Here is a 62,587-nt window from a genome sequence, read left to right on the forward strand (position 1 = left end):
ACTGGACTGTCTATGCAACAGAAATATGTATATACTGTATTTTGAAATTTGTGCTGCATGACCATAGAAAACAGAAAAAGGGCTGTATTATTCCCATTTGCTCAAAAGGTAAAAAACTTAGAATAACAAGAATGCAATGGGCCCATTGCCTTTCAAAGCCATTCCCACTTCCAAACTTCCCCCAACTCCTACAAACATCCGGTCAGAGCTACTAACACAAGTCTAAACTCTGATGGCACCGTCAGGCAACAAACTGGGGCAGTGTATCTGCTAAGCCTCGTATACATGTGTACATTGTATTATTTTGCACTGTAATGTTGCCATGCTAGTAACAAAACACTGTTGCTGTTGCTCTTCATGCACAGACGTCCGCATCATTCCACTGGCTTTGGTTGGTTTTTCCAGATTCTTTTCAAGATCCTTATGTTATGTCTCAAGCACTCTCCCGTCCATATTTGTCGCAAAGCTTTGGTGTAACACACAGCAACTCCACTTCTGTTTCCATTGGTGAGCATTTACTGCAGCTCCGTCTGCACTGTATTCTGGCTCATTTAAGTATTGAAGTATTCTATGAATATAATAATGACAGGTGTGACAGGTAGAGGTTTGTTTTAGGAAATTTGGATTATGACATACAGTAAGTGACATTTCTTCATCAAACGGTACAGTCATCAATCTCTGTTATGAATACATCTTTTGAGTCTTTTGTTGGCCAACAGATTTCCTGAATAGGCACAAAATAAATTATTCTCTATATTGTGAGGAAAAAAGAGTATTTTGAATGTACTCTAGCATTTTGACAAAGGCTTGGGGAAATTCAGTTGAACACAGCTTGTCTTCCCCAATAAGCACAGCTAGTCCAACCTGTACTGTGAGGCCCCTGTGCTTCATGCGAGACGAAAAGTAGCAGTAGGACTGACATCCACGGCATTTAGAGGAACATTCAATCAATCATGTGGTGGAAATGTAGCGTTTGCTTTAACGCTGGGTTGTTAATGTTCTCTATTATTTTATTCATTTCACCTTGTGGAGGAAGACGTCACATGAAACTGTGGCAGAGCAATAAACCTAGAGGCTGCAAATAACTTGGCTACATAGTTCATTTGATTTAAATTAGAGTAGAAGATCAGACTTGTATGGTTTGTCTGCTGTATAGTGCTGTACCATGAGGAACACTATCAAACTATGTGATTTCAACCTGCAGACAATCATCTGCAAATAAGCACACTAAAATTTGTTTGTACTGCCAGTCAAGACAGATGTTCTAAGTCTTGGCTAGTTCAATTTGTAATTCACGTCTTTGAGAGACTGAAAGAGCATCTAGAGCAACCTGTGGTCAAAGGATGGATTTCCTGCAGTGTTCCTCTCCTCAGATGCAACACTGTCCATCCTGTCTAGAAACCATCTTGTGCCAGTGTTTAAAGAGGAAGCACTCCTCAACAGTAGTCCCTATATGTGGTGTATGAGTAGGCAGGTTCTCAGATTTGATTGGATAGTGGATGTGATGAAATGACAGCTTAAAAATACTTAAAAAATACTGAATGACGTACAAATAATTAGCTTCTTTTTTTTTCAGAATGAACTGAGGACTTGTTGGTATGAACAAGTTCAGAAAACAGTGTATATTTGTTGTTTACCTTTTCAGATCCAACTTCCACTTGATACTTCAAGCCACTGTGGCAGGCTCTGTTGCCCTCCTGCAGAGCGCAAGATCTGCTCCAGCCTTGGACCATGTTGTTGGAAGAGTTTGCATTTTAATGAGTCTGCATCAAACTGTCTCTCAATACATTGTTTCCATTCATCGTTTGTTTGTTTTTTTTACATTTTGTTTATGCATAGCAATACCTCTTTCAAACTTGTTTTCATTGATTTACAGTATTTTTATTTTAATAAGCTATCTTGTTTTACTCAGTATTTCCTTAAAAAGTAGGTACAGTAACATTACTAAGGGAAAACATGTGCGTTTTCATTTTAATGCATCAAAAGCTGACCTTACTCTCACCCGTATTATACAGCCCATCCTCACCAGAAAAATGGCTGTATAGGTTGATTATTATAAATGTTATTATGACTTATACTTCTGTTTTTAGTTAGGCCCCAGAAGAAGTCAGGTGAGGTAGTATAAAGAGCTACAAATCCTGTGTAAGGATGTGGTGGAGTGGCTGGATGAGTGACTTTCAATAAGGAGACATGATTTAAGTTAAATAATGTTTTGTAGATGACTTACGTCACATGACTTATGTGACTTGCATACTTATTGTAACAAAAAATAATTATCTGTTTCCAAATCTAAAGATCCTAAAGTGGTTTTATTGCCTAAACCTAACAAAATTTCAACCATTTCACATTTTAAGTCAGGATTCGAGTTACGTGGGAGCCAGTGGGAGCTCAGCTCCCAGAAGGAGGGTCTTAGCTCCAACGGAAGCAGTAAAATCATGCATCTGTGGGGGTCACTAATTCATTTATCAACAACAATTATTTTGGATCACAAATAATGCGTTTTCATTGTAATTAGTAGGCTACTATTATTTAGACTACATTAAAAAAAATAAACAAACTTAGATTAACATGTTTGAACCACGCTGCATGCCACATGACTGACAGGATGGTTGCACTTCTCCGCCATCAGCCACTATGGTGCGTAGTACAGTTTTGACGGAACAGGTTGAGATCACGAATGCAAACATAGAATCCGTTGTACTATTCAGTGCTTGAAGTGGGCCCGTACACACGAGTATCAGTATCAATGTTAGTTTTGGTGAACCACCCAATCAATTGAAATATAGAAGAAACAAATGTGTATTGTCCGAAAAAAGTAACTTAAGCTAAAACAACAAGCTGCTGATTACTGTATTGCTTTCTGTTATATTTTATATATTTTGAATTGTCACCTGCCGCCTTAGTGTTGTTTCCGTTCATATAAATAAAGACATTTCCACCATAAATTGGTGCAGACATATATGTTGTTGTACTTTTCAACGTCGTTTTGTTAAACGGTCTTTTTGGGACACTTGACAATCAATCTATTTTGTCATTTATGTAAGAGGACAGGTTGGTACTATGCGCAACTCTTTATATAACTGGAAACAGGAAAAAAGTTACTGTTCTCCAATATCCTCCTTCCTGTGTTCTAAATCATCTAGTCAGTGAAGAGATGGGTCAGTCACAGCAGATGAAGGCCTCTTAAGTGCAGCCAAAAAGATTGCTTTGATTTCACTCCTCTCACAAATGGTGAGGGATCTTTTGGATCCACCAACACTGCTGTGGACAGTGTCTGAAAACATATTAAGAAAGTGGTGCAGAGTAGGCTATGGCTGGGCAGATGAACAGACACACTGAGCAAAGGGAAGCAGATATATAGTGTAAGGAAAGAAAAATTATTCAGTTTTGGAATCTTTTTTGTGTGTGATATACTACTAAAAAATGTATTCTTTACGTTATGCAAATAACCCCTTCTTTAACATGCAGCACATTTGACTCATATAGTGCTGTCTTAATGAAGTCACAACTTGCCCTAAAACTTCAAAGCCACTTAATTTACTGTCTATTTACATCTTCTGGCAATATTAATATTATATTTTACGAATGTTCATTTTATCACTCAGCTCATATAGGCCTGTGACTTAAGTACCTTGGTCTATGTTAGGACCACAAATGTCTCATTCAGAACCTCTACAGATTGATTCATTTTCATTAATTTATGTTTGAAACTGGAGAAATGGCTTCACAACCCAAATGTCAGTGAGTCTACTAGAGGTCGTTGTGCAAAATTCATGCTAATGATGTTCAAGTCACTGCAGTGCAAAATGTGCATAAAGGTGAAACATGAGCATGAGGGATATCCGCCAATAATGCATTTCTGCGAGAGGGGTATGTTAAACTTTTAAAAAACAAAAAAATAATACAGAAAGTCAGGCTGGTTTTCCAAAACATTTTAATTGATGAGGAATGTAGTTGTATTTCATGTGGTTGAGGTTAACATGGACTATCTCATGCTAGGCATAGGGAGGTTTATGAGGAAGCAAAAAACTACAGAAAACCATTCCATCACATGGGGACAGAAATAGAAAAAATGGTAGTGACATGCAATGACACCAGTTGACCGTTCGCTAAGCCCCGCCCCCCTTAGTTACTGCTGCTAAGTCCGACAAACTGTTGGTGCTGCCACTGTCTATTACTGCACTCCCCGGAGAAATATTGTCAGATTTGTTGGAAAAAGCGATTTCACAAAGAAGCCGACACTTTGCAGTTGCATTATACATTTGAAGGTTGTATTCAGGCTGTCAAACTGACTCAAATTGACTCAAACGGACGTGAAAAAAATTAAAGATAGAAGAAGAAGAAGCTAAAGCCTACCAATCACACAGTACAAGTGAACCACCGCATTGCCCGACGATTGAGACAAAAGACAACAATATTAAGGATCAACACTGTTCCTGTAAAGCTGTGTAGGCCTCTATTCATTATTATAGGCATTAAAAAGCAGATGAGTATGGCTTTATTACATTACATTCAGTAGGAAGGTAGCTAGCTTTAGCTAACTAACATTACATTAGGAACAACCCACAGCCGAATTTTTTCTGGATTTATTTTTGTTTTGGAAAGAGAATAAATCATACTTCCCCTATCAACCTCTCTGGGTAGCAACTGTATTATACAATTATTACAAGTACCCCAGGAACAGTGTTTGACCATATCTTGGAAAAATACAGCGAAAAAAACCACTCCTTGGAGCCATGAAAGTGTCGGACCTCAGTTAGAGTGAGTCCTATACTGCGCTGTGATTTTTCAGCTTTGTATTCGGGGCGTGGCTTAGCAAAGGGTCGGTTACATATGCTGCTTTGTAACCAGTCATGTGACCAGTCATGGCGACAGTTGTGGTCTGAAGAGGGCTGGGGATGCAGGTTGGAACTCATCTTCTTTGCAGCTTCAAAACTGTCCATTGTACAGTATGTCAGGGCTGAAGAGGGAGGGAGTCTCAGGAGAGCCAACACAGTCTCACTCCCTACTCGTCAAATGTCTGACGCATGGTCAAGGCCCTTTGTCGTCGCTTTTTAAAGACTTGGGTAGCCCTTTTGCATCAATTATTGACGTTTAGGGATCCACAGTCAAGTTAGCAACGCTTAGCAACAATAAATAGACAATATCCGGTTACACTTTCAAGATAAAATGTAACGTTTCGATACATTGCCATGTTGAAACGCGCATAATTAAAGTCGTGAAACGTTGCAGTTTCGTTAGGTTTAGGCACAGGAAGTACTTGGTTGGGTTTAGGCAACAAAACTACTTGGTTAAGGTTAGGAAAAGATCATGGTTTGAGTTAAAATAGCTAGTTATGTCAATTAAGACTTAAGTTAACTAACGTTAATGTCAATTTACCTCACTCGCCTAAATAAAAACATTTAATGTTTTGTTTCGCACGGGACACAAACCCTGTTCTCCTGCTTGAAGGTCCGGGTTCTGGCCCTCTATCCACCCCAATCACCTCCTTACTTCGTCTTATCTCTTAAATATCATACTTGCCTTTACCATCAAAAACTGACACAACAGGGCTTCCCTCAATACGTCGGACTATGACGTCAAAGGGATCCCTAGTGCGTCACAAACTGACGATTATGGCTCTTGACCAAGCGTCCATATGTGACCGACTTGGGAGTGAGACCGGGTTGGGAGAGCAGCATGTTGAGGCTTAGGAAAGGATGAGAAGGAGCCACTGCTGCTGTCAGAGCTATACTTTGTTTTGAAGTGCAATTGTAGCGCTTCTCTTGGGCCAGTCAGCACAATATTTAAAGCGCTGGAAAGCAGGAATCAGGAGGAGGAGCCATTAGCATGTTATTCAGTGGCAGCATTTGCCTCACTGGTTCTGATTAGTAAAATGCCAACAAGGGCCTCATTACCTTTAAAACATTTCTGAGAAAAGTTGTTTGAGACAGTCTATGTAGGTTTAAGCAGGTCTGGTATTTTTGCTGAACATTTGCAAGCATTATTGATTCACTTTCTAGCCTGGGGAAAACTACCATATAATCCTATAATTTCACCTGGTCATTGCAGGTGTAAACAAATTAGTGAAATGTATCACATGATATGCTAAGCACTTGTATTTGTAGCCACTAGTCATTGTTGTGCGTGAAGAACAAAGAACACCATGATGCACATATTGATTCTGCTGTGAAGTACACACTTAGAGGGAGTATTCAAACAAAAGGTCAAGAAAATGAGATGGAACGTTCTTATTATAATACTGACATACCCCATTACATTAAGAATCATGAACTGAATCCTTACTCACCACTACTCCTTAGAGAGTAATGCAACACTTTCAGTTCATTAGTGCTTGTTGCTCAAGGACAGTCTATTCTGCTTACTTGTGAGTTGAGGTAGTTATTATAGATACAATTACAAAACCATACACTACAAATGGGTGGAAAGCTCAAACTGGACAGGTATGAATACAAGGTGTTATGACCTGGCTCAAAAGGCCACAACAAAAGGGAGACACACCATGGTAAACAGTTAACGTATGTTTATTTAACGAAAATAAGCCAAATCAATAGTTACTTCAAATTAACATAATTAATGTATGAGGTATGTAGTCTGTGGTTTCAGTAGTGTCTGAGCAGGATGATGGTTGCATGGGTGTATGTGTGAAGGTGTTGTAACATGCAAACAAACAAATACCACAACTCAACAGTCCAACCAAAGAAAACCAAACTAAATGGAAAACCCAGGAGCCGGCCGCAGGGAGTTCTGATCTGAGAGAGAGAGAGAGAGAGAGAGACAGGCCACACTCATGACCCCACAGGGTGTCACAAAGGTGAGAGAAGCTCTTCTTTATATCTAAAGTTTAAAGGCAGAAGAAGACGGCACAAAAGGGATATAAGGAGTATTGGTGCATGCTTAGCGAAACTGCTTTTTGGAATATAAATACAGAATAGGCTCTTCCCTTGATGAGGATAATTATACTCATTTTTCTTCCATCAGCTTTCCAGCTCAGCGTGGGACCCAGGAGTCTAACTTGGATAAATTTTTCATAGCCTTTCAACAGCATTCAGTTCCTGCCAGTATGAAACTGCCGTTAGAGGAACTGGATACTTATCTAACCCAAATAAACAGCATCAATGTGCACAACCCAACAGGAGGACACAGCACTGAATGTGCTGCAGCTCTCTGATATCGTTTTCCTGAAGTGACAGGATCCTCTACTACTAACCATTATGTGCCATGGCAACACGTCTGTTTGCTTCATCCTTGATCTTTTTGCCATATTCTCACTCTGTGTCTGTATCTCTCAACAAGTTACTAAATTACCCCAATAAAGAGTGAGTTAAGGCACCAGATGCTACTTCAGCCAAACAAGAGAAGAGTGAAAATCCACCTTAAAATACTTCTAACTCTCTCTGGCACTGCCATAAATGCAAAGGTTGCTTTATCATTTCAAATTGGCATATCCTATTGCTATTTACACTTCAGGAAAGTGGCTACGTGACATCAGCTAGCCAGGCAACTAGCTAGACAGGTAGCTAATGTAATTTCATTTGTTCAGTTGAGTTGCTAATCTTATGTATGAGTACTTTATTATTATCAGCAACTTAACAAACACATCTAACATAAAGTTAGCATAAACAGCCGCTTATTAAAGTTACAGTATGTAATTATTAAAGTTAAAGCACGTAAGTTTAAAATGTTCCGTTTGTTGATGTAGACTGTTGAAACAATCCTGAAAAATAAGATAAGGAAACAGTGATGGAAGCTAGTCCTCCACTATGGCCTGTTCCCCTGTAGATGTGGCTCATGTGAGCAACTGCTCTGTACTTGGGTGCTTTTATTTTCAACAGTAAAAAGTGCCAATACTGGCACTTTTACTTTCCACTTCCAATGAAAAAATAAAATTGTCTCACCATTCCAAAAATACCCATTGTGTTTTGTTGATCTTTCACCTCCATTCATAATAAATGAGAAAATGGTGAATACAAAAAAAAGCATTTAGAACTCATGACAAACATTTCATTTTAATAATATATTCAACATTACAGCTTGGTCATATTTATAAATGGTTTAAATAACAAGCACGATGACAACATGCTATTGTTCAGGGTTTATAGATTATAGCAACTTTAATAAAATATGCTGTGTTTAAAAAAAAACAATTGTCCTTATACAACTGATACACTCAATGGCCACTTTATTAGGTACACCTTGCCAGTGTTGGGCAAGTTACTCAGAAATTTTAATATATTACTAATTACTTATTACTCCTTTAAAAAGTAATATTATTACTTTACTTATTACTGGGTGATAAAAGTAACTAGTTCGTTACTGGTTAGGGTACTATATTACTTTCCGGTGTTTCCCACAGAATGACAGCGGGGGAGTGGTATTCTATGGAATATTTCACTATCTACAAGTTTTTAGTGAAATATTTGCGCATCATAGTACGCATTTGTGGATTATTTTCTGTGGGTTACAAATATTAAAGTCCAATAAAATCTTCCATAGTTTTCTTTAGACAGGTTTGTGCAGCGGTGTTCACGAGAGAGAGAGAAAGGGGGAGCGAGCGAGGAGGTGCTGCACGATATATACTCCTCAATACAGCTCCTCAATCAAATATGATTTTAAACGCGCCTAGTAAAAAAATTAGAAAATCAATATGTGGCGGTCAGTGTTGATAATTATCCAAATTATAGGCTAATTATGGGAAACACTACTTTCACTACCACCCCCCTTCACCCCCAAACAAAGCTGTCTCTCCCGACTTTTTAAATAATATCATATTCATAACAGCAGCAGGAAGTATGGTTTTTACAAAGCATATAGCCTAAGCCTAACATTTCTTAACACCAGCAGCTGAAATAAAAAAATAAAGCAAGTAAATCCCGACTTTTAAACAGCTGTTTTTCTGCACATCTGGACTGTTTATAAGAGCAGTATTCAGTAGTTACAAAACGCTACGTTAAAGCCACTCTCTCCCGACGAGTCCAAGCATCAGTGACAGTAGCTGCTGGAGTTTCTTTCTGTAAGTTTCACGTTGCTGTGCTGCTTCAGCAGATGCTTCAATAAATCAGATGTAGAAATGTTCGCAGTTGAAAGCTTTTTTTCTGGTCGCACAGAGTTTACACTAGATGACAATGTTCTTTGCATCAGACTGTGACACAATAATGGCAGTAGCTACTTACAGCTGTGGAAACTCTCTCCCTCATTCTACATTCTTCTTTTAGTTTTGGCTATCAGTGACCTGAACAACAAAGTCAGGTGCCGCTGACCTGCTGCACAGTTGTGGATTCACGTCAAGGATGGTGCGTTCAGTAACGAGTAAGGCAGCGTTACTAGCATAAGTAACTAGTAATAATATTACTGTTTTACAAAAGTAATTAGTTACACTACTTAGTTACTGGGAAAAGTAATATTATTACAGTAATGCATTTCTGCACCACACTGCACTTTGCTAGTGACAGTTTGGAACCCCTTTTGCCTTCTGAACTGCCTTAATTCTTTGTGGCATACTTTTAACAAGGTGCTGGAAACATTCCTAAGAGACTCACAATATTCCTCAGATATTGACATAATAGCATCACGCAGTTGCTGCAGATTTGTTGGCTGCACATCCATGATGCGAATCTCTTGTTCCACCACATCCCAAATGTGCTCAAATGGATTGAGATCTGGTGACTGTGGAGGCCACTGGAGTACAGTGAACTCCTTGTCATGTTCAAGAAACCAGTTTGAGATGATTTGAGCTTTGTGACATGGTGCATTATCCTGCTGGAAGAAGCCATCAGAAGATGGGTACACTGTTGTCGTAAATGGATGGACATGATCAGCAACAATACTGGCGCATGTAAATGATGCTCAATTGCTATTAAGAATTTTTAAGAAAATATCCCCTACACCATTACATAGGTAAGTAGGTATTTTTTTTGTCACAATATAACAAATTATATGGTGAAATTGAGTTTTGTAATTCCCTTCTGCCACATTGCAGAAAATATACAGCAATTATAAAAATGGTAAACAGAAACTGTAATCAATGGAGCAGTGCTGAGGATGAATTTGAGCTTAAAAGTCTGATAGCTTGGGGAAAAAGCTGCTCTGCAGTCTGGTTGTGCGGCAGCTGAACCTAATACATCTCTTCCCAGAAGGCAGCGGGGTGAACAGGCAGTGGCTGGGTGGGTACTGTCGTTTAATATCCTTTGGGCTCTGCATAAGCACCTCACCTCACTGATATCACTGATGCTTGGGAGATGGGTGCCAATGATCTTCTGAGCAGTTTTAATCACCCCCTGCAGAGCCCTCCGGTCCTGGGCCATGCACATCTAACATAGTGATGTTTCCAGTCAGGATGCTTTCTATTGCACCACCACCACCAGCCCGAACCGTTGATACAAGGCAGGATGGATCCATGCTTTCATGTTGTTTGCACCAAATTCTGACCCTACCATTTGAATGTCGCAGCTGAAATCGAGACTCATCACACCAGGCGACTTTTTTCCAATCTTCTATTGTCAAATTTTAGTGAGCCTGTGTGAATTGTATCCTCAGTTTCCTCTTCTGAGCTGACAGGAGTGGCACCCGGTGAGGTCTTTGGCTGCTGTTGCCCATCTGCTTCAAGGTTCTATGTGTTGTGCATACACAGATGGTATTCTGCATACCTTGGTTGTAACGAGTGGTCGTTTGAGTTACTGTTTCCTTTCTGTCATCTCGAACCAGTCTGCCCATTCTCCTCTGACTTCTGACATCAACAAGGCATTTTCGTCCACACAACTGTCACTCACTGGGTATTTTCTCCTTTTTGACCATTCTCTGTAAACCCTAGAGATGGTTGTGCGTGAAAATCCCAGTAGATCAGCAGTTTCTGAAATACTCAGACCAGCCCGTCTGGCACCAACAACCATGCCACATTCAAAGTCATTTAAATCCCCTTTCTTCCCCATTATGATGGCTAATTAGCTATTTGTGTTAACAAGCAATTGAACAGGTGTACCAAGTAAAGTGAGTGTATATGAAATGTACATTAAAAAATGTAGTCTTCAAACAAAGTTTTGGCACATGTCTTATAAAGGACACATCTCATCATATGTGCACATTCCATCCTGATTGTTTAAAAGAAAGAAAGAAACCTCTTTTTGTCACTGTGTGAAGTGTGGTCCATTTCATTTTCTTGTAGCATAATAAACGAAATAGAAAACTGGTTTGTCAGATCACTGCACACAATTACACTCATTTGTTTTGACATTATTCCTTGTACTATGTATAGAATTGAGAGTGTTGCCATAATGTGTTGCCATGTGGGAAGAGTCATGAAGCCAGGGGCTAACAGCCGAGCCAGTCAAAGCCAAAGTCAGAGCCATGTGTGCGCCCTTCACACGCACCCCAATACACACATCAACAAGCCTACAGTACATTTTCAGCCACTGACTTTCATTGCAAATGACTGCTCTCTGAATGTTTCCAGGCTACGTACATTCCTCACAGAAAAAGAGTTTTATATCTTTTATTTTACAGATGTATTAAAAGTAATGAAAGTGGTGATCTATAAGCTCATCATTCCCTCCCTATTCTTGCCCAAGAAGCAGGTTTTTAGCCCATAAATGGGTCTATATACAGTAGCTTGTGCCTATGGTGCATGAAGAGGAGGGTTTACTCCTGCAGGGACTAGCCTTTGGCAGACTCACTAATGGGATATGGTCCACAGCTTCACCTGTTCCAATGAATTTCTCTCCTTGGATCAGCTAGACAGCATCACGTGAGAGCCTGCAATAGGGAGGTAATGGGGAGGTAGTGGCTTGAGAGACAGCAATGATCATCCCTGATTTCATGGATATTATTCCAGCAGCCATTTAAAAATCAAACATCGCCACTACTCTCTCTGAGGGGTGGGAGCAAGAAGTAGAAAAATGACAAAAGGCTTCAAGGACAAGAACCAAGCAAAAGAGCCCTGACAGCCCAACTTGTCGTGGTTTTCGAGAGGATGCGGCGGTGTCAAATATGATTTTTTTTTTTAACCACAACAGAGTGACAGTGTGGAAAATTCCTCTGGCTATTCTATTCCAGAAGGGTATCTCTGCACATTAAGTAACCTATATTATGTATAAACAGTGTTTGACAGGTAATTATTTTAGACAATGAAATGCAAAGGAAAACTTTCTTGCATCTGAGCGCAAAGGCCAAGTCAAGCCTTCAGTGTGTCTTTCACTCCCACTTGACGCTCATTTGAAATGTAGATCATTTTTATTTCAACACTGAGCCTTTCTTGTCTTTTCAAATGCACTGCGCATTCATGGCAGTATACACGGTTTAGTGCAAATCCATCTTGATAATTGTTATCTGCTGAGTCAAGTATGGACAGAGTGAAACATGGTCACGCACCACCATGTTTTAAGGTGAAAATTTTGTTTCATCAGCATTTTCACCCCCCATGTACTGTAAATCATGTAAAATGAAAATGTGCTCTTTTGAGCAATGATATTGCAGACCTTAGTGACAAGGAGGATATAATCTCGGGAATGGGATCATTAAAATGTGCATTAATATTGAAAGAGACTGTCAATCTAGTCCTGTCTTATCCTTCACCATATTTATCATCTTCTTACCTAATCATTCTACATTTATGGCTCCTTTCATTCATTCGCATATTGATTTTATTTGTGTTTGTGGGTGTGCGCATGTATGCGTGTGTGTTTGTGTGTGTAAGTCAGTGGGAGTGTGTTTGTTACCTCGGGGTGCTTGTTCGCTAATGGAGTTCTTTAGTCACAGATCTGTGTGACAGGTGGCCCTGCTGGCCTCTAGTGTGTGCTCAGTACAAGTGCTCTCCTGGGTGAGAAGCTGTCACATCCACTTACTCGAGGGAACAATTCCTCAGTCCTCCTTTCTTTACACACAACTACCTTCCACCTTCTTCCAAAAACAGACCACTTTTACAGTCTCACCATTTCAAATTCACAATTCAACCTCCCCCATCTCTTAGCAGCATGCAAGCACATGCGGCATAGCCTACTGTGTATACAAATATCGTGCTTGGAAGATATTTTTTTCACTTTTGACCATAACTATACAGGTTGATTAGCCTAGGAAACACTATATATGTGTCTATACTGGAGAAAACTGTGAAGACCTTTTTGTGTTATGGTCTATGCTGCGAGAGTAGTCTCAGCAGAAGAAAATTCTATTATGCGCTTTATACTTGGCAGTTGAACCATGTGGGAGAGAAGATGTCATTTTTGTTCTGCATCAACTATATGTCACCATAGGGAAATATTCCTCCTATGTATGCTCTCCAAAACACTCACCGTGGGCTACCAATTATGCAGTTTGAACTCAGGCATAAAGGAGAAAAGGGGCATCAGAATTCATGAGTTTCTGCAACGTTATACCACATTACATGATTAAACACAAGAAAAATATTTTGGTGAAATAAAGAGAAGGATGGTTCTGGTGAGGTAGCATGTCTGCTAATTAATTATATCCATATCCAGGTTCTTAGGTCATGTGCAATGATACTGGGGACTATACAGCTGATTAAACTGTGATTGTAAGACTATTCCTTTATTTCTTTCTGGGACCAGTTATTGTTACCATTAAAGGAATAGTTTGACATTCTGGAAAATATGCTTATTTGCTTACTTGCCAAGAGTGAGATTGGAGGATTGCACTCTCATTTCTGTGTGGTACATGGAAGCCGGCAGCCTCTTAGCTTAGCTTAGCACAAAGACTGGAAACAGTGGGAAAAAGCTGGCCTGGCTCTGTTCAAAAGTACCAAAATTGTCTAACAGAATCTCTAAAACTCAGTAATTAACATATAATATGTTGTTGTTTGTTTAATTCATTCAAAAGTAGAAGTGGTAAAATAACACTTTTTTACACACTTTGTTATGGGCCTACTGGATCTGCCAAACAATTTTTTGGGCTGCTAAGCAGTAAATTCGGACAACAACAAGACTATATGAAGTTACTGTGCCTGGCCAAGAAATATTCCAGCAGATAACCCCTCGATAACGCTGCAACATGTTTTTGTATACAGGTTTTGTTAGCTTTGGGCAGAGCCAGGCGAGCTGTTTCCCCTCATGTCCAGTCGTGCTAAGCTAAACTAACAAGCTACTGACTGTAGCTTCATATTTAACTTACAGACATGAGTATCAACCTTCTAATGTAACTCTGAGCCAGAACACAGAAAAATGTCAAACTATTACTTTAATGCAGCCTGTATCATATTGATAAAGTGCTAACATTATTAGGGTTATAACAACAAGTGGTGGCCTTGGATGAATTATCTGGAATGAAAAGGAAAAAGTTGCTTTATTAAAATATAATGCCTCCCTAGTTAGCTACCTTACAATTCCCCAAACCAACAACTTGTTAGATGAACACTGTACTGACTTTTTAAAACTACCATGCAGGTTTTTGAGTTGAATTTACAGTAGAGCTAAAGACTAAAACTTAACAAGCTATAGTTTACTGTGCTATACTAATATAATATGTTACCACATGGATCCACACCCATGATACTTCTGAAGCCATTATTTTATGCACTAAGCCATTAGGGTATTTGTGTACAGATAGTGGTTGTCTGTAATAGCAGAAGCTGAGATTCTGACACTCTGTAGTCAGTCAGTTTTTAAGCATGCATCATCCTGTTAATAGAAGGATAAGACTGGTAGAAATATGAATAGCTTCAGAAACCTGGCAGGGAGCTCATTCTATGACAGTACATCCACCATTAAGTTAATATTATATAATGCCACTAGAACTGTCACTCAGACTGTAAAGCTGTGGGTCTGTGAGGAATCTGTGGGTGGCAGAGGTCTCTGTGTTTCAAAGCACACTGGCACCATCCTGAGGCAGCACACAGCACATACAACATTTTAAGAAAGATTAGCAGGGTTGTTCTTTACGCATCATGTAGTGAGAAAAGGTGAAAAATACAATAAATACATTAAAGGAAAAACAAATAAAAAGGCCTCATTTGTGTTACACTCATTGATTGTGTTCATACAATATTGTTATTTGAACATACTTTTGAACATCAACTGTTATTCCATTTAATTAGACAGTGAATGTAGGATTTTTAAACCATCTCTTTTTATCAAATACAAAAAAGTACAAAAGAATTCTACAACTTATACTGAGATATTCATTATATATACAGTGAATCATTTCAAAACAGTTTATGTATCACATTATTCAACAGTATCGGATTATATGTTTCTTTCTCATGGTGGTTTTTAATCCTCATTTAAAAGGTATTCTTCTTGACAGTTATTGAAAAATTATTATCCAGACAAACCATAATACACATTAGATATTGAACACTAACAATATTACAATAGATGTGTTGCAGAACAGAATTTTTTTGGAAGTGGGTCTCCTGTTTCCTGTTCTGGGGCTAAATTTATACAGTAAACAATGCGTGCGCACAAAAACCCTGCATACTTCATTTATTACTAATAGCTGGTATTTGTTTAAAAACAACATGCTGTATGAATTAATGCACTCATACATACTGCAGACCATGTGTACTATGGTCTGGCTATGGGTGACTAGGCAGCAACCAGTGGTTGTGGCCCGGTCCGCCTCATCCTCTGCTCGAAGGCCAGCTACATTAGCTTGGAAAATAACAATATGGGGCCACAAATGAGAAGAATGAAGTTGTTGTATGCACTATCTGAGCACAGTGTTTCTGTTTTTTCTTCTGATGTCCTCCAACTGCCCTGCCTCATCTTTTGCTGATTTATGGAGTTTCCTTATGAACAGATTGCTTTTCTTGTTGTTAACAGTTACTTTAGCCACTAACTGTAGTCCTATTAGATTGCTTTGCCTAGACAGGGAGCTTGGCACTCCGGGGGTGTTGGTGTCTACAACTCTAGTACTGTAGCTTTGGACTGCTGGGAGTGCTGGTGCGCCGAGCTCCCAATCTGGCCAGCTACACTTAGCAGTATTTAGCAGTTAGCAGCAACAAGTAAAGCTGATCATGTAAATCACAAAGAGTCGAGATTGAGTAACCAGAGGACATCAGGGGAAAAAACAAAATATTTAACTTTCCTTCTTTCACATAAATCATTCTCTGTGAGACATAATGGTACTGAACAACCTCCAGCTGTAGCTCAGCAGCGGAATGCCTGCTTGGTGTTGTGCTGTTAATAAAGTTAAAACAAATATAAAATCAATATGTGAAGTCAACATTGACGTTAGCTAAATTAGTAATGGAGTAATGTTAATTAGTTACTACCTAACTTCGTCGAGGAATGAGAACACCAGGTTCAAGCTAAACTGGTGTCCTGTACTCATACTGTAACTTATCCTGGTCGTTAAATAATATTTCCAGAGGAGTCTGACAACTGCTTGTTAAAGGAAGGACGCTGGTGACCAGGAGGAGCTGAGGCTACTAAAGTAAATCAGGGTTGTAAACTAGTCCTTAAATGCTTAGTAATTATTCAGAAATCACATAGAAAAAAAAGATGCATCAAGACGGATTGCCGCCCTCTGAATTGTAATCAAATAGTCATGTGGTGCCAAGAGATTCTCATCCCTACTGCCCAACCAGTATTCCCATTCAATTACTTTTAAATGTCCTTTAATACGTTTTGTGGAGCGGTTGCCACGATGTCTCAGATTCACTGCATCTGTTAGGGCCTGTCCATAGGCTCGCCTTTCATCCGTGACAACATCTGAGCCTCTTCTTACATGATGTTATAAGGTCGGCAACAGGTCTTCTCTTGAGCGATCTCTCACCACCCTGAGAATGAGGTTCCTTGATGTAATTGAGTTGTATCTTTGTGATAAACTGCAAAATGTTCAAAATTTATACAGATTGTTATATAGATTGTGTAAAGTGAAGAAACATAAATAAAAGTTGTTTTCCTGCGCAAAATGTGTGTCACTTTAATGACGTGTTATAAGTTGTTATGAGTAGCTCATGTGGTATTATGTCCACCTGTAATATATTATACAGGAATAGATATTTTAACACTTTACTTAAAGCAAACAAAGACATGCTATTTAACATTAAACATTATTATCAGCTATTATTCCATTTTATATCACTAATTTAAAATGGTGACTAAAGTGTATTTATAACGAGGCAGAGTTGACGGTTATAATGTGTTATGGAACATGGTCAGAGATTCTTGGAGCACATTGATATAAACTGGTATTACTATTAGTTATAAAACATGAACTTTGCTATAGCGCCTAATGCATGTTTGTAAGTGATTATAACAATTGTTATAATGTAGTAATGTCTTATGGACACATTATATCATTTTATAAATATATGCATAAGTCATTATAGCGATGACCTTCATAGAAAGTGTTACCTTCATAGCCTTCAATTTGTCTCCTGCCTTGCTACTCTTTTAGACCTCCAGGCGGCTCTACATTTTATCAACAAGGTAATAGACAAAATGAGATGTTTCTTTTTGTCAACCAACTTTAACTATTCTATTTTTGGAAAATGAAGAGCAATAAAATGTTGCCAGGAATGAGCTGGTGAATGAGTGTCCGTCTAAGACTGAATAGGTGTACAGAGTGCAATGAAAAGGACGTGCTTGGCACTGGGGCTAAAGGAGCAGTGTTCAATGGCTCTCCACCAGAGGCAAATTTATTAGTGAAAGTACTCTAACAAAGGCCTCAATGAATACTATTTGTAGGGTATCAAAATATTTCATTTAATTAGAGGGAACAGGAGCTATCAGAGAAGTTGTTTTTATTTATTTTTTTTAATGTAAAAATGTGCTCTACTCCTGTCTTATTAGGGAGACTCAGTGAAAGATTTTATAGTAATACAAACAGAGGAGGTACCTTTTAATGCAAAACTTGAAGACATATTGTTTAAAGTGCAGGGCCTTCTTTATTGTTATATTGCCTCTGCTCTCCTCTCTTTCCAACCAGCTTTAATAGTGTTTCTTTGTAACAACTTCTTTATACAAGTATTTTATAAACCTCTTATACAAGACATAATTAAAATTAATTGACAGCATCATTAGGGGATGCTCTGTATTGTCTACGGTTTGTGATTCTGCACTCAAACAAGAAGCAGCGTGTGGATCACACTAAAGGTGTTTTGAGACACATGAGAACTAATGTAACATTTCAGACACAAACTTAGAGAAATGTTTGGGGTTTTGATGGAGTGCTACCTCTCAGCAGTTCTGGTGTAAATGATTTAATTTATTCTTAGCTTTGATGCCTTATGTGTTGCACAATGACAAGAATAAAGTTTTCATTTGTAAATTGCACTCTGATAAGGGCAACATGCTGTAAAGTAAAGCATGAATTACCTGTTATATGTGGCATGAATATACAGTAGTATAAATATTGTTAATATCTAGTCAGTTGGCATTAACAATGTTGATTTTGGGGTGATATATTGTGATTCATGCTTCTGAATGATCATTATCTTGATTCAACCACACAGCTATTGTTTCTGTATTACATTTGCACATTATTTGCAGCGGTTTGTTTATAATTCTTTGACTGACCTTGGCTAAAGAAGAGCATCTTGGCATCTGGATCAATATTCATAGTGAGGCAAGCTCTATAGCTCATAATAATAACATATTGATCATATTGGTCAATAAAGGAGTTGTCAGTGGAAGTTGTGGTGGATTTCTCTCTCCCCGACACTGTCATTCTACAATAAGTGTTGCACTAATGTTGTTTTCTTTCTTCATCAGCACTGAATAGTGACAAACTTATGGTTGTGCTATTGACACATCCAGATATCTTTTCTGAGTTCAGCCATATTAGTGAGATAGTTAAATCTCCCCACTGGCAGCACTAACAGCAGATTGTAAACTCAAACTGAACCCAGTGGACTAACACCTTGTGGAAGAGTTGGTTTGTAATCAAAAATTCAGTTTGAATGCTTTCTCTGTAAATATTTTCTTTTCCCTCCAATGCTGATGCTAGCAGACATCCTTTTTCTTTAGCGTTGGGAGTTGAGGCTGATGGTTTGCAACATCTGCAGCAGGCTCCTGTGGGTTTCAACATGACAGCTTGTCTCCATGAAGGTTTGGTAATGAGAAAGACTGTGTTCATTCTGTCTTCATGTGTCAGAATGACACATACACAAGTGTTTTTGGAGCTTGTGTACACTGTGGTTTTCCTTAAGCATCGCTTGACAAGTATAACAACCAAACACAAGCAACAACATTCAGCCATATATGTACACCATCTATTTGTTTGAGTTAAGCTTGAAGTTATGACAGACATCTTCTTGAGTGTCTCTAGTGTATGTTTATGGCAAGAGTATGACAAACGTATAGTAAAAATGCCAAACAACAACTCTTTTGAGTTCTGTTTTCATAGTCCCAGTGTTGCTGTTATAAAACTGGTTCTAGGTTTCAGGTAATGGAATCAATGATAGTGATGTTGAATGTAACAGAGGTATGCAACTGTAGCACCAAGGCATTTTAAAGGCCAGTTTTATTCATCTATACTTGCATTCATTTATTTTTGGCCCCTTAGTGATGGCAGTACAACAAGCTGTAATCACAATATTTATTTACAGTATTATTACCATGCAAAGGTGATATGGAAAGCATCTTAGCAAACAGTTGCGTACAGTATTTACTCATCCAGCAGACATGGAGCAACATTAGCATTTGGCTGAGCCATGTTTCTGTCCACCTAAGAGAAAGTTCAACATTCACTCTCCTTTTACTTCTGGTTTTGTCTCCACCAACTCCTGAGGGAAATATCTGACTTTTTAGCTGCTAAATGATATGTTCACCAGCTTACTTTATCTGTCTGCCATTTGGTGCTGCTACAGCTGAGGTTGATAAGAGTGGTGGGACTCAACGCTTACAGTTAAGTTGGAGGTCTTAAAACTAAACGGTACAGCAGAGAGTTAGAGCTGTTTATTCATCATCCCTAGAGGCGACCCCTTTCTCATTACATGTAGTCATGTGATCCATTGTCAATATAAACATATTGATAAGTGTGGCTTTAAAGGTTCAGTAGGTAACTTTTCTAAAAACTCTATTTTGGCATATTTGCTGAAACTGTCACTATATCCTGACAGTAGTACATGAGACAGATAATAATAATAATAATCCTTATTTGTAGAGCACTTTTCAAAAACAAGTTACAAAGTGCTTTAACAAGTGTAAAGAATAATACAAAAAAAAAACAAGATAAGAGCATGAAAAATTTATATAAAATTAGTAAAATACAATAAAATAAAAGGGATAAAATAAAGTCAAATAAGATCGGGAAAGGCTCCAAAGATAACATGTCTGAAAGAAAAATCAGGGTCCTCTGACACCTCCCACTGCTCCTTTTTGTAAAATATGCTCCTAATGCCATTTGCAAGAATCCACCACACCTGAGTCAAAACAACCAATCAGAACCAGGAGGAGTCTCTGAGGCAGTATCAGTCACTGCTCGTGCACATGCTGTGCAGCCCCCCTCCCATTGGAAGCTCAGTGAAGCGCAATATTCTCCGCTCGTGGCTTCAGAAATTTTGCAAACACATTGGCTGAGAAACAACTACCAACCCTCCTTTGCCAACAACAGCGTGTAGTACAAAACACATCCCAACTCCACATGGAGCTTTGTGCTCATTATGTCCGATACCATGATGCTCGTCTAGACGAGTGGCAAAGAGGCATGACGACAAACAGTGGGGAATAACTTTTGAGGGGGGACAGTGGTGTACCAGCCTCTCATCCTGCTGTCAGACATTGTCGCAGCTGTCTCTGAAGCCTGGGGCGCTCTGCCCTGGGCCATGAAGCGTTGGAGTGTCCTTGTCCTTGAGTGTCCAAGAGAGCGAGCCCTACACGGGATGATGTTTCGCAGGGATACAAGCTCATTTTTTTGGGTTTTTACAGAGATGTGGAAGGTTTTGCATTGTGTGTTCTATTGTTACTGACTACCACTTTAATGGAAAAATCTCAAATAGTTAAATAATGTTTTTTGCCTAATGTCCACTTTCTTTGTGTGCTGGGATCACCCTGCACAGTCACCAAATTTCTATGTGGCATCAGTTTGTAAATCATAACTCTTTATTTGCTTAGAAAATGTCATATGGAAAATCATTTGTGAGTATTAGGGTGTCAGTATATGAAGGGAAGTGTTAGCATCCTCATCTGCTTTACCATATTTAAGTAGTGTAATAATGAAGCTGATGAATATCAGTTTGACTCTGGCAGTGCTGCTACTAGAGGCAGATGAAAATCCAACCTAATCTAAGAAACTGAGCAGGTAAAGACGTTAAAAGCCCTTGACGTCAGCCCCCATCTAACCATTATCAATACATCATTTAAAACCTGATGAAAAAACTAACAAAAAAAGCTGGAAAAGTGCCTTTTTCTCTCTGTGCTTGAACATGGATTTCAAATTGTGCCTGGCCTTGAGGCTGACTTGCAATCAAAGGCAGAGATTGTGTGGCAGTGTTCTCTGAGTGGCTGCTCTGTGTCCTACGTTGACCTCACAGGCAGAAAGCCTTTTAATTAGTCAGTTCTCTAAAAGAGAGCAGATTGTCGCTGTTCTTAACCTCTTTGACCCTGATTGACTCACCAATGAATGTGTCACGTAAGTAACAAAGCGGTATTCCTCAGACATTTATTGTATATTTTCATGAGGAACTATCGTGTAGAAACTGTTCCATTTGACGTAAGATTGAAAAAACAAACGAGTCTTTGGTTTTTCTATCCCTATACATACAGCTTCAGTAAAGTATTGGAACTATTGTATTGCACTAAGTTTTATCATTTTTGTACTCCTACTATAGCTCTTTGGCTACCTTACTAAAGAGTTTTAAGGGAAAATACAATGGGGAAATCAGGGTTCAACTTAAATTGCAGTGCTCTTCAGAGTGATGGAAACTAACAGAAGTACATTTACTGTACTATTTAATTTACAGCACTGTACTTGAGTACAAATTTGAGGTACTCACTTACACTTCCATTTTATGCTACTTTGTTTCCTTTACTTTTCTCCTCTACACTTAATAGGGAAATATTGTTCTTTTTACATCACTACATTTATTTGACAGGCTAAGTTAGTAGTTACTTTGGAAGGGTCCTGACCCCTAGATGGGAACCACTGGACTAAGCTAGCAAACAATATAGAAATTAATTAGCATAACTTTCACCTGTAATAGAGTATTTTTACATATTAGTAATGGCACTTTTACTTAAGTAAAAGATCTGAATACTACGTCTACTATTGCTCTTCATACAGTATATTTATTTTAATTGAAGAAAGCCAGTCACTTCCTTTATACAGTCTATGGTCACTGTAAAAGTTCGAAGGGAGTGCCCCTGCGGGCGGTGAAATGGCGTAGGGCCAGCAGGAAAGAATCTGTATCAAGATTACAAAGGAGGTCCAAGTGCACACAGCGAGTTGTTAAACACTTAAATATAATGCCCCACCGCTTCTCAGTCCGACGTCCAAGCTTGACATTATAAGGTCCAAAACAATCCATACCAGTTGAGTAGAAGGCAGGCTTGTACAACTGGAGACGAGCTATAGGAAGGTCTGCCATCCTAGGAACAACAGGCTTTGCACGCCACCGTTGGCACTGGACACAAGCACGTTGGTACTTCCGTATTGCCTCTCTCCCTCTCAAAATCCAGAACCGCCTGCGGAGCTCTGCAAATACTCTCTCCGGGCCGGGATGTTTCAGTCTTTCATCATATTCCTGGATGAGCAGCTTAGACACTGGATGTTTGGGATCGAGGACAATAGGATGAGTGGCGTTAGGTTCCCGTTCAACCTGCTGTAGCCTACCTCCGACACGAATAAGACCTGTGTCTATACAAACTTCGGGGGCAAGGGTGAGTAGACGACTGGTTGACAATAGGGGTCTTTTGGCCTTGAGATGGGCGAGGTCTTCTCCAAAGCTATCCATCTGTGCCTGTCTCAGAATTTCTCTCTCTACCTGAAGATAATCTGCTGGAGTTGAGGTTACATGAGCATTTGAGGGGTGCTTCAACTGGACAGAAGCATCAAGGAGGGCTTGATAAGTTCCATAAAGGCTGAAGTCTGGGACCGACCTGATAGTGCCAACTTCTCCACAAAAGGAGGGCTTAATTTCAAGGTGATGTTGATCTCTATCATTGTTGGGGCCATCAGGGGGTAGAGGCCAGGTGCCAGGAGGTTGATAAAGGAATTGAGTGCCTTGGCTCCACCGGTTGGGCCGCTGGAGCTCTCCAAGGGTTTTACCAGTGGCATACCTCCGACCGAAGGTATGCCACTGCACCATAAGCAGATTCCGATGCATCACAAAATATGTGAAGATCTTTGTGTAGAGGGGAATGGGGCACGGATAGACGTGTAACATCGAGGCATAGTTACGGTTGGGAGAATTGACAGTTCATCACTCCAGGAGTTCCAAGCAGAGAGTAGGTCACAGGGTAACAAGGGGTCATCCCATTCCCATCGCTTGTCCCACAGCCGCTGAACCAGGACCTTTGCCCTGGTCGTGTAAGGGATAAGATACCCTAAAGGGTCATAGAGGCTGGCAAGGACATGGTAAATATACCGCATTGTTGTGTTGGATGATTTTGTTGCCTGCCCTCTGTAGCCAAGACGATCTGTCTGGCAATTCCACTGCAGCCCAAGAGTACATTCAGTTGAGGGCACGGTGTCTCTAGAGAGCCACAACTCACTATTCTAAGATTCTAAGATTCTAAGTCGATCAGCAGTAAAGGCATGGTTAATGTGGAATTCACCAGAACTTGAAGCAGAACTCACCTTGAAGGAAACGGTATCCCCCTGGAGGATCTCCACTCCTTGTCTCACAGTTCTGAGAGCTAAGTCCTCTGGTTCTCCATCGAGCTGAAGACTGTGAGCTGCTGATTGCAAAAGGATAGTTCTTTCTGAACCATCATCCAGAAGTGCGAACGTCTCCAAGGTGCGTCTGCCATTTGGCAGGATGACTTTAACCAGCTTCAAAAGGACTTGACCTGTGTGACTTGGGCGATCGAGGTACAGGGTGTGAGCTGTGGAATTAACAAGGTAGGAATTTATATCAGGTTTCTTGTTAATTTCACAGAGTATCTGTAGATGTCTCCTCTTACATATATTACAGTCTCTGTTTAGTGTGCACTTAGCTGCAACATGTGGTCGGGCACAGCGCCAACACCTCTTATTTTCCTTGATCCATCCTATAACTTGTTGTTTGCTGAGGGCCTTGAAATCGGCACAGTGACTTATGTGATGACTTGTAGAGCTACAATAGGCACACGGAAACCTTGAAGGCATTTGAGGGTCCCCACGCTCACTAATACCGTGGAGTATAGTCGTGGTTGCATGAGTAGAAGCTAATGGTCGGTGTACACGAGAGGGATTTGGACCTGTGTAATCCCGCCTGGGTTGACAACGGGACTCCACTTGCAGCCATTCAGATAGGTTGATGAGGGCATAGTTGGTTTCTACTTGGTTCCTATACATATGGCGTTTAAAGCGGCTAACCTGTTCATTAGGGAGTTTCTCCAGTAGCCGGTCTACATGTGAGCCACAGAGGAGTTCAGCAGTGCCTTGGTTAGCCATAGTTCTTAACAGCCCAACTAGTGCTTGGACTCGCAGGGCAAAGACGTCGAGGGCCTGACTATCTCCAGGACGTACAGGAGGAAGGGCCATGATATTCCTCAGTTCCTTGAGTACCAACTGACGCGGTTGGCCATAGCGTTCATCTAGTGCCCTTAAGGCTTCGGTGAATGGCTGGGGGGCATATGAATAGGCTAAAGCCAAGCGTCTGGCCTGGTCCACCTTCAGATGGTCGAGAAGAATATGATACTTGAATTCCTCAGTTTCATGTGGATCCAGTAGGTTGGTCAGTGCCATTCGCAGCATCCTGTATTGCACCTCATTCTCTCTAGTAAAGTCAGGATATTTAGGAGGTTCAACTAGTCTGTAACGCCTATGCCGGTCAGCAGGGGGTGCTGCAGCTCCTCTGGGAGAATACATGGGTCTGGACTGTAAAGGAACAGGGAGTAGAGAAGATGCAAGCTGATGCAGGACTGGTTGATGCAAGAGGTCTGATGGGCTGAAGGAGATGGGTGATTTTGTAAGTAAATGGGGTGTGAAGCTACCCGAGTGAGCCCTGATACTACATTTCCTCTTCGAGGGTTTCTGGGCTGGGCCATAGCTACAGCTGCAGGTTCATGGCGAAGAGCTGGCGGGGGTGGGGGTGACCCAGCTTTCATCTGATTTTGTTCATGTGAGTAATTGTGTGGTGGTGAGGACAATCCATCTCGTTGACTGTTTGCAGAGGAATAGCTGCCTTCTGGGCTTGAGGCTTCATGTCTTTCCATGAGGCGCTGCAACATCCTTCCTTGCTGCTTTACAATTGCCACGGTTTCAAATAACTGTTTTATGATATCAGCTTGGCTAAGTTCTGGAATGCCGTCTTGCTGTCTGGTGGCAGATGTAGATTGAAATGGTCTGGTGACAGAGGTAGGAGGTAGTGGAGTTCCACTACTGTTAATATGGAGTATTCTGTGATCAGAGTGCTCAAAACTCTCTTCCTCATCATCTACTTGGGGTTCTTCCTGTTGACCCTCATGTGGAACATGTGTGCATTCTGTATTGGTAGCTCTATTCGCATAGCCAACTTCATAGTTCTCCAGGCGCTGAGGTGGGCGAATTTTGCGTCGAGGATTGAGAGCTCCATGGGTTAGAGGTGACTTCCCTTCAGACATGACAATGCTCAGGCTTCCGGCTCGAAGGACCACATGTAAAATCTTTCTATATTTGGTTCACAGGAGTTTGAACATCACCATGGTACATCGATAAGAATGCAGAAGGGACAAGTGGTTCCGTTTAAGCCATTTATTGCCACTATTCACACATGAGATGATGAGGCTTGACAGTTATGGTTTTTTTTATCACGCACAACCATAGAGGTGTATCTGAATCACAGAGACGGAGGGCCCTCACATGTAGTTTGTATTGCTGCCAGCCAGAACAAAGGAAATGGGTGGAGCTTATAAAGTAGACCATTGATTAGGAGTAAGTGAGATCAGGTGAGATTGGGTGGGTTCCTTGCCATGGAAATAAGCAGAGGGTTGCTGAATAGTATGGCTCTATTCTACAGTCACTCCCCATCACACTCCAAATGTGTATTTGCTGCTCAGGAAAAACACTGACTTACAGTCAGTGACATGTACTATTTTAGAAATAAACCTCAAACAAAGAAGGTGTCAAACTGAAAGGTTAGACATTCAAATTCCTTAGTGGGATGTAACCAGAGGCCGGATGTTCTATGATACTGTCTGAAAGCCCTGGAAACTACAGAATCAGTATTTACTCTGGATTTAGACTGGTCCTCCCACAACACAGAACAGTTTGTTCCTCTCTAATGGGCTTGCTCTCTGCTGAAATTAAAAAGGGAAAGATGTACACAGAATCACTCAACGGTGCTTAGTTGCTGTGAAAGCAAGATATTTATGATCTTTGCTTGCTGGACGGTTGATCACAAACTGATCTTGTGAGAGCAGGGAAAACATCATTGAGACTGGTTTTTCTAGGAAGAGCAGGGGCCAAATAGCACTCTCAATTCACAAGTGGACTGAAATGAAGACATGACATATGGTGGTAGACAGGTCATCCTTCAGTTCAAAATGACTCCATAATGCAAGCCTGTCTGACAGGGTATTAAAAACTTAGAATGCCACTGTGCATGTTTGTCACATTGTGTAAAATATGCAACACAGGGGTGAAACTCTGTGTATATGTGTGTGCACGCGTTACTGTCCAGTTGCTTGTTTTCCATTTTCCATCTGACTGATCATGCTGAAATGTTGCTGTGTTCCTAGCAGTTTGAAGTCTGTTGATAGCTTTTGTATATATGGAAGCCTCTATTTGTTGTTTTGATGTTTACATAGATTCAAAAAGTATTTTTTCTTTAACCCTGTAACAGCATTAGCAATGGAAAATTCTTATCAAGTCACTGAATCTCTTTGAAGTCAAAATGAATGAGTGAGACAGAAAGTGAGAGAGAGAGAGAGATAAATGGGGTTTTAAATTAAATCCCCAGCAGGTGATGGTAATATGCTGAAGATGATTTTCCCATAAAGGCCCTCATGACATGAAGTATTGTCACATGACAGGAGTGTGGAGTGTTATTCAGATTGAGTAATATATCAAGTGAATACCATGTTTAAGAATATAAATAATATTTGATACTTTGAAGTTAATTTTCCTCAGATACAATTGGTTCTTCTTTCCTTTATGTCCATCCATCGTCAACTCATGCCTAAGGACAATCACGGTGGGAGGAAGCCGGCGCACCCGGAGAGAACCCACGCAGTCCATACAGAAAGGCCAGGACAACTGGCAACGGTGCTATCCACTAGGCCACCGGCCCCTTTATGTAATAGTTCCTAAAATTATACATCAGCTAAATTCCACCAGGGACATTTTCTGTAATTTTGTATCAGGCTAAAACATTTCCTGTACTGCATATCAGGAACACACTGGAGAATGCAAGAGTCCAGAAAGACTGCACAGAGGACAATTTTATCTGTTCTTTGTAGTTCTGTGAATACAGGCAGAGCCCCCTAAACCATGTATCTGTGCAAATAAAGATTGCATGTTAATTTAACATTCCCAGACCTATGATGGCTGTCACTATCAAAGGGCACACTGTTCCTCATGCTCTAAGAATGAAGTGACCAGTGAATGATTTAGGACCGGGATTCTCCACTAGGGGGTACTCCCTGGCACTGTGGTGAAGCGGAGGAAGCTGGCACCAGCCCAACTGCCACCACACATTGCCAGGTCTGACATAGTCAATGTAGCATTTAGCATTTAGCATGTAGCATGACGTCAATTAAAGAAAAGATACATTGGCTTTTAGCCCTACATTTCTACCACAGCAATGATGCCTTTTGCTCAAGTTAGCCCAAGTAGAAAATCTCAGTATACTCTCTGGATGATTGAATAGGAGTAATGAAGCTTACATGGAATGTGCCCTCTCCACACAGCAGAAAACACTGGGATCTTGTCATATTGTTTTTGTCCAACAGCAATATAATCTCAAGGTCTTTTGAGTGCCTCTGAGAGATGGACAGGGAGAAAGGGTGAGTGAAAGAAAGTGAAAGTGTGTTTGTGTTTATCGGCCCATAGGATTTGCTAATAATAATAACTAATTATATTTTGGTCATTTGACTCACAGGGAAAGGTTTTATTGATATGTGAATATATGCAGTTAATGTTTAGCATTTAGGCTCTGATGTCATCACACCTTGCAGCATACTCTTCAGGCTGCACACTGGGGGAATGGGAATGACTATATCAAAATCTTCCCCCACAGGAAATTTAAAGTCAGGGCCTTGAAGTGGGGCTGATTAAATACTGAGCAGCAGCATCATGATGCAGTAATTCTTGCGGTGTTAAGTGTTGAGGGAAAGAAATAAAAGTAAGTAAAAAAAGTAACATTAACAGCTTACCCTATCTTAAAGAGTATATTGAATATATGTTGCAGTGAGTTGAGTCAGTCACACACACAAAAAAGGTTACAAATTGCATTACATTTTTTTTCTTCAGAAAATTTATTTCAGGCTGCAATGAATAAAAAACACTGTGAGATCCTGAGAGAAGAGACTTGTGTATTACAATTACTGTCAGAGTTCTGTTGACCAACTTTTGTGTCTGTCATTAAACTGGACCAAGCAGCCCTGAAGAAGCTGTCCCCATGCTTTTACTTTTACTCACAACCTAAAATGTGTTGTAATGCACTAAGCCATAAATACACGATGCGTTTAAACAGGGGATCTCTGTGTCCGGTTGCCAGCAATAGCATGGTCAAAGACATTGATATTGTAGCTTAAATTCAGCCTGTATAAGGATCATGAAGAAGATACTTGAAAACTCAACATTAATTTGCATTTACCATACAGGCCAATGGTTCTGAAACTATAAAAGGGCAGCTGCAACCCTACTTCACATCCATTAAATCTGGAGTGACTATAACGTGATCACAGAGTAACTCATTAAAATGCTATATTGTTGATCATATAACTGGAGTTACAACATGTAACTACTACATCTGTCTGTTGTGCAATTACAAACTTGGGGTTTTTGTCACAAATGTCTATCGTTTGGAAATGGAGACATCTGTGAGTTGTGCAAGGCTCCCATGTGCTTGCGCATGGGTTGCAAGTATGATGTTTGTTTTGATTAGTGAAATCTGTCAAAATGAACAGGAGATGGAATGTTCCATGTTGGATATCACAGCTTGTATGTTGAAAATATGAAACAGGCTCTTGGCAAAGGAACCAGTCAAATGCAGCATTTAAAATATGATGAACTGGGCTGCCACTGACCATAATACCATAATGTAAAAAAAAATAAAATAGAAACATAGCCTAATCTAGGGAAGGAAAGAGAAATGCAGCCACTGTTAACTGGATAGAATACTTTCGCCACTAAAAAAGGAATCCCTGGAAAACCATTCCAGTTGCATGCTTTTTGGATGCATGTGCCACCCTCTTGCATGATTGCATGATTACAAGATCTTACAGTTAGCGGCTTGTTTTTCTCTCTGTGTCAAAGGTTAAATGAGCGTCCATGGGCAGATTGTTCCCATTTGCTTCATTTACTTCGATAAAAATCAATGCTTTAACAAGTCCTTTCTTTCAAGAAGAGGCCACTGATCTGGCTCCCTGTCAAGCCTATAGATTATATAACAGTGCCGGGATTCTCTTCACTAAGGCATGTAGAAAACTTGGCATGGGGCAGCACTAACAAAGGCGGTAGCTTGTGTCTAACGAGGCATGGCAATATTACTCAGCAAGGAAAACATGTTTGTTACCAGTGACATTCTGCCTATTGTCTTTGGTAAATCTCCAGGCTGGAGCTAGGACTGATTATTTAAAAAAAAAAATACTATCATTGACAGTCTGGGTGAGGATTACCACTTTATTGTTTGATCATTTGTCATGGTAAATTTTCGTCTATTTCTATGGTTTGATTTTTTGATAGCTAAACTATGTGCCTGAGTGAGCACAAATGCATTGATGACAGTGGTAAGTTGATGTTGTTCTCCACTTGACTGTTGCTGTTGAATGCTATGTGTTGTAAAGCACAATTCAAAATGTGTTATGCACTAGTACCCCATACTTGCTATAGCCAGTGTTTTCAATAACAAATTGTAAATCCATTATCTTGATAAGTTCCCAAAATGACTCCTAAAAGGTGAGCAGTGCCTTATTAACAAATAACTTTTCAAATCCCTTTTAAGAAATTTCTTGGCTTGAAACCCAACAGCCTGATCTTGAGGACAGCTCTCTAATCAAACAGAACTCATACTGTATCAACAAATGTTAATTGACTCAAGTGTAATTTAAACACATGCAAATCTGAAGAATTAAGGCAAGCTTTTAATTAGTAAAGAAGGGCCTCCTCTGATGTGTGTGACGCCTGGAGGAACTATAGAAACAAGATCCTCCACATGATACCGAGAAACGGTTTTATAACAATTTATGTAGCTCATTAATATTCAAGTTTGTATAGTGTGCAGAATTAAATTTCAGTGTAAGATGAGCAAGCCTAGTGGCCATATTTACCATTGTAAATAAAACTGTATTGCATGCATAATTGTCAAATTATGCATATGGTGCAGGATCTAGCTAATTGTATGGTGAATGCAAGGTGCTCCTGTTTGCTGTCTTATCCATGGTGTTTGTTTGTTTGTGACTGTTTTTGTTTGTTTTCCATAATTGAAAGTCTAATGTTGGAAGCAATTACATTTCCAAGGAGAATGTGTGACCCTGGATTGAAATGAACCTTTATATAGAAAAAGGAGAACCTGCCATCAAAACAGTTCCATGAAAACTTTGCCCCTCTATGCTCTTGTTTGTGACTAGAGGTGCAAGAGGATACCAGTTGGCACTGAAGAGTGACGAGTGACGACAATATGTCTTTCTCCTCTTCCCGAGTGGTATGTCTTTACATCTGCAAAATCTCCTCTTTTAATGACATGACAATATATCACAGCATGGATCATGTTACTCTAACACTGATGTGCAGTTGTTTGTAGTACGCATTCATGATATCCTCGCAGCACCTCTACATGTTGAAATTCAAGAATGTCTTCCACCTTCAGGCCAATCCCAAAGACAGCAGGTGCACACATGGAGGACAAACGTAGGTCACCATATTATATTTACCTCATTTCATTCGACCTCTGACTATAAACTTAATCTCAAATTAACACAGATAAGAGAGATGGAAAGAAAGATAGAAAGAAAGATAAAGAAAGGAAATAAATCTATGACAATCCATTTTATTTATTTTCTATTTTAAGAAAGATTTAATGTGCTGACAAAAAAATATAGATTTTTGCTGTAATTTTTCAATCCAGAGGGCCTCATATTTTCACAAACTCTAAAATCACCTTCACTTCCCTCCTGACCTTCTTGCTGCTTGATGGTGTGCAGAACAATTGTGTACGCCTAGAGTCGCAGGACCTTTAAGACAAATATTAACACTTGAAACAAACATATTAATAGGTGAAAAACTCCAAGGAATGTCCTTTTTAGAACAAGGTCACTTACATGGTCTTTGAAGGCATCATTAAGTTTGGTCATACAAACTTACCACATGTTTGATGTATAGTGTATTGTACATGTGCAGGTTTAAAGCGGTAGCTCCCACTAAACCCACAATAAGGCACTGGTTGCCCTGTAATACCTTATCCCTCGTATGGCTCGCTCTCCACAACGAGAATCTCGCCCCTGGTCCCTCTCGCTTTGACTCGTCTTTTCAAAGATGCCCCTCTAACGCTTTTCAGCCCAGGCTTCTGAGGCAGCTGCAACAACGTCTAACAGCAGGATGAGAGGCTAGTATACCACCGTCCCCCAGTTATTCCCCATTGTTTGTCATTATGCCTCTTTGCCACTCATCAATACGAGCGCCATGGCATGAAACATAATGAGCCCGAAGCTCCGTGTGGAGCCGAGATGTGTTCTATACGCTGTTGTTGGCAAAAGAAGGATGAGCAGTTCTTTCATTGCTGGTGGTTGTTTCTCAGACATTGTGTTTGCAAAACTTCTAAAGCGGCACACTGATGATATTGAGCTTGACTGAGTGAGAGCATGCTCAAGATAGGGGGCTGTGCAGCATGTGCACGAGCAGTGATTGACACCGTGTTAGTGACTCCTCCATGCTCTGATTGGTTGTTTTGAATTGGCTGCGGTGGATTCTTGCAAAGTTTTTTATGGATGACGTTATCATAACAAGCAACCAAAACAATAAACAGTTAGTGTGTCCACTGAGAGTTCAGTATGTACTGTTTTTATTATTTCAAGTATTGTTTAGTTTGCGTTTACAAGGAATGGTGAATCAATACTTGAAATGCAACTGCTCTTTAAAGAATCTTTGGGTTACGTAATCCCAGGTTCTTTGACACAAAAATTGCTCTGAACAGCAAAGTATACTTCTTGTGAAGGTCTTACTCAGCAAATCCAGACTGATGCCAGTTACTGTTTTTAGCTACGTAATACTTAATGAGAACTGTTGAGGAGATAGCCAAGCAAGCCTACATGAGTTGAGGGAGCTTAGTATAATTTCTTCATGGGAAGAAAGAATGATTTGAGAGGGGCTAGTCCACTGTGGACAGTATGAGGGGACCTGTCTGACAGATGTGGTGTCACTGGAGCTTCCGTAGTTGGTTAGGTAGTTAGGTGATTCCCATAGTGAAACACCAAACGATACTAGAAAAAGAACTATTTGTCACACCATCTGATAAAAACCTGTACATGTGGAGTACATGGGGTGGTAGGGTGGATAGGACACACAAACACTGGATTCAGGATTAACCTGAGACCGCTGTTCAATTCCTATATGTGAAACCAAAAGTAAATTATTTCTTTTAAGTATATTAAGTTTTCCTAAACCTAAACAAAGTATGACTGTTTCACTAGGTTAACTATGCTTTATTTAAGTCTAGCCGGACAATGCATATTTATTTGTTGCTAACTTGACCGTGGATCCCTGCGGGGTACTTACAGCATCTTTGAAAAAGGAAAATGCTATAGGTGTGCATTCATTTCTAAATATTCTTGGAAAATTAATATGTTATCCAATCCAAAATTAAATGTAATGAAGCATCTTTAGCTTCTGACACTTTGAGTAACTTGTCCAGTTTAATTCGTTATACTATTAAAAGTCAATGCACAACTCTTGTGGAAGTTAAGACTAAGACCAAGTGAAACTGAATTTGGCATGTAGGCTCCTAAAAGTGAAAAGACTTTTGTTGGCTTAAAGCATAGTCGTGATCCAGTTAGTCATGTGAAATAGACGCAAGTGTAAAAGTAGACAGAAAAAAATGTGCTTCCGCCCAAAATAGTTTCAGTTTGGCAGCTCTCACACTTTTGACATTTTTTTCCTAAAGAAGAAGCAGACATTTTTTCCTCTCAGACACAAAGTGTGTTATGATTTTGTGGGAAGCATGGCCTCAAATGCTGTTGACCAATGAAAACACTGGGGAATAGTTTACAATATAAGTCATATACTTCTTCACATTTTTGCAATCCATATTTCCTGAAGATCAAGATCAGAAAGACACCCAAAATAGGCAGCTACAGTTTCCCCCTTTGGCACTAAACTAAAAAGACCAGTTTACTTTATTTTTAGTCATCTGAAGTTATTTGAGTAATAGCAGGAAAACCTCTGTAAGTTTAAGTTATTAAGTAGTTACAGTAAAAGGTTTCAAAAATTTCAGTTATGGTATTTTCATTGTATTTATTTATTTACTTATACCTTGATACTGAGGTCACAGTACCCCCAAAAGGAACGTCTTTGATGAAAACAGGTAAATGTAAAAAAGGAAGGAAGGTCTCTTCTTACAGGGATCTCTCTATTCACCCTACAAGGATACTGTCTGATCATCATAAAGATACAATTTTTTTCTTTGCGTTCACACCAAATAAGGCATATTTGAATTCCTGGAGGCTTATCATGGAACATTTGAAGAAAAGCAATGTGTGTGCGCGTGTGTTTGCTAATGTGCAAACACTTGATCCAGATAAAATGGAAATGTGGAAATTTATTTGCCTCTTTCATGACACAGACGTAAACTTGTGTTTTTCAGGGCTCTTAAACACCCTCAAAGTTGGATGTCTTACAATTGATTGATAAACCAGGCCTTTGTTGAGGTTAAACCTGAGATCCAACCTGTGACACAATAAAAAGATCATTGGCTTTTTTCCAAAAATAAGGTGGCTTTAGTCAAAAGGACAAATCAAGGCCCTTATTTTATTAATCTGCCTTCCCTATCATAGCTTCCCTAAAGAATAAAAACAAGTGTACTATTCGACTCTTACCATAACTTGGTGTGTGTGTGTGTGTGTGTGGGAGTAATAGTAGTATATTTTTACCAGTTGTGTAAGAAGATTCTTTACTTAAGTAAAAATAACAATACCACAATTTAAGGAAGTATGTCTCACATTCAAAATTCAAAGTACGAAATTATTAGTGACAAGTAAAGAACATTTTGAATCTCCCAATATATTACAAGAATGTTGCAATAATATCTATATATTTTCATTCCAAAATTACTTGAGGATGACTATTGTTTGTTTTGTTTTTTTAATAGGGTAAACTGTGCAACAGCACTGTGTGCAACAGTGCTACTGGTGTGACTCCTCCCCCTTAGCAAGCTGTTTAATTCTCGTGAGGTGATGCCCAGTTAGTAACTTAATAAAGCTGCTGGATGCAATCACAGGGCATAATGTGTGGATCATGTTCGTCTGACAGACCGGCTCTCTGCTCCACTCCCAAGTTCACACTGCCTGCTGCTTTCCTGTAAGTACTACACGTCACAGCCATTTCAACTTAGACTTGATGAAGGGAGAGATGTCTCTACTGGTTGAATAACACACCAGGACTTGTGAATGAAAACACATCAGACAAAATGGGGGGAAAGAAAGGGAGACCATGCAATTGCATCTGGTAAGTTTCAGCCCTTTTGACCTAGTAAAAGAAATGAGTGAAGCTATCAATGCAACTTTGTTCCCTTGGAGGTTTGTTGAACAAAGCCTAATGCGATTCAGTTTTCAGTATTTTTCTAAATGTTCAGTAACTTGCAGATGTTTTAATTTATGTAAATCATGTTCTCTTCAGCATTAATAGTCAAAATGTAGACATTTCCTCTATCCTGGTTAAAGTGCAGTGAGTGACAGCAATTAAAGATTGTATGCTTTGACTGCAAGTTTGATAATTTCCCCCTGTACACAATGTTTAAAGAATGCTCTGTATGGCATTTTGTGATGGAAAGTCACTGGCTTAATCCCTATTGGAGTTATAAATGTTGTGCCCAGAGGCAGCCATACTGATAGGGTTCAGTACATTTTCAGCCACATGCACACACCAGGAATACATAAGTAGGCTAATCATTTTGCTCATTATTCTTTTCGCCAGGAGGTTCCTGTCCTGGTGTAACTGTCAGCGCATAATGGTGGCTTTTAAAGGGATCTGGACCAAGGACTTCTGGAGGGCTGTGTCTGGAGAATACCTGGCCACTCTCATCTTTGTCTTTCTCGGTCTGGGCTCAACCATCAACTGGGCCCCAGGGGAGGAGAAGCCTCCACCAGCTGACCTAGTCCTTATCTCCTTGTGCTTTGGCCTGAGTATTGCCACTATGGTGCAATGTTTTAGCCACATAAGTGGTGGACACATTAATCCGGCGGTCACTGCAGCTATGGTGGTGACTAGAAAGCTGAGCTTGGCAAAGGCGTTGTTCTATGTGGTGGCTCAGTGCCTGGGAGCCATCACAGGAGCTGGGATTCTCTACCTAGTCACACCTGCTGCTGTTAGAGGGTCCTTCGGTGTGACCATGGTAAGGATCTGACCATATTCATTATCACTTGTGTGTGTGGTATGATATATGTTTCCTTACAGTTAAGTTCTGTTTCCAAGATGAACTCCAACATCTCATTAGGACACGGCCTTCTTGTGGAGCTCCTTATCACATTCGAACTGGTCTTTACCGTCTTCGCCACCTGTGATCCCAAACGCACAGACCTAGGAGGCTCTGCTGGCCTTGCTATCGGCTTTGCTGTGGCTATTGGTCACTTATTTGCAGTAAGTACCTTCCAGTAAGTCCGATAAGAGATAGATATGAAATGGCAGTTAGGGTAAGAAGTCCAGAACAATGTTTATACCAGCGATTCTCAAACAATTTCAGGCTCTCATCCTGTTGTTATATTCCCTAATTCCCATGACTCTAGTGAGAGGAAAATCTAACTTCCATACAGCAGCCTTAGAAATCTTTTGCAGCCCCATATACATCTAATCTAACACTTCCCATGCTCCGAACCCCAACAGTGGTAACACTGATTTAAAGATTCATCTGAAAATTGTATTAAATTCAATACACCCCAGTAAAGAATTGTAGAATAACTAGTTTCAAGTGCAAGCCTCTTTAGCATGCACTGAAAGCTGGAGCACTGAAGCTTCTTGGAGAAAAAGTAGGTGCATTAAAGCATCTATTCTTCAATGTGTGATATTTTATGCTTCTCACTGATTCACACCCACATCTTTATTGGAGGCTGCCATCGCATAGCAACCAATCTCTGGGGGCTCCCCTGAACCCTGCACAGCAAATTAATGCACAGGGAAATAGATGTTATCTCTCGCACTGCTCAACTGATTTATCCGTAGGTCTGTTTAGCAAATGCATATATACATAAAACTTACTGCAAGTTGTATGTATACATGCATTTGCTATATATGTATATGTATTTCAGTATAAGACATGTAAGAAAAAAAAAATAATATTGTACAAAACTATGTTTTATCATTTAGACTCAAAACAATGCTGATGTGTTTTCTAGATCCCTTACACAGGAGCCAGCATGAACCCTGCTCGATCCTTTGGGCCTGCGGTGGTCACACTCAACTTCGAGAACCACTGGGTAAGAGATACTTCCCTAAAAGGATGATCTTTCTTTTAAGAGTTGGTGTGGCCAAAATATTACCCACTCACTCCTGATAGTAGCTGGGTTAGTTTGATTGGACCTGTGCATGACTGTGCATGTGTTTGTGTATGTACTTGTGTATGACTAAGTATTTGCACTCTAAGATAATACATTAGCTCACTGGTTCAAATGGTTTGTCATAGTACCATGTCAAAATGGTCTGAAATAATTAAGATAAGATAATAATAAGATAAAGATTTTATTTTAATGTCCTGAGGAGGGCACACTCTACTACACTAGGCTAGTGGTATGGCATGTTGAAACCTGGTAAGATCACATTTTCAGCACCATTGCGAGAACAGTAAAGACAGCTGTGACCTACATATGAAGAGTCTTTCACTTGTATCAGTAATTGCAATACAACCTAAATAAGAGGCTTTAAATGCTTATTAAAAACCGTACGTATTACCCTTGAATGTATGATTTCGTCCAACCGAAGAAGTGCAAAGGTAATCATACATTTTCAGCATTTTCACCTCTAGCTCCATAATGAGATGTCACTGTTCAAGGTGTAAAATAGCATTAGCTCAGAATTTTTGTATCCATGCAATTATTTCGACTGAGCTGTGTGTGTGTATTAGATGACGTGCCTGGCTTATAACACTGTCAGTAACTGTCACTATGGCTGGTATCATATTCAGAAGTGTCTTCTCTTGGAAGCAAACGCTTGATGCAATAGACAATGAAGGTTGACCCTCTTTTCCCAATCTGTTGCCTAACAGGATGGTTTGACAGTTTTGTTTGTCTTGCTGTTTGTGGTAGGTGTACTGGGTGGGACCCATTCTGGGGGGCATCCTGGCTGCTGGTCTGTATGAGTATCTGTACTGTCCTGACCCTGACATTAAGAAGAGGCTGAAGCAGGTCTTTCAGAAAGACCCGTCAGTGAAATACAGGGAGGTGGACACAGAGGACATCAAACCGGGCTCCATCCACACCATATCTGATCTGGAGAAAGCTGAGAAAAAACATCCTTTCCAGGACTCGACGGGAGAAGTGCTATCTTCAGTATGACTATCACGCCCACTGGAAATGGAGACCAATCTGTAGATCAGAGTGACAGTCAAACATTGGATCCTGTCCCACTATCCTGAAAGCAGAATATGATTTCTGTCCATGAGGCTTCACAGCAAAGCGGAATTACTGTCATCGTCATCATATGATATTATGGCTCAATCTCACAAACATCAGCCTGCTCAATACTTACTCCTGAGGCCCTCCTTCAACAATTTAGGAGCAGTGCGGCGCACATCGCATGCTGCGGCATGACAGCCTGAAAACACATTGTGGTAAAGAAATATGCGTAGGGTCAACCAATTATGAGAGGTCATCATGCTGAATTGGAGAAGTGAAGAAGAAAATGCAGCCTTGTTATTTTTGGATTAGTGTCACATTTGTTCCACGTATTGCATATGTAATAACAGGAGAGATTTTCCTTGTGATCATTAAGCACATTACAGGTCCCAAGCAATGTAAGACAGATCTGACAAGCTTTAAGAGTTGTATTGCAGTGCACTCTATTTTCAGTGCGTTAGTCAGAGAAACAACCAGACAACTCCACTTTTTGGTGTTCATTATGCCTATTACTACATAAAGATTTTATTTTTCATAAAATTGTGATAGGTAGCTGTTTTTATTTTATAGACTGAGATTTGGTTATTGTAATACATTTCTTATTTCTCTGTATGATTTGCTATATTTCAAACTTAAAGGCAGAGTATGTGATTCTGGAGAGATCTAAAATATATATCGCTACAGTTGCTGGTGTGAAGCTAACATAGGCTCGCAGAGAAGACAAGACGGTTTCCCAGCACACCAGCTCTAGACAGCATACTCACAACTCTTCTGCTACTATAGCTAACAACATCAGCATGTCTTGGCAAACTAGAAGTAAACTGAATGTCATTTAACGTTACCTCAGACACAAATGATTGCTGGAACGGCTGGAATAATGTTGCGTGGTGGGGTCCGAGCCACTTACAGAGCCCAGGCTGAGTACAAACACCAGATCCTTTTTCAGTGCACACACTGAACGGACAGCCAGCGGACAGTGAGGAGATATTTACTGAATTAGTCAAAAAGCTGTGTATTGATAAAGAATCGCTTACTCCACCTTTAACTTATTAAGATATTTGGCTGATCTGTCTTTGTGTTCAGATATTACTCAGTTCTTGTTTCATGGTCACAAACTGGAAGTGCTACAAGATGTAAAAGGTTTTCGGCTGTAATAATAAAGTCTCCTTTTTTACTTCTAAGTCATTGTTAATGATTTTTCTTTGGCTTATTAATATGATTTGAAACACACAAACAGGATAGCTTCCCCACATTCATAAGAAATCCAGTGGCTATAACTATAAGGCTTTTCACTTGAGTCACTTGTTTCTGGTAGTAGGAGCTGCTCACTGGGGAGAGGAAAGGTTCAAATCAATGATGGATAGGCTCATCTACCTTTAGATTATGTGTCCCTGTGGCAGGATAAATGTCCATGGATGTGTGGTCTCTGAGAACAGCTTCATGTAATCTCATTCCATCAGCAGAGAGCACAGGAAATGATACCACTTTGTGATAAGAAATAGAGGTGATCTGTTATGTCTGCACTTTATTTCCTTTGCTAAAAGAACAGGTGCAATTCAATATTTTACTGTAATGTGGAGGAAATGATCAGCCCCACCGATCCTACTGCATCAAGTGAAGTTGTCTACATGGTGCAACTATATTGCCTTTGCAAGGCGAGAATGCCAGTGTAATTCAAACACTAAATCAAAATTATTTTTACTCCTACATGGACTAACCCCCCCCCCCCCATTTCACCCAAGTCAGTGCAGTTTTTATGTGTGACAATACCACCACCTACTGGCCACAATGTGAATCACCTACTGTGCAAAAATGCTCCCATTTGTTTTTCTCCAGGGGAGGGCAACCAAGAGCCTTGGATGGACAAGGCAAACGTTAGGTAGACACAAGTCAGTTTTATTTAAAAGTCTGAGCCAGATTTCATTTGAAATTGGTCCAGGCCATTTTTTTCAGAACTACACAGGAGGATTAAGTGTTGCATAGCCCTGTAACAGGAACACAGTATTCAAATAGGAGCCTAAACGAATTAATACTAAAGTACTTTGTTCCCCCTTAACTTTGGTATTCTTAGCATTTTTACAGTTTTGCTGAAGTAAAAACTGAAGCACATTCTCAATATTTTTCTGTGGTAAAGGTAAAATGTTGACAGTTTTAACTGTAGTGTAAGTAAAAAGTAGAAGTAGTGTGAGATTGTTGATGTTAACGAATGCTGTTCTTCAAGGCCTACTGGAGTTGAAGATGGACAGCAGTGAATCTCTCAGCAGCACTATCCTTTACCTGCAGGCGTGCTGCCTGTATCCCTTAAGGCTTCAGTGGCTCGAGGCCAGCACCCTCTCAGCTACCCTTAATCATCTTTATAGCCTAAATAAATGAGTACATAAATCTGATGTTTCATGCATTGACTATTTCCTCTTGGGACAGACGATGGGGAATGGGTTCACTCGGTTTTGATTTATTGGCCCGTGCCCATCTGAAGATTAAATAGAGGGAGACAGGTGAGGAGAGCAGCCCCTGTTGGATTGGAAATTTGGTTTTGTTTTGAATTTCATATTGGTGAGGGAGAGTAAAAGTATTCACATGTGGCTTCTATGTGATTCAAGAAATTCCTTGTGAGACATTTCCATGCCCTTACATAAATAAGCAGATGCTGTAAAGTGCCAATCAAATCCCAAGATTTAATTATAAAAAAAGTCGACAAACTTCCAAAGGCTTGCTGCGGAGTGCGGACCCCTCAATTAGGAAAAGGCAAATAAAAAGTGACAGCAAATAATAGACCAACACTTTTTCAGCTGTCTGTTAACATCATGGCTTATCAGCAAGATGTTAAGCAGAAAACTAATAACGCATGGATGGCCTTCACAGTGGCTGCCTCCATAATTCATTAATTTACATTCACATTCTTTGCATATAACAATGGCTATATGATGGAAATACTGTTATAACTAGAGCTTCATTTGCACATCATACAGATGCCAGCAAAGTATATCTCAAAGTGCATCTCATGCTTATCTGACTGAGAACAGACTGATTTCTTGCGACTTGAAAATTCAGATTCTCAATTCCCAGTATACAACAGAAGGGGCAAAAGATAAAACACACACCTTAAAGATCATTAGCAAATAATATTTGGGGATTCATGAAGAAAAATAGCGTTAAACACTTGTTTAATAATTCATACTATAAACAAGAAAGTCTCCCACTTCCTTAATAATTTAGACGTAAGCTAATGTTGATTTATTCAGGAAGGTCTCTGCCACCAGCACCGCCTGGAGTGCCCAAATTTGAATTAAAGTAGGACAGTAGCAGGCGAGTCTGTAATAACATTTGTATAATTTTATTATTGCTCTGGGCTCAGTTCATTTCCTCCTCCAGTAGCTGCGTGAAATTGTTTGATTCTGGAAACTGCCTTGAGTCTGCGGCTCTGGGGTTGGAGGGTGGTACAGGAACAGGAAGGCATGCGACACTCTCTCTCTCTGTGTCTGATGCTGTCAGACATATAAACACACACACACACACACACACACACACACACACACACACACACACATATGGAGAGAGAGAGATAAATAACTTTGTTATTCTGGGTTTTGTAATACTGTTACATTGGCTCACTTAATAACTCAAGCTGTCTTGAGAATATGATTGATATTCTCACTCACCTTGTCACTTATGATAAATATTTTACTGTATTTATGTGAGATAGCTAGGAAGCAGAATAACTCATTCATTACATTACCAAATCATATAAATATGAGACTTTGTGTTTACGTCTTTTTCCAGTAGAGGGATTGCCATTTCTCGTTAATATTAGTCTTACAAAGTCACTTCCCCAGTCCCTGTGCAGCGAGTTTATTTGTAAAGAACCTGATCTGACGAAATTTCACCCTTTTGTAACTTATGCTAAGAAAAGTTACATTTAATTTTCACCCACAAGGAAAAAATTGAACTTCATAATCATTTAGAAGTTTACTAAGCTAAGTCTTATCTCATGATGTCTAGTTTGTAGTGTTCCTCTACTATACTATGATTTTGTTTACCAATGATAGGACTATCATTTCCAAAATGGTAATTTACAAAACTCTGATTACTCTAACACAAACAATCAAGTTTGGGAGGTATTAGCTCCTGTAACACACACCTGAGACCCCGATGGCTTTGACACAGGAAGGGAGGGTGGAGAAGCTCTGATTGGTTTCCTCGGGGCTCTGCTTCCAACTTCCCACCCGCACACATTCCCTCACTCCTCCTCCCCCCTTCAATTCCTTTATGCAGAGCAGCCCAAACTGCAGTTTGATGAAACACATTTGTTTGACTTAACTCTTGCCTCACCATCATGGCTAAATCTCGAAGGCCTGTCGGTGTAATGTGGCCCAACAGCAATTGGGTTAATGAGAGGATATATGTACAAGTGTGGGACTTGACCGGAGGAGCTGTTTTCCATTTGGGTTTGGTCTGCTCGTGTTATTAGGGAAACCTTTATTATTGTTGCCCTCTAGTGGGAACCATATAATAGGATTACATTTTATTAGAGCCTCCCAGCATTACCCAAGCAGCCCCCTCCTCTTGTCTCTCTTCCCCTCATAGTAGTGTCACTGACTCCTCTGTCCACTGTGGGTGGGACGGGTGGATTTGGGGCTGAAAGGGAAGCCATACATGGCTGCAAGTTATCCCATACAATGGGGATCGTCTTTTCTTGGTAACAAAAAAAAAATCTTGGTTTTGATCACTTTTGTCAAAAACTGAAACCATTTCATGAGCAAAATAGACTCTGTCGTGTGTGCCCTGCTTCCCTTGTAAGCTGTAATAACTCCATTGTAACAGTGAAACAGAGACATGCACATGCAAACCCCACAGATTTTGCATATTGGAAGTTTCTGGAGTAGAGCAAAAACAAAGATACACTATAGCGCACAGGCTTGTTGGTTGTCTGTACTGTTTGCTATTACTAACTGAACAAAGTAGCTCCCCTGTCATATAATTACCATTAGTTAATGTTTACCCTTCCAGAATCGTACCTGATTGTATGACTTGGCCTGTACTGTAGCAATAGTCATTCTCCAGAGCTAAATTTCATTGTGCCAAAGATAATATTTGATGAACTGTCCTGGCCTAAAATCGTGCAACCCTGCAGGGCAAACTGAGTCAGCCTCTGGAGCAGCTTCAGCACTTTACCTTATCCATCCCACTCCCTTACATAACCACAGGCCATTAGAGGGGTGTGGCGAGTATAACAGCAGTTATTAACATGGTCTGAGGCTAAACCAACATCTTTCTTAGTCCACACTGAATGGTTTTCAAGGACTATGATGTCCAATGTCAGTTAGTGAGTGCAATGGTTGCTCACATGGTTTAGCCGCTTATATATATTTAATATTACATATAAAGTCTAGATTATGTTATTATTAGGCTACATTTATAATGATAAAATGGAGACTTCCTTTCTGTGTTTAAATTGTGTCATTGTGATTTAAAGTGAAGTGATGATGTAACTTTTACTAAACAGCAACCAGTTTGGCCACAAGTGACACATTCAGGATAATGATATTGTTTATGAATTGAACTTTTCATTTGTAAGAAGAACACATTAGATAGTCTAGCTTTAAGTGTTTAAGTTATGACAGAAAACATAGATAGAACTAATTCAGGTCTTTTTGGGGTGAAGTTACAGCAGTCACCCAAAATTCCAGCAAGCAGACTAAGTTTTCCAGGATTCCACTTTCCTTTCTCCTGCGTGATGTCATGCAGTGCAGTTTCTGTTTGGGGCAAACTCACATCTGCAACGAATCTGGATAATTTGTCCACCAAAATATGGTGCAGCGAGCCAGCGATGGCCTGCTGTTGCTGCTGCAGCAGTTACAGTACGTCTAGATCCAAGGATAATACTACCCTACCACAGCGGCATTACAGCAATGTTTTTTGTTTTTTTTTGGTATCAAACACCACATGCATTCAAAGATCTCCACTGGTTACTCTCAACAACATCTGATGCATATTTTGAATAATGAAGTGAGAGGATCCCATTATGAATGGGCTCCATTTGTGTGGAAAATGGATCACGTATGGGATTTTAAGGCCTTGGGGTGTTCTTTGTTCACCATGGTTTTTCAGACTAATGGCATAAAAATGTGTGTCAGTGTGTGTTTATAGGTAGGATGATAGTTGAGGCTTGGTGTATTGTGTGCCAGCCAGTAACCTCTGATTTCTAACACTTTAATCCAGTTTGTTTCCCTGTGGGACATGCTGGTCAAAAAGTGGAAAGTTTAATGGTCCCTGGATCGGATGGGCAATAGCTGGATAGCTGGCCTTTCCCCAAAAGCAATTCTGTTTCTTCATCTACAAAAGAAGAACATTGGAAAATGCTTTTGTTAGTATGCTTGCATCCATCTATCACTGGTCCCTTGACATATCTTTCTTTTTCCATTGTTGGTTGAACTTCAGGACAAACTTGTATTCAGTTTTCTCCCTGGATGAACATTAAAATACATAGCCTGTTTGTAAATATTTGTTTTGTACTTTTCTTATGTATTTCTCTTGCTTTTAAAGTTGGATAGTGTTGCGGTAACATGGGCAAATTGATTTGATTTGCTTTCATAGCTGCTGTTGAAAAAAATGTTGATGGTCTCAACAGTAGGGGGCGCAAAAGCTGATATTTCAACCTTATTCCACTGTGTATGGCGAATGTAAATAAATAACTGTGTCAATTCTAAGTCCAGCTGCGCACAAAATAGCACTCTTGACTCAGACAGAACAATTATGCCTGCTCACATGAAGGAATTTTACAAAAGGAATGGCTTTAAATATGTAATTCCTTTGCTGACTGTATCCCCCTGGTAAATCTAAAAGCCTCAGAAGTGCCTCAATCTTCCTGAAATCATGCATGGTTGAACATTTGAAATGAGCTCGCACATCACCCTCAGGCACTGATTCAGACTTGATTGGGGAAAGGCAAGCTGCAAGTGCTTATTTATACAACTACGTCATTTTGGAGGTTATCCAAAGAGAGGAAAGGGACTGTAAAGATTACAAAGGGGAAACTACACAGTGAGAATTCCATTAACCACATTCCATTAATTTAATAAGTTGATTCCAGGCAAATCAACAAGTTGTCTGATGCACACGCAGTGTGTATGGCATGTGTTAAAGAAGTAGACTAGATAGGTTAGATGTTTGCGATGTAAGGGGGGAAAAATCAAAGGACTCCGCCAACAATCTATATAATTATCATCATCTGCTGCTTTTCCTCCCTGGCAAAGAAACACTCCAACCATTTGTAGCAATCGCCCGGGGGAACGTTACATCAAAACTAATCATAACGATTAAAATCAGCTCCTCTGCGAGAGGGAGGCAAAAGGCAAGTTGGAGGCAGGAGGAGTGAGGGTGTTGTAAATGAAGAAAAAAAAATTCTTTATTTGATTTTATAAAAACATAAACTCAACAAAGACTAAGGCACTGCTGCTGTGATCTCTTCCTTTGCTCGGAGTTTTATTCTGCAGATTGGTTTAGACTGGGGCAGAGACATGAGCTAATTGTATCCTGATCTTTGCCTTGAGGGGTTTCGGAGCCCCGGAGCAAGTATTCTCTGTATTTTGTTCTGTCTACCTTAGCCAAGCTATTGCATTTCTCACTGGTGTAGCAAGAGAAGCAGATCGTGGGCCAAATCGGACGGAAAAGGTGCATAAAAAGATACTTTATGCCTCTCTATGTTTCAGGTAAGCGGAGATTTATTTGGTTTGCTATTATTTCCGTGGCTGGATGGACTGGGACATTGAGGCGCAGCAGCTTTTACGCATGTGCCAAGCGATTCGAGCGGTACAGTTCTTAAAAATATTTAACCACTTCCTGGCTATTGTTCCTTAGTTACTGTACATATGTATGCGCGTGACTACAATATACGAGGCTTTGGTACATCTGGTCTAAACGAACAGCGGATTAGACTGCGATCTTGCCGAGCGAACACTCTACTTGTCCACCGTGTGAATTCGCTCCTGGCGCGTTTCAGCTAAGAACACATCGCCGTCTCCGTGTCGCTGTTGCTGTGTAACTTGCTCATAACTTACTCAAACCTGCGTTTGTCGTTTCTGTTAAGATTTTTTTGAAGTCAGTTTGGTCGTGAAACTGTTCTATTTCCTGGCTGGCCCAGATCTTTTAATGAAAGGCGCCATTGTGGAGTAATTTTGCCGCGGGCGTTTTTCTTATTCCGTAAAACAGAATGTACCTTTTACACACGTCAATGCAGAATCTGTGAATCATCCGTTAATACAAGCCGTAGCCGTGTTGAGAGAATCACATTTATGTAAACGAAGACAAAAATAGGAGCGAATTTTGTCCTCTCGTCTCCCCTCTTGGCTCTTTGACCGCAGCGCGCGTAATCAACTCCATGGTCCGAATACGAATCGGCAAGTATAGTTTACTAAGTAATAATGTGGACATACTTCGCCGATGTGACCATGCATTGTATAAACAAACATCTACTAAGGTTCATAAAGTTTGTACTTTATATGTTATTATTAAAAAAAATGTGTTTTGGTTATTTTAATATTTCTCACTGTACTAAAGGCAGGGAGAGGCTTTATATAGCATTAACAATCTAAACAAAACCCTCCAAGTTTAGGTCACCTGTAATGAAAGCCAATTCTCTGTTTCGCCAGTTTCACAGGGAGCATGAATTAACAGAATGAGACTGAGATGTTGTCAGGACTGATCACTTGATGGCGCTGTAATAACAAAACCATAGTACTTTATTGTATGTACAGCTTCTAAGCATCCGTTCCCCACTCAGATTACACTAACAGATGTTTTAAATGCAGGTTAGTCCACATTACATTTGTCAGACTACATCATCAGTTTAAAGTTAGAGGTGCTTTATTTGCTAAATTGGAGCTCCTTGGAGAGGAGTGCTGTTATTACATTTCACAGCATGGCTTGCCACTCCTGTGCCCTGGGACAGCTTGGTCTGCACCACTGTCTCCAACAGCCTGCAGCAACCCAGCACTGATCACACTTCCTTATCTGTCATGCCATGCTGATGTACTGCAACAGTAACTCCATAAAAGACTGACATTGAAGTAGACAAATAGCCCTACTTGCAATAAAAACTCAGATGGAATAAGTATGTGTTTTTTATATTGGAGCGCTACTATGATATGTAAAATCTGAAACTTTGCATCAGTTCAGATTGCCTTTGAGTTATTGTTAACAGAGCGGCTCAGGTTCCATGACATTGTTCACTGTACTCTGTACACTGTTCACTGTACCCTCAGATTCAGAGGTGCTGCAAATGATTATTTCCCTTATCCTATTTGCCACCTGTACTTTCCTGAGTTTTTTTAAAATTTCTGATACTGATTCTGAGCCTTGTCATCCTTTCACCAAAAAGTATTTCTTTTACAGTATAGAAACATTTCTACATTTGTAACAACAAACTTGCAGATCTACTGCTGTTACTGAGAAATAAGCCTCCAAGAAATATAGTCGGCTTGAAGTTGTGACTTGTGAGGCAAACCCCAGACATTTCTCTACTTATCAAACAAACACAAACAAAAGGCCATTATTGCCACAATCCAGGACTTATGTTAACACACTGAAAGAGAGAGAAAAGGAAATGCTGATGACAAATTGAATTAAAATGTTTATTCACTTATATTAGCAAACTATTGCAGATGTGGTATTGCTTGGGAGCTGTGAGTAGTTACCTTATGATATCTAATGTCAGTTTCTAAGGTCCACAGTGATACACACCTTACCAGACAATCAGCCTACAATATTTACCCAGGCCTTTTATTCTCACTGCCTGTTATAGATATTTTTTTGCCTTTACAGTCGGCAATGACTGAAGTTAACCCAAACTCTCTGGTTGTCTGTGTTTGGACATTTGAAACAAATTGCCATGGGCAACAAAGCAGAGACAACCCATCTAGATTATGTAAATACTGGTCTGCCAGCCTCAAACTGAATGTTAATGCTCTGATCTGAAATGCTAATTGTGTCTTGTGCGATATGTCGCAACACTGAAGAGCTGCATTGTGGGATGGAAAATTGAAAGCTAGTTTGTTGCCAACAGGCCCTTTGATTATTGCAATAGCAGACAGGTACAGGTTAGGAGCATTTGTGGGTAATACCCTGCATTCGCTTACAAAGGACGTAAACAAAGCTATAATGTTTGTTCCTTGAGATTTAAAGATGTTCAAATTACGATTTTGCACAAAAGGCTTGAAAGACTCCAGAACAGTGTTGGAAAACAACAGGAGTAACTGGAGCAGCCCATGTAGTTCCCGGCTTTGATGCACTGTGCCTGTTTTAGATTTGTTTGTGCATACTGTGGTGCAACAGAATTACACAAGCTGGGTAAACGAGCAAATTCCCTAAACACATACGTTTCGACTTGTTTCACAAAGGCTGGAAACCTTTGGAACACGTCTACAAACACCGTCACATGGGAGACTTTTGTAGCACTGTGCTTCAAAATGGCAACAGGTAGGAATAGTGCTGGTGTTTATGATCTGCTCTGTACATCTGGAGCTGATGGCTGATACATGAACATCAGTGGTCAGTCCTCTGTCACATGCTTACTGATGGATTGTGAGGATGTTGCGCCCTTTGAACTGCCCTTGCGATAAAAGCATGAAAGACAGAAATGTAATGTGGACATCAGTCTGGGAAATGGTCACCAACACATATATCTTTACTTTCAACAACTCAGAATGATTTTGTGATATAAGAGCTCATTCCCACAATCCGCTACCCCCATCCACCTCCCACCCACCCAGCCACCCGTTCTCTTTCACTCTCTCTTCTCTCTCCCCTGCAATTTTCCATAATGCCTTACAGATTTTACACTCAATCCACCTTTGCGATGACAAGGCTTTGAGGAAATCCAATTCCACCAAGCTGTTTTCAGAACTTACTCTCCACAGGCAGACAGTCGCTCTAACACTTACTCTCTCACACACACTCACACACACACCCCACCATCTCCACAAATTAGTCAGGGAACAAATTACCTGCATTCTGAGTGTGATCCCACGCACTTTGCCGGCTGCCTTACACAGGTCCCCTTTTGAAGAGCAGCCATGTGATTTCTCTCTCTTTTGCCCTGCAGGCCCCTTTGCCTTCTGCGAGGGATTCTGGAGTTGAATTTTAAAACTATGTATGGCTGCTGCCTGCGCTTATCAGCGCGTGCACAAGCGGCATGCAAATCAGACCAGGATCACACACCGCATTGGAGGCCTACACTCAAAGGCAAGCTTAATTGCTAATTGGGTATCTAGGTGTGAAACTCACACTGCCAATGCGAAGCAGGAATGTGGATGTTTTAAGGCCAGTGGTTGAACTAATTAATTTTAATCTGAATGTTATTAAAATTTGTGGATTCCCTGCATTTGCTATGGAAAAAAACAGCCCAGGAGAGTGCTGTGGCAGTACTTTTAACAGCAATTGGACATGTTGTGGTCTGGTTTTATACTTTATGAAATCATTAGTGTGGTGGTTTTGCAATGCTGATGTGGTCATCAGAGGTGGTGTTTACACACTGCAGTCATCATACAGTAACTTATATTTGTAGCCAATGAGAAACTCATTAACAAGATGTTCCAAGTGTTCTTTGAGGGACAGACTCTTGTTTTGGAGGGATGTGATGTGTTACTTGAGCTGTTTCTTTGTGCACATAAAGAGCACTTTAGTTATAGTAATATCTTGTTCAAATGATGAAAAGAGCGTTTTCATTTTAATAACAGTGGATCTGGGCAACAGGAAACGCTTTGTGATTGGAAAGATCATGATCAGTCATGTGGTTATGAGTGATAGCCCATGTGTGTTTGTAGGGGCATTTCTGTCCAGGTGGTTGAGTGGGGTGGTCACCGTTTGGGTACTGCCACTTAACTTTGGACTTTGTGGGTCTGTTGTGGTGAAGGAGGGTCTGACCTGCTGATCAGAACGGCTGCTGAACAATGGGCAGCAACAGCAAGAGAAGGGTGACCGCGCGCAGAAACACTGCTCTAAAAGGGCAAAGGCCAGCGGTGACAGGAGACGTGCGCATTGACCCGACTCGCCTAACCAGACGATCTTTTGTGTGTGCGTGTGTGTGTGTGTGAGGCAGGATTTGTTTTATTCTGAAAATGCGACACACATACCTGCCACTGAAACAGCGACAGCCCAAAAGAGCCGCAGGCGCTCCAATGCTAATGTTGTCGGGGGCTTTGACTTCTCCCAGCCATTGCAAAGGAGCTGCTCCGCGTGACAGCCACGGCGCCGCTCTTCCCCCGGTGTTCGCTATCCCGCCTTTCACGCCTCTCCACATTTGGCAGGTGTGTTGGAAAAAGCCGACCGCGTCCTATCTGTTAACCCTAAAGCCTGCGTTGTAATGGACGAGACGGACATCATGGACTTGACGCACCAGAAAGCGAGAAAGCGACCGCGTCCAATCAGTTCTGTGGATGAGTCCGTGCACGCTTCTCTCAAACGGCTCCCGATCCGAGCAGCGGAGTGCAGGGAGCCCTCACTGATGTTCGCTGTCAGGGGAGAGCCTGTTCCCGCAGCATCTCTCAAACAAAATGACCATTCGGTGACTTCCTCTCCAAACACAGTGATGCCGGCTCAGGTAAACGCGTAAAGTCTGATAATGTCTGGGGGGGGGGGGGGGAAAGAAGAGAAATTACTGTAAGACTGCGGTCAAACTGTCACTTTGCTGGAGGAGCGAAGTGACACTTAGGTTTTATTGAATGCCGCATGTGAATAGATTGTCTTCCTGCTGTCCTTAAATGTAGAGTGCGCACTATTGTAACGTTTTCTGCTTTGCTGCGTTCATTTACCGTTAAGAACAGTTTTAATCATTTTCAGAAAATGTCTGTAATATCTATCTCCACAGTAATCCTCAGTGATTGAGGTGTTACAGACACTAGTATTTTCTCCCATCTTCACTCTGGGTCTGAAACTTTTGGGGGTTAAGTGATTTTCGTCTGACAGCTTAACAGAAATTGTCTGCTAATGGTGTTTGTAGGTTAACAGGAGACAGTTTCTCCAAATCCTATTACAGTATTCAAATCAAGAGCAATTATTGCTCATTTCCAAGACTGTAGAGATTGATGCTCCAAATTAATTTGGTTTTGGAGATTATGGCCCACAGGAGTGGTTGCTTGTGGATTGTGGCAACATTCAGGTCAAGGTCAGGCTGCTCTAACTTGCAGGGAAGAAAATCTTTCCCTTTCACTCCTGACTGTGGAGTGTGTTACGTTACAGACATATTAAGATTGCTATTTCTAATTATCTACCCCCCTCCCCCCAATTCTTTTCAAATTATTCAAAATTGTCTAAATCTTAATTATCAAGTCCCCTGTGGTTGTTTTGGTGTATTTTTCAGCTTATTCTGCTGAAGGTAAACAGAATTTGATACATCTCTCTATCTGTCTTACCTATCTGTGATATAATATTTTCTCCCTTGTGTTGTGTTTTAACAGGATAATCGCTCCAGCATGTCCAGGCCCATGATCACACGGTCACCAGTGTCTCCCTTGAGTAACCAGGGCATCCCAACACCTGCACAGCTCACCAAGTCCAATGCCCCTGTGCACATTGATGTGGGCGGACACATGTACACAAGCAGTCTGGCCACCTTAACAAAATTCCCAGAATCCCGGTGAGTCTGCTCTACCGTGTATTTTAAGTGTGTAATGAAGATAAAGTTTTCTATTTTGGGGGGGCTAGTAGTGAATGTTTATGTCTAGTGTTTAGTCTGAAACAGGGAAGGAAATTGTGGAAGATTCGGTGTCTTATAGAGAGTTTCTGTTCAAGCCAAATGTGTCATCCTGTGACATTAACAGTCAAATGTCACATCTCATCAAATCACAGAAACATCTCATTGCACTGGGTGGAGAAACTAAGTATATATGAAATGTTTACTCCTCCTAACCAACAACACTGCAGTTTCAGTTGCTTTTGGAGGTATCAGGTAGTAGGCTATCACAAAATGTTTCCTTGTGAAGTAATAAAGCCCATAGTTATTTTGAGCGGTAAACAATTTGTAGGAGCTTAAGTTCAGAATGCAGTACAGACAAAAGCAACTTGGTTATTCTGACAGATGTCACAGCAGCAGTAAGGGGCCAAAGGGCATGGGGCCATCTGGAGGCTGGGAGGCCGCACTGTTGAGCCGAGCCCAGGCCGGAGGGTGACTGGCACACTGCTTCAGGCAACTCACTACCAGCTGGCCCTGACCTTTTCGTTCCACCTCTGTTTTTATTTTCTTTCTTTCTTTCTTTCTTTCTTTCTTGAGCTCAGTAATGTGTGCATGTCTGTGCGAAGGTGTAAAAAACATTTCAGAGCTTGAGAAAATGAGTGAGTCACATCCCTTTGCACATGCTCTTGCTTCACTGTATAATTTCTGCCTCTCTCTCTGTGTCTTTTTTTCTATCCCTTGTCTCCCACTATAAAAGATGCAGGAAACCGAAAAACATAGGCTGAAAAGCAGTATATAGATGGTGCGTTATCAAGAATTATAAGATTGTTAATGTTGACACGTTGTCCCCTGTCTCCCTCCTTCCCTCCCTTTCTGCCTAACCCACCACCCCTCCCCTCTCTGTGGGTAGAATTGGTCGTCTCTTTGATGGCACAGAGCCTATAGTCCTGGACAGCCTGAAGCAGCACTACTTCATTGACAGGGATGGACACATGTTCCGCTACATCCTCAACTTCCTCAGGACGTCCAAGCTCCTCATCCCAGACGACTTCAAAGTGAGTGGATGTCCATACTTGAAACTGTAAAGTCCCATCAGCCAGTCAGCAGTCCTACAACTTATCACACACAATGAATGCTAAGGCCATGGAATGCCTTTGGTCAGTTGTCCCCCTTAAATTGCTGAAAATGGCTCCCATGCTGGAGACAAAATATCAAGGCAAACAATCACAATGCATTTACTCATCATAAGATCTAGCTATTACTGGCCAAATATTCTTTTTTTAAAAGAAAACTTTTTATGGAAAACAACAAGCTTGCATCAACACAAATAAATAAATACTGAGCTGCCCGTGACCACATTGCATGTACTAGATTTCTTCAGCGCTCTATGTTCTCGTGCCATGTGTCCATCCAGGGTGAGTCTCACTGTATGTGACACATTAGCATTCCTTGTTTTTTTTTTATTGTATGTGTCATTTAGTCAGTAATTACTTAACTTGCCCAGGGAGAAAACAAATAACGACATTATCTGATGGACTGTCCACAGTGTGACTCAAACAGTGGAAAGTATGTCAGCTAAAATAAGCAAAGACAAAAGACAGGATCAAGTTCATGCTAAGGCCACATTCACATTGAGTAGATTATGAGAGGAGCATGAGAAAACTTGAATGTGGTGCGATTTAAGCCCTGCAGTCCTGCGGGTAAAGGATCTGCTCCTCTACCCCACGCAACCCTGTGTTACATGTCGCACTGTATCTCCTCCACTCTGGATCTTTTGTAATTTTTGCTGAATGGTATCTTCGCTAGGGTTTATTGCTCATTCATGTAGAACAGTGGTTTTCAAGCTTCTTTGTTGTTTTCTTTTTTGGTTTGAATCCACATTAGAAAGAAAATTCCAACCTCAAACTGATTAACTTGTTACATGTTTTGTTATTTTGCTCTCCAATAGTTCTCCCACCTGCTTCCTCCAATTCAGTTCAGTCTACTTTAAAAGACAGGGGACATATCTTTGTACAATATAAATGTGTATAAAATGTTTTTGTAGGATTTCTTAAGGGAAATCTTGACCTTTGATGTAAAAAAAAACTTAACAGGAGAGATTATGGGCTATTTGTATTTAAGTATAAATAAAACAATTAAACTGCTTATTCTACACATTAGATTAATGATTCTGCCTCAGCCCAGACAGATTTCTGCTAAGCATAATCTTTCCAGTATTGACCTCATAAGCCAGCATGAGTCACATACTGTTCTCACTGTTATTTTGTAATTTTATACAATATGCAACATCTCGGCAACCTGTAAACCTTTAAACCCCTTCAGTTTTTGCATGGTAAATACACCCAATCATTCACTTTGTGGATATTTCCTCCACAAACTCGGTGAAGTATCAAATATAGCACTAGATTAATATTAATCTACACAGCATTTAAATAAGTATTATTTGAACATCTTCACCTTTACTAGATGGGAGACAGTAAAGAGCTGACAGGAAATGAGGGAATGGGGATTATGTGGTCAGTGTTCTTCACCTTTAGGCCACAAGTATGTAAGATAATAAACAGTATTTGCAATGTATAAGGCAGGTAATCGCATATATCTTTTTGTTGTTTCCTAAGATATTAACACCCTTTGCCGTTCACCTACAGGACTACAGTCTGCTGTATGAGGAGGCACGATACTTCCAGCTGCAGCCCATGCTTGCTGAGCTGGAGCGCTGGCGCCAGGACCAGGAGCTGAGCCGGGTGTCGCGCCCCTGCGAGTGCCTGGTAGTGCGCGTTGCACCTGACCTGGGCGAGAGGATCACGCTCAGTGGTGACAAGGCCTTGATTGAAGACGTGTTTCCAGAAATTGGTGACGTCATGTGCAACTCTGTCAATGCTGGCTGGAACCACGACTCCACGCACGTCATCCGCTTCCCACTTAATGGGTACTGCCACCTCAACTCTGTCCAGGTAATGGGAACAATTGTGGATGTGTTGTCATTTATACTGAGCATTGTATTCAGCATTCCTCAAGAAGCATAAACACTCAAAGGTTAGATAGGGATAAGTAAAGTAATTTATGTCTGTATGTTTCTGTTCAGTTGTATGCTCAAGGAATTGACTGAGGTGATGATCTGTTCATTCAGCTTCTTTTTATCTGCTGTTATACTGTAGAATTTCAGAGTGTTACTGATGTCTGACTTATCTTTTTTAATCTTATCGAATCATGAGAACAGCCTTACAGAAAAATTAGTTCTTTGATGAGTTCCTCAAAGCATCAATTTAGCAAGCCATCATTACACAAACCTACCACCATCTTTACTTTTTTGTGATCTGACCGGAATAATGATTTTGACTTGGTTCAGGAGCTGGTGGATGGTCAGCTTTAATATCAGAATATGGTCCTCACATCTCACCCTATTGCCTGCTGTGTTCCATGAGGATAAAAAACCTTTACAATTCAATCCGTAAGTCATTTCAATGGTGGGCATCAGTGCCAACCTGCAGGAAAGGGACAGTAAATTGGTTAATGGTGGATTTCAACCCATTAAGTGAAGGAATGGCTGACACCTTGAATCATGGTGGAGAGTCACAGGAAATGTGCAAAGTGAGGGGAAACTGGCTGACAGCAAGAGGAAGTGGGCAATTCAGGATGCAGTGAAACACTTACGTAGACAGAAGATGGCTCCCCTGAGTGTCTTAGAGGGTTGTTGGATCAATGCTCAATTTAAAATCAAAATAAAGTCAAGCCACTCCACACATTTGCATGCGTGCGTAACATCCAAGAAACAGTACAACACATTTTTAGTAAGATCCACAAGATTCCAGGTGCAAGTACATGAATACCAGCAATTCTACGAGCCTGTGCAGGCTAGGGGTAGTTCTACACCAACATAAAGCAGTACGCCTGTCACATATGGGTATTTTTTGGAAAACAGATTTACTTTACTCCTTTACTGTTATCTTGATTAATACGTTCAAGGTGTCTGCAAAGTTGTGATTTATTAGGGAGCAAAACTATGACTTGCAGTATTTTATTAGTCAAAGATGGATCTATAAATAAGTTTCTTTAAGGAAGTTAAGGCCCATGTACTCTTGATACTTGCCTTTACATTTATACTGTATAGAAATGACTTCATATGATCAGACATAATGGGTTGTAGGCAAAACCATACTTGTGATACTAAACCAAGACTAAAAGAAAGCTTTTACATTCAAACAAATGTGTTAAATTTATCTTTTATACTCTGCATATATTTGGCAATATTGCATTTCCCTGATAATATATTGATATTCCACTAATTCATTAATGGGAAAATCCTCAGATATGCATCAATAAATGAAGGAGGAGAGGCATATTTGAAAAGGTTTCACAATGACTTGGACTGTGTCTCCATCTGAGGAAGTCAAATCTCCATCTCCCTCACAAAAACACACAAACAAACCCGTCTCTGAAGTGTGTGAGTCGTGGAGAGCAAGCAAGTGAGTGAGCATGCTCCCTGGCAGGTTGTCCCCAGGCAGGGCCCATAATCCTGTTTGGTTATTAAAGCACGCCGGCGGTGGATGCTGTATCTGCGGCTAATGGAGGCAGGGCGGGGGGTTTTGAGAGAAGGAAGGGGGGCAGAGAGAGCTGCCAGCAGTAGGGGGACCTTTGTAGTTTTGGCGGAGGCTTGGGCCTGGGGGCTGGGGGAGAAATGGGGAGAGGGGCTTTTGCTGAGCAGCCCACACTGAGCCAAGTGGCAGAGAGAAAGCCTCACTGCTCCCTGGGGCCTCTTCGATGGAATGTGATCCTACAGCCCCCCCGGACACGTCTGTAGATGTCTGCAAGGCTATGAGATCAGGAACAGCTATATACACACACACACACACACACACACACACACACACACACACACACACACACACACACACACACACACACACACACACACACACATATACACTAGAAAACAATGAGGCATGAGGCAAAATGAGAGGCACTTGGTTTTGTGAAAGTCTTGTGAAAGTCTCATCCAAATTCCCGTCACAAGCCGTATGTTGCTGCAGCTTACTCCCAAAGCTGTTTCCAATGCTAGACTTAGCACTAACTTGGCAGCATATAACTAGAAGAGTTTCAGATGATTATGTGCTTTCCAGTTTTGCAGTAGTAAACAAAAGGTTAGAGGTTACATTCATGTTTTTACATCATAGTTTGTGGGGGACTGGTGGACCTCCACGAATGATTTATCGGGCATCCAGGTTGACGCTAGCTATCAAAGATACATGAGTAAATCCTGCCTATCACCAGGCACTAATAAAGGATGCTAATGATACTTTTCCCTCCCTGGTTGATGTCCAGTATTGACATCTTCCTCCTTCTATCCCATTCCACCTTTTCTAGGTTCTAGAGCGTCTCCAACAACGTGGCTTTGAGATTGCCGGCTCCTGCGGCGGAGGCGTGGACTCATCCCAATTCAGTGAGTACGTCCTGAGGAGGGAACTGAGGAGGACGAGTCAGCGAGGATCCAATTCAAACAGGATAAAGCAGGAGCAGCTGGACTAGAAACCTCTCGAGCAGTAGGAGGTGCTAGACTTTTCTGTGGCAGCCAAATGCCCGATGCTGCAGAACTCTGTGGACTCTGTTTTTCTTCGTTTCCTTGTTGATGTTTTTGTTTTCTTAAACTTGAGAACCATCTAGAGAATAATAATGAGGTGCAACAGGAGATTTTTTGCCATAAGAAGATACAAGACATTTGATAAGTTTAAGATTGCAAGGACATTTGTGATTGTCTAGCCCCCATAAACCAATTAAAAAGGATTTATATACGCTGGATCCCCATACAAAGTTTGTTTTAAAACTTAGAGCCTACATTAGGTTGAATATGATTTCTATTATACCCATATAAATTAAAAAGGCTTTTATTGCTGATGTAGTATGTTGCATAGCTTCTCACCAGTGACTTGATTTTGTTTTCTCACTGGCAAATTGGCTAAGTCGGTTATAATCCCTCGCTGTAAAAAGGTCACTAATGTGTTGCTTACAGTACAGAATGTCTCAGTTGTCTTATACCGTTAGTTTCAACAAAGCATCTTTTTTCACACTTAACATGATGTTGAATATTGTGATACCAATGAAGTGTTTTTTTTAATGGAAGTTATTTTATTTGTTTATGCCATAAAATCTAGTTGACATTAGTATCATCAAAATTAAACATCAGAGACCATTCTATACGCACAAAAGAAAATAATTTAGTAAATTATTATGTCACGCCATTTGCCTCATTGGGGAGTATGAACTACTAACCCCCATGTGCTACCTTGGGAATCATTTAATTGGATCATAATATTCCTCTAAGTCATGACCTGTAAATCCGTTCATTGTATATGTGTTTGTGTTTTTTTACATTAAATCTTTTTAAAGCAAATTTGTTGCCTCAGGCATGACTGAACAGATTAAAGCTTATTGTACTACCCACTCCAAGATCACTTTTACTTGTAGCACATATTAATATGAAGTTGGATATAAAGTATTTCTATGATGACTGACCCACCTACGCTCCCTAGATTTGAGTAAAGAGGAATGTAGCAAAAAAAATGTGAAATAAATCTCAACTAAAGTTGTCATGGTGTCTGTTCACTGTTTTTACATTGCTGTAGGGACTGCTTTCACACGTTTGCCCGGTGTTACATTTCAAGCACAGTGGTTAGATAGTGATTTTCTTCAATTTACTGCATCTATACTACGTCTTAAGATTCTTTCTAACATACTGAATGTGTTCAGTGGCAAACAATGAGCAAAATCTTTTACATTATGTAGTGGTTTAGCTCTTTACAACCAGAGAGGTAACGTTAACTTTGCCAAGGCAATATTGTACCTTGGAGGATTCACGCTGGTGCATCAGTGACTACATGGGGCATTCTTTACTTAGTTATATTGAATAGAGCCGACTTCTCCACGCAAGTCCTGTCAGTTGTGCTTCCACATATCCCTGCAGGGCCAAAATCCAAAGTGAAATCCCACACGGAGCCCTGTCGTCTTGTCTTCATCCCTTTTGGCAGAATCTCCACTTTCTTTGGCTATCTGCGGTTTATGGTATATGTCTCCCTTTCAGGCCTCTTTGCCCTAGATTCCCTTTTGACTGAATGTTATTCTCATAGGCTAGAGGTGCATCTGTGAGTGGTACACAGTCATGTTTCGCTCTCAATCATAAAATCAAATGTTCAGTGACTGCGTGATTAACAAATATTCATGTAGCAGGGTTTGCAGACATAAAACAAGTAAAACTCAGCAAGCGTTAAAGGTGATGTATCACTGATGGATCATTGCTTTTAACAAGTCGAAATATTATCGTTCCTGCATTCAACCTACATCATGAGCCATTTTTTTCAAATTTCCCCCAAATTCTCAGTATTGATCATTTGAAATAAGCAATATACTACCTGATAAATATTTAAAACATGTAATCATTTGTAATCATTCAAGTCTGTACAATAAATATGAAACTAAAGCTAGCTGACAGTTAGCTTAGCTTAGCACAAAAACTGTAAAACCACACTCACTTTTACACTTTGGTTTAGCTGTAACATGTTAAATAGTGAAATATGCTGGTGCTGGTATAGCCAGACTAGCTGTTTCCCCCTGTTTGTGGTCTTTCTGCTAAGCTAAGCTAACCGGCTGCTGGTGGTAACTTTATATTTATTGTACAGACGTGAGAGAGACATTGATTTCAATTCAACTCTCAGCAACAAAGCAAAAATTAGAAAAAATGGCTCATGATGTAGGTTGAACACTGAAATGATAATATTTTGACTCGTTTATTTTATTTCACAAATTGTTGAACTATTTCTATGATACATGTTGGTAAAGATTTTTAGAATGGAAAGGATTCACATATCTGGGTAGCAAATTAATTTAGCTTGAATGGATGGCCATTAAAAACAGTCATTGTTTTCCTAAGTATAACATATTGTTAAGGGTGGTGTAAGAGAGAGAATGAACATGTGTTAAGTTTAAAATTCAGCAGTTCTCTTTTTGCACCCTATGTGATTTTTAAGTTTGTTACCTGTGGGGCAGCCTGAGTATAATGAGACCCTGTCCAGCCCTATCTCGTCTCACTTCCTGGATTCAGAATAACATGAAAAGGAATTAGAGATATCCTCCTCTCCGGACACAGCATGTTGGAGAAAAGATGAATGGTATTAACAAACTGACTTCCAGTCCTTTAGAGGACAGGGGTTTTGAGGAGAATAAAGTAATTTGAGATCCTCCTCTCTTCTGTTGTGTGTCTCTGATCATGTCTCTCTCACTCGCTTTCTCTCTAGTGATTATTTCCAGTCATCAAAAGGCAGAGTGGGGCCTGGAGAAAGTAGCTGTGGCCATCTTTTCCTCGATCCCCAGGCTCTGCTTACTCACCACTAGTGAAGGTCAATGGATGGACTCATTCACCTCGTCTTCAAACAATCAGCTCTCACTGCACTCAGTTATACAGCACTGTGCAAGCAGTGGCTACTGTTCCTAATAAATGTTCTAACTAAATACACTTATTAGATGATATACTTTGAAGTCTTATTCTATTTACAGTTCTCTCTCTTGTTCTGTGTTGATCTGTAGGTAATATTCTGTACTGTAGGTGCCTCCTACCTTTATTGAAAAAGCCTCTTGGCCATTTTATACCAGCAAGATAATTATAAATGTAACCTGTGGCAAAAAAGCAAAACACAACTCCCACATCTCTCCCTTGCCATTCTCTCTCTCTCTCTCTCTCTTTCTCTCTCTCTCTCCCTTTCTCCCTCACACACCCTCACTCCCTCCCCTCCTCCCTCATAAGCCTCAGGAGCTGATTTCAAATTTTCAAAGATATCTCATAGTGAGGCTGTGAGATTGAAGGCTCATAAATACCTTTATTATAATATAATGGCCACACATTTCTAGCAATTATTTCTAGTGGAAAAATTAGTTCATCTGGGTGATGAATGCCTGCACAATCTTTTGGGATTTAAATGTTCTTAGATGGACAATCGCTGGTAGGATAATATCTCAAATGGACACTCGCTAGTACAATAATAGTACAATGTGTGACAGTGTCTTTGCTTGCAGAAATGCAAGTCTTAGTGTAAAATGGAGCCAGTCTAAATACACAAAGTGGTGCCCAGCACCTGCACTGGATGGTTCTTGGGCTTCAGCTTGTTTGAAAAGGCTGCATGAAGAAAAGAAACCAGTGTTACTTATGTCTCTGCAGTACCATATTAACACATAATCCTTTACGTCCCCCAAGTTTTCTATTTTGTAGGAGCCCAAGGCAACTTGTAGTAATCCACTTTTAATGTATAACAGATTTTAACCCAGTTAAGCTTTGATAACCTCCATGGTGGTTTTGTCAGCTCAGTCATACAAGATATTTTGGCAGCATCACTGTTTCCTGGTTAGTGAAGCAACAATGGAGGTGAATGGCTAGTGACAAAAGCCAACAACAGCCTTTCTTCATTCACAAGAGCTTGTGTTCATTTCTCCCTAGGGTTCCAAGGGTAAATCTCCAAAAACACTGGATCTTACACTTCCCATAATGATTATAATTAAAGCAAGACTAAGGAACTACAACCACGGTAGCAACTCTATGTGGTTATACATAATGCCATCATGCTGATGTTTAGTATAGTCATCAGTTTAGTTTGGCATGTCAGCATGTTAACATTTTCCAATCAGTACTAAACTTGAAGTACAGCTGAAGCTGATGGCAATGGCAGGTATTTGGTTTTAAACCAAAGTAGTGGATATATTGACATTTTGACCAGATGATGGCGTTAGATGAAATGTCCAGATGAACGAAGTTATTCCAATTCATCCTGAGGGCAGCATGAATGTCTGTTTTGTCGCAATCCATCCTATTGTTGCTGAAATATTTCAGACATTATTCAACTGTTCAGTTAGACAATGTACTCTCCATTATTTCTAAACAAAGTGAAAGGGAATCAAAAGGGTAATCATCCTAGTTGCTTAAAAGTAATATACTCTGTTAACTCTATATTATTAAATGTAAAGCTTTGCTCTTTATTATGAGTAAAGTCCTGAGAGTGTATGTACATTTCCACCGATTTTGCACAGTGTTATATACTGTACGTGTATCCTGCACCATGCTACAGAAGAACTACACTTGGCTTGCTTCCTTTGTCAAAACAGCATACTTTATACACAAACCTTCATCAGACCCTCTACTCACCTCATGGTGATTGGGCTGTAATATGTGACAGTGCTCCAAGTGGAGGATTTGAGGTAGTGCTCCATAACATGCTGCACTTTCCATTGTTTATTTATCAGTCAGGCCTTGAGTTATGGTGCGCTTGCAGTGAGGAATTTTAGACCGGACTATGGTCGCTGCAGGCCCCTTGGCATACACTGTACACTGAGAGGGAATCATTTATATTCTACTCCAGAGGTAACAGAAGAACATGAGATTGGGAAACAGCTCAAACACCACTCTGCTTGTGAGGCTTAAGGCGCAGAAAAGTCAAGCTGTTTTTTTGGGTGACTGCAGAACATATTCAAGCAAGTTGTTTTTCTTTTCTATTTTTTTTAATAGTTTCCCAAAAAATCTTCTAATATATATGCTGTGCTCAGTTATACCTTCACGCTCACACTTACGCTATATATGGCTCAGTGGAGGTGTGATGGAATGCTGGCTTTGGTGAAATTTTGAGCAGTAATGCAATGTGACCAGTGAAGCTGCCTATAAATGCTATAAGTGCCACATTCTAACCTGTATTGAAAAAGCCTGCAGGGTGTTTAAAACCACTGAGATAATTGCAAATGTGTCCTTTAGCAAAAAAAAAAACATCAGCAAACTTGCCCCCTCCCTCACTCAGTTTCTCTTTTCTCTCACTCCCCCCCTCTCTTGGTTGAGAATTAATAAGTGCTACCTATCCTTGATTAAAAGGTCTCAACTGTATTGTATTGCTCACCGGTAGCC

The 62,587-nt window shown here is 40.3% G+C and overlaps 2 protein-coding genes across 9 annotated transcripts; both read left to right on the top strand.

The window, feature by feature from the left end:
• The first annotated feature begins 23,683 nt into the window (after positions 1-23,683).
• On the top strand, positions 23,684-39,175 carry aqp4 (aquaporin 4). Of its 7 annotated transcripts, none has more exons than XM_046052637.1 (7): positions 27,838-28,022; positions 30,810-31,089; positions 34,541-34,749; positions 35,365-35,782; positions 35,863-36,027; positions 36,780-36,860; positions 37,686-39,175. In XM_046052637.1, the coding sequence occupies exons 3-7, from the start codon at positions 34,658-34,660 to the stop codon at positions 37,932-37,934; spliced, it is 1,005 nt and encodes a 334-aa protein (XP_045908593.1). In that variant the 5' UTR covers positions 27,838-28,022; positions 30,810-31,089; positions 34,541-34,657; the 3' UTR covers positions 37,935-39,175. The 7 variants fall into 7 exon arrangements, with proteins under 7 accessions (XP_045908596.1, XP_045908593.1, XP_045908592.1 ...); XM_046052636.1 differs by having other exon boundaries at positions 30,810-30,883; XM_046052640.1 differs by lacking the exons at positions 27,838-28,022; positions 30,810-31,089 and adding an exon at positions 23,684-23,851.
• A 6,349-nt stretch (positions 39,176-45,524) lies between these two features.
• On the top strand, positions 45,525-58,245 carry kctd1 (potassium channel tetramerization domain containing 1). 2 transcript variants are annotated; one of them, XM_046053036.1, is made up of 5 exons: positions 45,525-45,703; positions 51,446-51,624; positions 52,571-52,715; positions 54,309-54,614; positions 57,025-58,245. In XM_046053036.1, the coding sequence occupies exons 1-5, from the start codon at positions 45,695-45,697 to the stop codon at positions 57,184-57,186; spliced, it is 801 nt and encodes a 266-aa protein (XP_045908992.1). In that variant the 5' UTR covers positions 45,525-45,694; the 3' UTR covers positions 57,187-58,245. The 2 variants fall into 2 exon arrangements, with proteins under 2 accessions (XP_045908992.1, XP_045908991.1); XM_046053035.1 differs by lacking the exon at positions 45,525-45,703 and adding an exon at positions 49,951-50,589.
• Positions 58,246-62,587: the final 4,342 nt, after the last annotated feature.

The sequence above is a fragment of the Micropterus dolomieu genome, linkage group LG06, assembly GCF_021292245.1.
Source record: "Micropterus dolomieu isolate WLL.071019.BEF.003 ecotype Adirondacks linkage group LG06, ASM2129224v1, whole genome shotgun sequence".
Classification (NCBI taxonomy): Eukaryota; Metazoa; Chordata; class Actinopteri; order Centrarchiformes; family Centrarchidae; genus Micropterus; species Micropterus dolomieu.

Coding starts and splice junctions, on each gene's coding strand:
- aqp4 (XM_046052635.1), top strand. CDS start 35,252: ATGTTGTGCCCAGAGGCAGCCATACTGATAGGGTTCAGTACATTTTCA. Junction 35,783..35,862: donor GGTCCTTCGGTGTGACCATG/GTAAGGATCTGA, acceptor TCTGTTTCCAAG/ATGAACTCCAACATCTCATT. Junction 36,028..36,779: donor CTATTGGTCACTTATTTGCA/GTAAGTACCTTC, acceptor TGTGTTTTCTAG/ATCCCTTACACAGGAGCCAG.
- kctd1 (XM_046053035.1), top strand. CDS start 50,353: ATGGACGAGACGGACATCATGGACTTGACGCACCAGAAAGCGAGAAAG. Junction 51,625..52,570: donor ACAAAATTCCCAGAATCCCG/GTGAGTCTGCTC, acceptor CTCTGTGGGTAG/AATTGGTCGTCTCTTTGATG. Junction 54,615..57,024: donor GCCACCTCAACTCTGTCCAG/GTAATGGGAACA, acceptor CACCTTTTCTAG/GTTCTAGAGCGTCTCCAACA.